Raw genomic sequence first — 72,089 nt, 5'->3', positions numbered from 1 at the left:
CTACAAGAAAGGCGATGTTTGGATTCACACTTCACGTATACAATGCATTTAACTATACTGTTTTATATTTTATAGTTTGGCACGTTTTTTGAAAGCATGTAAATTCTAATCTTGACATGAAATAAAGCGATGTGAATGACCAGTGAAATATCGTAATACCATTTGATGTTTGTTATTATAGCTGACGTGCGAGTATGATGGAAGTAGGCTAGTTGAAGTCGGTTTCAGTTGTGAAAACGACTTTTTGAAGATAACAGCAGCTGTATATGGCAATTGTATGTATATTGAATGCAATGTACTTGACATGACATTTGTAAATAGGAATACATACATTTATATATATATATATATATATATATATATATATATATATATATATATATATATATATATATATATATATATATATATATAAACTAAATTGAAAACTACGTTCAAACCTATGATTGCGTTGGATATGGATGTTTTAATACACCAGATATATTGCAAGGTCATGTGTATGCAAATCACAAAAGGAAGTAACGGTAAAGGTCTTATTTTTTTCCACATGCTGTAAGACCATTCCAGATTTGTTACATTTGCATAAATCTAATTTTAATAAATCAAACTAACTAAAACATTTTTTTTTTCAAAAGCTAAAACATTTTGGTAAAACGAATATTGATTGATGATAATTAATCATGTATTTTCCTACACATGGTGACAACAGTTTGGCTCAGCTGCAGTGTACGGATATGAATATCCGATAAATTAATATGTATTCATACGCTAATAAAATTTATACGCATCGTTTCTTGTAATTGTTTATCTGTATTGATTATAAGAAAACCATACAAAGGTGGCCATTGATTGTTCTTGATCATGTTTATCGCATTTAAATTGCATCTTTATAAATCTACATAATATGAAAATAGTTTGTTGTTTTCTACATGCATTAACTTTGAATAACTTTTAGTGTTTAGTTTTCTATGTTGTGCCTTCTGTACTATTATTTGTCTGCTTGTCTTTTTATTTTTACCCATGGCGTTGTCAGTTTATTTTCGATCTATGAGTTTTACTGTCCCTTTGGTATCTTTCGTCCCTCTTTTGTAGCTTACTGGCTAGATGGAAGTGACATACAGAATGAGGGTACTTGGATGTGGGTCAGTAGTCTGACTAAATTTACATTTACTGATTGGTATTCAAAAGAACCAAGCAACTATACAGGAGAAAATTGCATTCGCATCACGATACACTTAGACTTCAAATGGGGGATGACTTATGTAGCAACAAACTCAGATTCATATGTGAAAAAAGTAAGTTGTTATTTAAAAAATATTCAATAAAACATTTAACCTAAAAACATTTAACGCTTTATAAAATCTGTATGTGTAGGTAACAATTTCTAACAACCATTAGATAAAGACACGTGAATCCCTTAAGCTTTAAGATATGAATTCGATGATCAATCAATTTTCCACAATGTTTGATATGAGCGTCACTGATGAGTCTTATGTAGACGAAACGCGCGTCTGGCGTACTAAATTATAATCCTGGTACTTTGATAACTATTTGATAATAAAAAACGCAAAAATATATTATTGTCCTAATTTACTTAAAGGAGTTGTTACTTGTCCATAACACTTGAGATAACTTGCAGAATGTGGATAGGCTTGAGTTTTGTATACTATTGTTGGTCTTATTTTTCTTTTTTTGTTATGGCGTTGTCAGTTAATTTTCGAATTATGATATCTTATGTCACTTTGGTATTGTTTACCTCTCTTTTATTAGCCAACACTTCTGTGGTTCTCGTCAGATGCTTTCAAAATAAAACATCAGCATATGATAATTTCAAAGAATTTATAAATGAAGTTTTAATAATATTTGCTAGTCTTGCTAACCATTATATCACTACTTTTTTTTTTAAAGTTCCATTACCTACACTTTAAAAAGCAATTTTAAGTGTCCATGTTAAATGTATAGAAAATTAAGAGAGAATTATTTGCCGCCAAATTTTTCAAAGGCTTGTATCAGTAAAATAAGGATATGTTCATTTGTTTCTGTTTTAAGATCTATTATATAAACTATCTATTTATAACAAACTTTTAAAATATTCATATTTTGAAATATATAGTAAACATTCGTAAGAACACGTATTATTTTCTAAAGTGTATGATTTTTTTACCAGTATTTAAAATTGGAATATGGTTTTTGGATTTCCCTATATTTTTGCACCTAGCACGACTAAAAAATTGTACGTATAGGTGTAATACCACCAAATCATGGTACGTCACATCCGGTTGTATACGAAAGTAGGTCTAAAAAATATTCCCTTGAATTTGACAGTTGTAGAAAATTAACCCTGCATTTCAATGCACTTAAATTTTTCTGAGTCATAAACATGTATGTTGGGTGTCTGAAAGCATCATTCCTTTTTGATTTCATGGTCTTATAAAATATATTGGAAAGTTAAGGTTACATAGTTACCAAAGTAGGTAACCAGTAAATAACAGTGTAAAAATGGGGTTGTTTACTTCCGTCGATGGTAACTTTCTTATATGCAATGACAGGTAGCGTGAAATATTTACTGTAGCACTAGAAAGGATTAAACTTTATACATGCAAAATATTCATAGTACCGCATAGTCAGCTATAAAAGGCCCCGATATGACAATGTAAAACAATTCAAACGAGAAAACTAACGGCCTTATTTATGTTAAAAATGAACGAAAAAACAAATATGTAACACATAAACAAACGACAATCACTGAATTACAGGCTCCTGACTTGGGACAGGCACATACATAAATAATGTGGCGGGGTTAAACATGTGAGCGGGATCCCAACCCTCCCCTAACCTTGGACAGTGGTATAACAGTACAACATAAGAACGAACAATAAAATTCAGTTGAAAAGACTTAACTCATCAGATGGGCAAATATACAATTGGAGTTGGCCGGGTACTTGTGCCGAAGGGCCAAGTGAGTTTTTCTCATGACTTTGCGTCCGTCGTCTATAAATAAGTCAACATTACCAAAATGATCAGTTGACCCCTTAAGGAGTTATTGCCCTTTATAGTCAATTTTTAACAATTTTTCCTAAATTGTTGTTATCTTTTACAAAAATCTTCTCCTCTGAAACTATAAAGACAAATTTACCCAAACTTGTCCACAATCATCATTAGGATATCTTGTTTAAAAAATGTGTCCGATGACCTTGCCCACAAACCAAGATGGCCGACATGGCTAAAAAAGTACATAGGGTAAAATGCAGTTTTTGGCTCATATTTCTGAAACCAAAGCAGTTAGAACAAATCTTACAGGATAAAATTGTTCATTAGGTCAAGATCAATCAGCCCTGAAATTTTTAGACCAATCAGGCAACCTGTTGTTGGGTTGCTGCCCCTGAATTGGTAATTTTAAGAAAATTTGGCAGCTTTGGTTATTATCTTGAATATAGAAGATAGAGATAAACTGTAAACAGCAAAGTAAGACCTACAAATAAGTCAACATGATAAAAATGATCAATTGACCCTTAAGGAGTTATTGCCCTTATTTTGTAAATTTTTGTAAATTTTTACAAAATGTTTTCCACTGTACCCACTGGGACGAGTTCATTATAGATAGAGATAATTATAAGCAGCAAGAATGTTCAGTAAAATAAGATCTAAAAACTCATCACCATCACCAAAACACAATTTAGTCATTAATCCATCTGTGTCCTTTGTTTAATATGCACAATGACCAAGGTGAGCGACACAGGCTCTTTAGAGCCTCTAGTTCCTTATGTGCTGATTTGACGCTTTTGAAATCATCTTACATTGAGAATGGTAAAATCTTCGAGCAAAACACATTTTCCTTGTTCAAATTTCGTCTATACTTTGATTCTATTTTGTTTTATCAGCTTTTTTACGTTATAAGTTTAGCTTTTGTTATTGAATTTTTATAGTTCCCCCTTAACAAGCTGGAGCCTTATCTTAGTGATTTTGATTACACGTAACAATACAAGTCTTCGTTAGCTTATGTTAAAAAATTAACATTGCTTTATATAAAATAAAATTCAGAATGGAAATGGGTAATGTGTCAAAGAGACCCGACCATAATTTGTTTTTAAGTTTTGTTACGGCTTACTTAAATTTGGTACTTTCCTTATACGTTATTTACTTCTAAGCGTTCAATATATTTCTCTTTCAGGGTGGTCGAGTAATTGAATTGGAAAGGATAAGACCTAGCACATATAGCAGCATGTAGCAGCAAACACTTTGTGAATGTCGTTGCATCAGTTGTGATGTCAGGATTAATGCAATGCATTTCTTTTTCAAATGACGATGTAATGATTGATTTATTTTGTTTGTTGTTGATTTAAACTGAAGAGTCATAAGTAATGTTGAAATATCATCATTACAATCATGAAATCAGACCCGTTAAGATTAAATAATTATTAAATTAAAGTATCTGTTAAATTAAAGCCATGTACACGAACTCGCCTGTTCCTTAACAAAGGTTATGTAAGGGTTTCCTACTTTAAGTTTGTGTTTTTTTCAGGGAGGAAGGGTATTGTTTTTGTTTCATACGAACACGATTACGAATAATTAATCAAATCAAATATCATTCAATAAAAGGTGTGTTACATGTAATGACTACAAATAGACATATCAACAGATATAAACCAGTGGCGGATCCAGAAATTTTAATAAGTGGGGGCCCACTGACTGACCTAAGAGGGGGCCCGCTCCAGTCACGCTTCAATGATTCCCTATATAAGCTACCAAATTTTTTCCCAAAAAGGGGGGGCCCGGGCCCCCTGCCCCCCCCCCCCCCCTAAATTCGCCTCTGTAAACGAGAGAAAAAATAACGATAAAGCTTTTATCATATGGATGTGACCAAAAACAGTTGTGTTCTTTATGTTGTGTGTCTAAAATAACGTTACCTATCATTTTACTCTATCCTGAAAAGATCAGGCTCATCCATGACACAAAACATTAATGGCGTAATCAATATTATCCGTTTGATAGTTTTTACACTTTTCAAAGTAACATCAATTATAATGCGGAATACATTGTTTACAAAAATAGCAGTCCCCCCCAACCCCAATTTGCACATTATTTATCTATTTCTGTGCTAGTATGAAGAGCATAAAAGTTATCTGAATAATAAATGCTAATGATTGTCTTGTCAATTTTATTTGGGTTGTATTTCACTACATAATTTTCTAAAACACTGACACTGAGTTATTTGAGGAGAGGTATGATCCTTAGATAAAGTTTATAAAAAGTAAAATCACAAAAAACTGAACTTAGGGGAAAATCTAATCGGAAAGTCCATAATCACATTGCAAAATCTTAAGTTTACACGATACTGCTTCTGATCTTATCAAGAGAAATGACCCCTAGATAACGTTCATATAACGCTGCTTCTGAAACCTTTTCCATAGACGTGATCTCTAGATAAAGTTCTTTAAATAAACTCATCATAGATACCAAGACTAAATTTAGTATAAAAACACTGTTACTGAGTATGATCATTTGATAACATTGATATAACACTGGTCATGTGCTTTTCAAGGGATTTGACCACTAAATAGAGTTCTTATAACACGGGTTCTAATTTTTCTAGGACCATGATCCCTCGACAAAGACCACATAACACTGTTTTTGAGCTGTTCGAGGTTTTCTTCATGACCCCTAGATAAAATTCATATACCACCGATACTTAGTTTTTCAAGGGATGTGACCCCTAGATAACGTTCTTCAACACCGGGACTGAGTTATTTGAGGGGTATGACCACAAGATAACGTTCCTGTAACACTGGTACTGTGTTTTACAAGTAGTATGTTCCCTAGATAACGTTCATAAAACACTGGTCCTGAGTTTCTCAAGGGATATGAAACCTAGATAACGTGCATACAACATTGAAACTAAGACTTGAATTAACTTTTTTAAGGGCTAGAGCTTTCCAAAACGTAAAAATAAAGATTCACGATTTCTTAAAAGTCCAAGTAACAAAATGTGCCAACTGAGAGCGCAAAAGGGGAATCTCATTTAGTAAGCATCTATCACGTGCGTCCCTACTAGATGTTACTTAGACAATCATACGTGTTCCCACTTAATGTTACTTGGACAATCATACGTGTTCCCACTTAATGTTACTTAATAAAGCATACTTTTGTCTCAGTTTGATATTGTTAGAAAGTGTATAACATCTAGATAACGTTCATATCCCACTGGTCCTGAGTTATTCGAGGTGTATGACTCCTAGATAAAATTAATTAACCACTTGTACTTAGTGTTTCCAGGATGCAATCCTTCTATAAAGTTCATCTAACGCTGGTAGTGAGGTTTTTGAGGTGTATGATCCATATATAAATTGCATATAGCACAGATACTAAGTTTTGTTTTAGAAGTATCTACTTTCGATCATGTTCTGATAAGACTTGAATTGACTTATTCTAAGGCTAGAAACTTACAAAACTTAAATATAGCACATCGTCACTACCAACAATAATTACGACTTCCTCGAACACCTAAGGGATTGTCGCTCCAAATTTACTGTTAACGAATCTGAAACGAAAATTACCAACCGCGAATATACCAACGACGAACTTATAACGGATGCATTGCGATGAACTCCTGACCTCATAGCTTCAACTTTACAGAAATCCACCGAAGGTATACTAATTTAAACTTAACACTTGCTTTAAAATGATTAAAATAGAAATCCTGTCAGCTGTACTCTATTTTCTTATATTGTATCATATGTTTTTTTTTAAGACCATTAATCTAGTAAATAAATCAGATCATAATACACTTAATATATTCATTTGTGGTGTTATCCTACCTTTGTAATGCAGTCACCGTTTTTAATTGAGATCGGAATCATACAATGCAAGGATACTCTCATGTTTCATTTATATTAAATAAACTCATCATAGATACCAGGACTAAATTTTGTATATACGCCAGACGCGCGTTTCGTCTACTAAAGACTCATCAGTGACGCTCGAATCCAAAAAGGTTAAAGAGGCCAAATAAAGTACGAAGTTGAAGAGCATTGAGGACCAAAATTCCTGTTGCCAAATTCAGCTAAGGTAATCTATGCCTGAGGTAGTAAGTGTTTTGACTGGACTCCCTGATAACATTTTGACCAATATGTCTCATTGATGTTTTACGCGAGATATGAATATAAAAAAATATGCAAATTTGTTTGTTTTTACAGAAGATATAAAGATTTTACAGTTAACAACTTTGTCCGACGAAAAGACATACATTATACTGTCGAAAGAATCACTATCAACGAACAGTTTATCAGCTAAGAAAGATCAACGTCAAACAAGGTCAACTACTGTCAAAATAAAAACGAATACTCAGAAACAGACTCCAATTGTACTTCACGAGATTGATGAAAAGGTCCAAGAAATTGTAAAAAAAATGAAGATTACCTTTGATAACTATTTTCCAACTTACCTGAGCGATCAACCAGAGAGGCTCCAGGAGGGGAGGCGATCGGGGCTCTAGCTTTATTTATCCTCATTGGTATCGCAGGTGGAATCGTACTGCTGGATCTAGTCACTATACAGAATCATCTAAAATTATTCATGTTAAACATCAGACGTAGACCTTATAAAACCATGAGGACAAATATTTAACAACCTGACGATGCGTCAGCATCAGTAATGTCGGAAGAAACATATCGACGAACCGTTTGAAAATTTATTATTCAAAAAAGCAAATTGCTTATTTTTACACTATATTTTGATTAATGCTTATTTAATTGATCTTTTAACATGTTTAATACATATTTAAGTATGTATCATATCTAGTCCTGCATTTAGAAATTGACGACGAGGGTCGGTTCAAAACAAAGCTTTCCGACAAAAGTGATGATTTCAGCGACACAATTGTGAACTTTCCTTTTCCATGTAAAAAACATATCAGCAGCGCCTGCATACGGAGTATATTTCCCACTTGTCGATTTTAAGATTTAAGAGAATATATGTTGCAGACTCAACTGTTGTATCATGTATCGCAAATTCGATGGGATAGTTGCGTTCAAAATAGCAAGAGAACATTTTTTTTATATAGCGGAAAGTAGACTTGTAAGATACTGCTTACTTCTTTTATTTCTTACTAAGAAGTTCCTGTATGATGCCAGCCTTATAATACCCGAAAAAGTCGACAAGAAGAGGGGTATAGTTGGTTCCAATGGGAATGCTGATTGTTAAAAAACTCGTCCCCTATCGTTATAAATATATTGTCAATCAAAAGAAATCAAGCATCTTAATAATGTTAGTTTCAATCAGAGAGATTTTTACAAAGTAGGATTTATTCCTTCCCAAGACATGTAAGACAAGATAATTGTTTCTTCGTTAGCCATTCCTTTTTATGAAAGAAAACAGGAGCAAGTCTTTCAATTTGTCTTTAAGATTGGAATTGGGAATACTTGTCTAAAGTGTAGAAAAGTCAAATATATTAATATTATTGCTAAATTATAGTCTTAGATTGTATGTACCCTAAAAGATCTTTGGAATTTTTTAGTATCCAAAGCTGATTCACGTCACCTGTGGAGTAGGTATTTTTACAATAACTTTGAAACCCGGCTGTGATTGCTGATTAAAATTTCATGTTTATAATTAATGATTCCGTGGAGCACTTGGAAGAACAGACAATATTTATTTATTGTAAGGACACTACTGTAGTTAAGGTATGCAAAGCAGTGATGAAAGTCCAGTTCTTCATCTTTGGTTGAAATTCCAAAGGAACAAAAAACAGACTTTTGTAAGTTTCGTGGGGGTATATGTTGAGTTTCCAAGTAAACAGTCAATACTCAATTCAATATCAAGCAGGTTATGTAATGAAATTTTAAATAATAACGATATTGTTTGGGGTAAGTGACGTTGAATTTAGCAATTAAATGGAAGGGCGGCGAAAGATATCAGAGGGAGAGTCAAACTCATGGATCAAAAATAAGGTGACAACGCCATGGCTGAAAAATAAAAAGACAAACTGAAAAATAATAGTACACAAGACACAACACATGAAACTAAAAACTAAGCAATACGAACTCTACCAAACACTTTGTGTGATCACAGGTGCTCCAGAAGGGTAAGCAGATCCTACTCAACACCAGTCGTGTTGCTGATGTTATTACAAACCCGGTAAATAGTCTAATCCGGTAGGTCACATTTGTGGTGAAAAGGGAAGTGGATTGTAGTTACGACATAAGGAACATATCTGATAGCATCTGTGAAGGCGTCCGTTTAATTTTCGAAGGGATGATTTCCACTTTATCATTTGGAATTCTTGGTTTAATAGCTTCCTTGTGGGCAGCAACCTTCTATGAAGGAATCATGATAGGAAATATAAGCCCGGGAATATCGTATTAATTTGGAGATATATACTCCGTATGCAGGCGCTGCTGGAATATGTTGCTACAAAGAAATTGAAAGTTCACAATTTTAAAGCTGAAATCAACTGTTTGGTCGTAAAATTTGTTTTCAACTAACCCTCATTGTCAATTTCTAGATGTAAGTCAAGATATGAGGCCGACCTAAATGTATCTGTTGTATCATTTATCTATAGTTCGATGGGATAGATTCGCTCAACATAGTCACCAAATGTTGAAATATTTAGTGAGAGAACATCATCTATATAGTGGATATTAAAGTTAAAGGATATTGCTATCTTCTTCCAAAGAATTCCCTGTATGAAATCAGCCTCATTAAAATATAGAAACAAATCGGCAAAAAGAGGGGCACAATTGATTTTCATTGGAATGCCGACTGTCTGCTGAAAAAAAAAATCATCCAAAAGTAACAAATATGTTGTCAGTCAAGAAATCAAGCGTCTTGATAATGTCAGTTTCAGATAATTTTATGTTTGAATCAGAAGTATTTTTTACAAAGTAGGATGTATCCCTCCTCAAGACAAGGTACTTGTAACTACGTTCGCCATTCTGTTTATATTATAAAAACCAAATACAAACTCTTTCCATTTGTCTTTTAGTTTGGAATGGGGAATGTGTAAAGTGTAGAAAAGTCAAATGATTTAATATTTTTGCACGATGAGAGAGTCTTAGATTGTGTGTACTCTTCTGTGTAGTATTTATATTATACCAATACCACATTGTTGACTGCTTTGTCGGCCGGTACGAACACTAAACGTTTTGCGAGTACTTGCAATTTGTTTTGAAACAAAGAAATGGGCGTATTACATATTCTTTAGAAAAACAAATAACAGTACAACATAAGAACGAACTATACAAATCAGTTGAAAAAGCCTTAACTCATCAGATGGATACAAATAGAAATGCTACACAGAGTGAAAGTGGCCGGGTACTCGTATATCCCAACAACAAAAAGACAATAAGTACAGATCTGAGAGTACTCTTTATTAGATCTTATTATACTATTATATATTTTCTTTGAGTGCAAGTCTGACCAGATTGTAATACAAATCATGGTAGATCATCATCTAGTCAGTCAGGATTATACTTGCTGAAAAATTATCTCCCCATAACGCCACCTAATTTTTACAATCGTAAAAATGGAAGCCATTGTAGTGGTGACGCGCTGTCAATTTAACATTTGAAAACCGATATATTTATCCGCATAGTATCATTTCGATCCTTATCCCTTTCTTTGGAATTGATGCTTATGCACAAAAAAGATCCACGAGAATTTGCAACTACAACAATCGACTGTTTTGTGAAAATTATCTATTATTTATAAATATACAAAAATCTTGAAGCTAATTTCGATAATTGAAGTAAAACCACATACATAAGATCCATAAAACCATAAATTGGACACAATCATTTTGAACAGATATATCATGTTAAGGAGGGGTATTTGCGAAAAATACCAGTCGAGAAAATGTTAAATTTCACGAACCGTAAGGCGAGGGAAATTCATTCTCAAGACTGGTATTTTTCGCAAATACCCCTCAATAACATGATATATCTGTTTAATTACACCGAATGTTAATTATAATGTACTAAAACGCATTGATGATCGTGACGTTACAAGCGTCCAGTCGGATAGAGTATATTTTGGCAAATACCACGGCAGAGAGGGTAAAAAAGGCATATCCTTTTAGCAAATACCCCGGCGGCGTTAAAAATGAACTATATTAATTTGATAACAGTAAATTGGTGAAAAATACACTGGCTATTAACCAATCAAAACCCCGGATTCTTACATAAGGTGTAATTAACTTTTAAAGCCCATACAAGTAGATGTGAACAATTCAAATTAACCAACATCGCCTTGTTTACCTTTGTTAACAAAGAGTTCCATTTCTTTTGTTTAATTTCAACTGAGTGCTCGCCGTAATATCTTGCTCAATGTAAGTTTTAGTATTTATTGATGGTTTACTCTTTAATTACTCTTTCTTAGATTGGGGTATATATTTTCATAGAGTACTTGTGACTACAGTTCAGCAAACTCACTGAAATAGTTTGTTGAAATAATTTTCCAGTTTGCCCAAGTTTCATCTCTAAGTCTTTTAATCCATTTTTTTCTTTGCTTCAATGTATAAATCAATATATGTTATTTAAACCCCATTGTAAATAATCTTTATTTAACACTGAGCGTTAACCATCTTGCTACTAATCTCCAAAAAGAAATTATAAGTCATTTTCTTAGTCTTAGATATGGTTTCTTTGCACAGATTGTTCAGTCATCCAACATATTTTATATTTCGTAAACCCAGTGTTTTAAGAATAGTGACTTTGTCAATCATGCTTAATTGCTCTTTTTTTCCCTAATCATCTATTAGATTTGACAATTTTCCCGACTGTTTCTCTATATTCAGTTTGTCCAATTATTTCGGGTCAGCTATGATTCCAAGGCTGTTTACGTAATATTTACAATTTTTACTTCAAATTGTCTTTGCAATGTTTGGTATAAAAGGAGATGAAGTATGATTGCAAATGAGACAGATTACCACCAAAGGTCAAATAAAGTGGATTTGGTAAAACAACTATGGGCAACCGTGCGATCTTCAACAATGAGAACAAACCAATACCCTAAGGTTGGATATAAAAGACCCCGACATTAAAAATATGAAACAATTCAAATGAGAAAATTAACAGCCTAATGTGTACGAATTTTTTACGAAATACTAATATAACAGAAATGAACCAATGACAACGACTGGACTCAATGCTCCTGAATTGGGACAGGCATATACAATGGAGGCGGAGTTAAACATGTTTATATGCTCTCAACCTTCACAGTAATGTTACAGTACAACATAAAACAGACACACAAACTAGTTGAAAAAAGTTTACGTTTACCTAGCCATATGCCTTAAGTTTTGGTTCTATTGAGATACACATTGCCATAAAAGCGCGAGGTGACTATGTTGAACGCATCTATCCCATCGAACTAGAGATAAAAGACACAACAGATACAGTTAAGTCGGCCTCATATCTTGACTAACATCTAGAAATTGACAATGAGGGTTAGTTGAAAACAAAACGTTCACGACAATAGGGATGATTTCAGCTTCCCAATTGTAAATTTTCCATTTCTAAGTAGCAATATTCCAGTAGCGCTTGTATACGGAGTATATATTTCCCAATTGATACGATATTCCCGTGCTTGTATATTCTATCATGATTTCCTTGATAGAGGGTTGCTGCTCACAAGGACGCTATTAAACCAAGAGTTACAAACGGTGTATTTGAAATTATCTCTTCGTAAATTTTACGGACGCCATGACGAGTTGGTTGACTATTATGTAATAACCGTTTCACAGATGATATCGGATATGTTCTTATGTCGAAACTACCATCCCATTCCCTTTTCATGAATGTGACCTTCCAAATGAGACTATTTACCGGGTTTGTAATAACATGAGCAACACGACGGGTGCAACATGTGGAGCAGAATTTGATTACCCTTCCGGAGCACCTGAGATCGCCCTCAGATTTTGGTGGGGTTCGTGTTGCTTAGTCTTTAGTTTTCTATGTTGTGTCAAGTATACTATCAATTGTCTGTTTGTCTTTTTCATTTTTAACCATGGCGTTGTCAGTTTATTTTCGATCTACGAGTTTGACGAGTTTTGGCAAGCTACAAAAAACAACGTTTAACCCATCATTTTTTTTTTAAATGTCCTGAACCAAGTCAGGAAAATGGCGATTGCTATCTTTTAGTTCGTTTCTGTGTGTTGTATTGTCGTATGTTTTTGTAGCATTTCAGTGGTTATATTTTTCTTTATTTTCCTCTGATAGTTGATGTGTTTCCCTTGGTTAAGATTGTTTTCTCTTAATCGATTGATGACTTTCGAACAGCGGTATACTACTGTTGGCTGTATCTAAGTCCAGAGAAAGATTTAAAATGTTCAACTGTAATAAGTGCATGCTTTATTTTATCTTCGGAATTTAAAAAAGAGTTTTTTTCGTTTTCTAGTTGTGAAATATTTAGACCATGAGGTGCTTTTTAAGAAATATTGTACTGCAAGCAATTAACTCAACAAATAAAACAAACAATAAAACGTTCATTGTCGAAGGTTTCAAAGATCCACAAATTTTTTATAATGCTTCCTTTTAAGTCATGATTTAGGGTTTAGACCCACCTCTAAAATGAATCATTAAGTCCACATTTCTTAAATGACTCCACAATAAAATCTTATTCCAGTGAATCAAATGCTTAGGAAAGGCAAACAAATAAAATAAAGCTCCTTCAGTATAAAAAATTCAGAACACATTATCATGTCTATACATTGATTTTTTATATATCAATTTTGGTCTTTAATGATTATTAATGATATGAGTTTTTATGTCTTTGTGCTAAGGTATATGTTATTAATTTCACATATGTATCTAATTAAGTTATTTTGCGGTTATTATCCAAGGACAAAAGTATTTTTTCCTAAAAACTACTGACATAATCCCGATCTTTTGAGTGTGACATAAAGATTTTTTTTTTATCATAACAAGTGTAAGAGACCTTCGAAACTATGTTCTTTAGTGATGACCTAAATTGTCGATAAAACTCAAATGTTTCCCAGCTGTATTAACTCTTCTATTCTCAATTTACCATCTACCTATTTGCTCTCCGAATCTATAAAAAATGACTTATATTTATATACATTTCAAATATATGTCATGGTGAGAGCTTTTATACAGTTCCTTGTAATACTCTTTACTGACATTAGAATTTAAATTTGATTTACAGTAACCTCCCTATTTTAGGACGATAAGTTTATATCAATAATTTTTTTAATTGCCTGCATTTCTTTTCCAAAGATAGAAAATATTTTGTATTTTTTCAACTTCCGCCACCCATTTTTTTCTTCTAATTTGCCCTTTGCCCTTTACAAATATATATCATTGATATCTGTTTCGAAGTGTTTTTGTATCTAGCATTTCATTTAAAGTTTTAAGTTTGTTTTTCAAATCATTTGTTTTGTATTTCCTTTCTTTTGCGTTATTATTATATTTACACTATATAATAGGAGAGTCTCGTGTATCAGTTTTAAACAACTACTACTGAATAAGAAGATTGTCATTATTAAATTCATTCTCGTACCTATCAATTAACGCATTTACTATTTCTTGATATTGCAAGTAGGGGCTGAAATGACACTGTACACAAATTTGGGTCCTGAATTTTAAAGTAAAGTAGTGATTTGGTCCAGCTAAAAAAGGTTGAAAATGAACACCTCGGAAGCTGTAAAAAGATTTCAAAACTCTCTTAACATTAAATTGTCCATATTTTGAGTTAGAGCTGATAAAGTTTTCTATAATTTTGATATATAATTTGTCCCAAAAGTAGTACAAAATACTGTAAAAATATTATTGAGAAAGCGCAAGTGGGATGTTTTTAATTTTCATTTATTGTCTTAAAAGAAATGCACAACGAAATAACTGTGTAATCGGACCATATCTATATAATTATATCTAATTTAAGAGATAGCTTGGTAGTCTCTACTTGAAATTTGAGCTGGCCTGATCATGCTTACTTGTGAGCTTTATATAAAAAAAATCAATTTATAAAATATTTTGTTTTTGATGTGCAATTTTGTTTTGTTTTGATAAACAGGTTCCAAATGTGTATCGGTTTATGTGTTTTTATAAAAAGTAAAATAACAAAAATATCGAAATCCGAGGAAAATTCAAAACGGAAAGTCCGTAATCAAATGGTAAAATCATAAACTCAAACACATCTTACGAATGTATATTAACTGTCATATTTCTGAGTTGGTACACGCATTTTCTGATGTTCTTATTATTAGATGTAGACAATGTTGGATTAAACCTGTTTTAGCTAGCTAAACCTCTCACTTGCATGACATTCCATAAAATTCCATTGTTTTGACAACGATGTGTGAACAAAAAATGATAGAGGGTACTGCAGTCAACATTGTTTTATAATCTTTATCCCTTTAAAAACAAACAAATATGTAACAAAATATTGATAAACTGTTTACGATTACTGATTAGCTTTTTAAAACCTTTTTGAAATGGTTTTTGATTTTTGTTTTTATATTAAAGAGAAGATTGTTCAAATGAGTCTTTGACCGTGCCCGCAAATTTAGAAACGATCCAAGTAAACGTATCGATCCTTTAAATAAACTAATTCTAAAAGGTTACCAATTCAACACTGTAATCACATCATTGCATGTTGTTTAATTGATTTTATTAGCAGTAAATTGAAAGCAAACTAAATATTATTAATATATACATATAGACATTCATGGATCTACAATCTGTCGATACATGTATGTTGGCATTGCACACGGTTTTGTTTTTTTCTGTGACTGTTTATGACGTCTTTACATTAAATTCTTTAGATGTTGGTTATGTACTGATTGATAACTAAGTCTTAGATGCATGATTTTTTTATTAGCTGTTTGTGGCTTTGAAATAGCTGTCAGTAACTGCGAGTACTCTCAGATCAGTACTTAATGTATTTTTGTTGTTGGGATATACAAGTACGCTGCCACGCCCACTCTGTGTTTTTGTTAGATGTATTGTTTTTTATATCCATCTGATTATTTAAGCCTTTTTCAACTGACTTTTATAGTTCGTTCTAATGTTGTACTGTTACACCACTGTACAAGGTTAGGGGAGGGTTGCGATCCCGGTTATATGTTTAACCCCGCCACATTATGTATGTATGTGCCTGTCCCGAGTCAGGAGCCTATAATTCAGTGGTTGTCGTTTGTTGATGTGTTACATGTTTGTTTTTCGTAATTTTTTGTACACATATTAGGCCGTTAGTTAGAATTGTTTTACATTTGTAATTGTGGGGTCTTTATAGCTTACTATGCTGTATGCAATTTGTTCATTGAAGGCTTTACGTTGACCTAGAGTTGTTCATTTCTATGTCATTTTGTCTCTTGCTCTTGTAGAGAGTTGTCTCATTGGCAATCATACCCCTTTTTTATATTTAAACTTGAGAGAAGATCGTTCATTTAAAAACACTGGGTCGATGCCACTGTTTTCGGGGTTTTAATTCCCCCGAGGGTATAGCCAGCCCAAGAGTCAGCTGTATTTGGAAAAAACTTATATAGTAATTTTGGTCCTAAATGTCCTTCAACTTCGTACTTTATTTTGCCTTTTTAACTTTTTTGGATTTGAACGTCACTGATGAGTTTTTGTACGCGTCTGGCGTAAATAAAAAAAAATCCTGGTATATATGATGTTTTTTTTTTAAACCACTGGGTCATTGCAACTGTAGGTGGAGTTTTAATTCCCCGAGGGTATCACCAGCCTAGTAGTCAGCACGTCTGTATTGACATGAATTATCATTGATATGTTCATATTTATGAATTAATTGTTTACAAAACTTTAGAATTTTTGAAATACTAATGCTTTTCTACCTCAGGAATAGATTATCTTAACTGTACTTGGCAAAACTTTTAGAAATTGTGGTCCTCAATGCTCTTCAACTTCGTACTTTATTTGACCTTTTTAACTTTTTTGGATTCGAGCGTCACTGGTGAGTCGTTTGAACACGAAACACGCGTCTTGCGTAAATACAAAATTTAATCCTGGTATTTGCATGTATGATGACTTTATATTCAAATATCTTCATACTGTTAATGCACCAACGCTCTTCAATTAAAATATGTACTTGTTTAAAGAATGTGTTCCTTGTGTGCACTTAAGTTTAATAAAGTAAATATCTTATCTAGAATTTCCAAATTAATTATGAAGATTCTTCCTTCAATTTTCACAAAAGTCTTTTGTTAGCTCAAAATGTAGTCGTTTTTTGTTTGTTTGTTAAAGAAACACCTCTGAGTTTGTCAAACCTAAACTATGGTGGTGTTTGCAAGGAAATTTATCATTATTTTTTTGTAATATCATTTTTTGAAAAATTCGTTTAAATTGTCACACTTTTGTTGTTGAAACCAAGTACACAGTCAGGAGCGTTTTCCCTTCCTTGCTTAACATCAACGATTTGATAAACAAATTGATTTCTTTAAATGTTCATATAATGTAGCTAATATGTGTAGTTTTCTTTTACAAATACGCAGTTCTGAAAATCCTTTCAAATGCCAAGGTCATAGTCACATAAATCGCATTGTGGAAGTTAAATTCTATTTTAAGCTTTATTACTGATTTTTCGGAAATCTCTCGTAATAAGAAAATGAATTGTACAGGATGTAAGTTTTGATGTGTAGTTCTTTTAATTATAAAAGTCACACTTGTGATATTTATATAAAATGTACTGCATGACAAACATTAATTTCAGTGCCCACAGCAAATGTTAATAATTAGCTTATTATCATCGGTATTATTCAATTTTGATGCGTTGACCTAAAATGAAATTGACTACCTGACCTATTTTTACAATCAACTGGTGCAAGATATGAAAGGTAAAACAATTCAATATTTGCTAGTATAAGAATATTCATATTTGCATCGACACCATATACTTTACTTATGTGACAATATAGTGTAAATACAGCATCATTTTGTGAATTTAGTATTTCAAGTAATTTTATCCATCTACGGAAATTTGGGAGTTTATAAATCACGAGCATATCTATCCATTTCTCAAAAAGGGGGTCAAAATCATATGATCTCATTCAAATGCATTTATCGTCCTGTATCCGCCACCATTACGCTTTTATAGTTATAGGTTGCAATAATGTAAATTTAGACAATGCAATTCCACATAGGAACTCCCTTTGCGGCTTAAACTTTTATTATTTAGTTTCGTCAAAAATAATATCCCAGAACGGAAAGTTTATATGCACTTCTATTTTAATCAAAGGTCAAAGTATAGGGTTGTGCGGCATCTTTTCAACATTTATATGCCCTGAACTTTTAAGAGTTTATACTTAAACTAAAATTCTATACTATCATTACCTCCATTTATGGACTTCCTAAGAATTAAAATTTAGGCGCTACCATTTTTTTCTGTGCTGGTTACATTCTCAAGTGATGTCTCAATGAGATGAAACACAGAAGACATATCTAAGAACCAGTACGTTAACCATTTTACGTATCGATGAATATATTATATCTCCCCAAAAGAGGCGTGGTTTGAGAAACACCTGTATTTACAACGTGCATAGCTATAGAGTTAATGTATAACTTCAGAACCGATTGAGCTAAGATAGTTTTAGCTGAATTGAAAACCGTTTAAGGATGTGCTTTTGGCATATTTTCATTTGTTTTTATCTGCTGCGTTAAGCATTTTTCAACATTTTTTTGTAGTTTGTTTTTATAATAGTCTGGTACACACGATTTTCCAAGGTTATTGGGAGGACTGGGATTCCGCTTACATGTTTAAAACCTCTTTATTCTGTATGATTGTGTCTGTCCCAAGTCAGCAGCCTGTAATTCAGTAGTTGTAGTTTGTTGCGGTGTAACATATTTGTGTTTCGTTATTTTTTTTGTACTTTTATAAGGCCGTTAAGATTAAATTGTTTTACATTTGTGATTTAGGGGTTTTTATAGCTGACTATATGATATGGGATTTGCTCATTGTTGAAGGCCGTTCGATAACCTATATCTGTTAAATTCTGTTTCATTTCGTATCTTGTGAAGAATTGTATAAATAAAGGCAACAGTAGTATACCGCTGTTCAAAACTCGTAAATCCATGGACAAAAAACAAAATCGGGGTAACAAACTAAAACTGAGGGAAACACTAAAAATATAAGAGGAGAACAACGACACAACAAAAAAATGTAACACACACAGAAACAGACTAAGCATTAGACAAAATCCGATGAGAATAACAAATATAATATGTATAACATCAAAACCAAATACACGAATTAGGGATAGAAAAGTACTGTGACACGTCTTATAGTAATGTGAATTCATACTCAAACACAAGAGAAAACAAACGACACAACGAAAACACAACGTGATCGTTACCAATCATACCATATCCTGAACAAATTCTTAAAATGTGACATTGCTGCTTTTTAGGTGTATGAAAATGTAACGATTTCATTGTTTTTATTTTCAATCTTAATTCCTCTCTTTCATAAAGCTCTACAATGGGGGTACTTGCATTTTATTGCGCGTTCATGTCTCATCGTTAAGTTTCTGAGATGGAGTCCAAAAGATTATTTTAAGAATTGTTTCATGCCTTGCTGATCCTTTTTTTGAACTTGCCTCTTTCCATCAGTGGAATGTGTAGCAAATTCTTTCCCATTTTGGCTTCATTGATTACACATGACTGTTTCTCGTCAGTTTTACTTATATTTTTTGAATGTACACTGATTTTCTACTTTGGTAGATCTATTTTTTTGGGTTTTATCATATTTTCCCTTTTCCTGGTAATTTTTAATATCAGGCCTATGGTAACATTATTGTGCTGTCTGACCAAATTAAAAAAACGGACTTAACTCAAATAATTGTTTCAATATATACTTTGTAAAGCGCAAATGCGAATGTTAGGAAGAATTAAAAATGAAAACGATATTAATTGCTATGTTTATTAATATATTATACTGAGTAATATAAAGCATGATTTCATTTATAGTCTATAGTTCATTATGACATTAAATACATTATAATTGATGTGAACAAATATTTTGTACATACAGTTAACTGTATCAAAATAGCTGTTTAACAAAAAGTCGTATAATTTTCTTATGTTGTACTGTTTTACCACTGTCCCAGGTTAGGGGAGGGTTGGGGTCCTACTTACATGTTTAACCCCGCCACATTATTTATGTATGTGCCTGTCCCAAGTCAGGAGCCTGTAATTCAGTGGTTGTCGTTGTTTATGTGTTACATATTTGTTGTTCGTTCATTTTTTTTACATAAATAAGGCAGTTAGTTTTCTCGTTTGAATTGTTTTATATTGTCATATCGGGGCCTTTTAAAGCTGACTATGCGGTATGGGCTTTTCTCATTGTTGAAGGCCGTACGGTGACCTATAGTTGTTAATGTCTGGGTCATTTTGGACTCTTGTGGACAGTTGTCTCATTGACAATCATACCGCATCTTCTTTTTTATAGTTATAATTTAATTCAAACTTTTCGTAAAAATACACAAAATGTTGCCACTTTTAGAGTAGCGTAAGACTGATGGTCATTTGAGGTTCAACAAGCCATGGTAATTTTTACATTGAAAGTAAGCTACATGTATACGTATATAATAATATTTCAAATACATCTTGAACAAACTATTTTGAATAACAAGGAAATAAAATAGAAAAAAATATATGTTTGCGCTGATAGCATTTCATTCGTTTAACTTAAATTAAATTTACAGTAACCGGACAAGTAACCAGAAAAAGAAAAAAATAGAAAAATGAAAGGAAAAAAAAAAAATTAATTTAGGAGTTGGTTGAAGGGAGTATACAATATGTTAACTTAACTTGTGTAATCTGCAAGTTTCTACCTGTGGTCAAAAAATGATTTTAAATGAGCGGCCTCATGGAGGCCAAGTTCTACGCTCCATGTACGGCAAGGTACCCATACCATACGTGTTAAAGGGAACATTTTATATAACAATATCTGCCCCTATCAAACACTCATTTTTCCCCATTAAACTGTAAAAATGGCAGGCCCTTTAGTTTGGTTGAATTTCTATTAATAGCCTAATTGTGGGAATTAGAGATACATGTATTATCCTGAAAACGTCTCAAATCATCCAAATATGGCTCATGTGAAGTCAAAATATCTAAAAAATATTTTGCTGATGTGCTTTTTATTTAAAAGTTATTATAAAAGTCACACATAATTTATCAATCTACATTTATTAAATTTTGATTCATGTGATCTTGCAAATGTCAACAGTCTTTTTAAAAAAAAAAACAACATTGGCCTTAAATTAAAGACGTTCACATACTTTGAATATAGTTAAATGTATTGTAACAACATACCTGTTATCATAGAATTTAAAAAAAAAACAACTTTGAGTTTTATCGATATTGGTTCTTAATCTTTTGTTCTTTAATTCGTTCTTTACAGTAATTCTAAGGAGGAAAATCACAGTATGATTCACATTTGAAAAAAATCATAATGACCATACCACATATTCAGAATTATGTGCAATTTCTAATAATTTTATAAACAATTGAGTTGAATCTAACAATATTATTAAAAGGTAAAATAACAAAAGTATCGAACTCCTAGGAAAATTCAAAACAAAAAGTCCTTTATAGAATGATAAAATCGAAAGCTCAAAAACTGTAATGAATCTTAACACTATAAAACACGCAATCATTACACAACAATGAAAACCAAAAGGGCATATAGGTACTCTATAGATAACGTATACGATATCAATGAAATGAAAATAGAATACTATCAAGAACTTGTTAGATACAGTATAACAATGGCGTTATCCAATATTTGAACCACAATTGTACATAACTTAGATACTAAATAGTTATAGATATCATTTCTGTGAAAATTAATCCGATGTCAAAATTGATCACCGGTGAACGTATTTACTTTTAAAATTACTAGGAGATACCAGCAAAATCGCAGAAAGACGTCGGGTGTCTGTGTTCAAACATTAAAAGGGAGAGGGGTTCCGACTTCAGGTGCCTTTTTTACACATTAAAAAAGGGGAGGAGCATTTAAACACGTTTAACGCCTATTTCATTTTTGAACAGTACTGCACATGAGTAAAAAGGGTGTTATTCTAATGTTTTTTGAAGACTGAATATATGTCCCTATTTACTGCAACTTTGCTATTTGTGCAGTCAAATTGCATTGACTATATATCCATTTGCCTTGTTAATGGCGTTGACAATGCGTTTCCGTTGATTTTTATTTTTCACGTCAATAACAAATAAGGGGACGCGGAAATTTTACGTCGTCCGCTTTGATTTAACAAAATGATGGGTTTTACTCTAAATATTTCATTTGGAGCAGTTATAGGATGTGCAGTACTAGTATGCAAAGAAAACTATACATTGTCTCGAATTATAAATTTTAAATGTACTCGGTCTAAGACAGGTATGCAAAAAGTCACCTCTGGAAACACTAAAAACAATGTTTGTCTAATTCCGAAAGGACGTTATTTTAATTATTATAAATTACCAAGAGAACGTTCTAATGAATTGAAAAAAACCCAACCACAAATGATTTAAAAGAAAAAAAGTAACCTTTTATAGTTTTATTTTTTCCCCCGTATATAGCCAACGAGAAGATAAACAGGTTATGAGAACTTAGTGTAAACTTAGTTAAAATATTGTTCCGTCGTAAAGGATCTTTTGATTTTGTCACTGTTATTCAAAACTAAATTGTAGGGACTTTCTATTTTGAATTTTCCTCCGAGTTCAATATATATATATATGTGATCTTATTATTTCATAACTATTAATAACCGAAGAAAACACACAAGAAACACGATTGATAAAGCAAATCACAAAGGTAGTCTTCCTCTAAGATTAAAGCTCATTATGTCAGTTCTTACTGTTATCGAAATTATGCGTGAATTTTGAAGGTATATTTGTCTAAATTTGAAGGTAACGATATATAGAAATTGAACGTTCATTCTGAGTGATAATAAAATGGAAACTAACAGACGGATACATTGACAAAACCTGTCATAACAGTTATTACTAGTATTACGTAAAAAAATATTTTGGATATAACGCGTCTTCTGATTGGCTGACGTTGTTTTGTTTATCAGTTCATAGACATAATTTTGTCATGTGACTGTGACGTCATCGACGTATTTTCATGTTTACTACGGTTTAAATTGGAATTTAGAATTCATTTATAAGAAATGATAGAATTTTTTTCTGTCTATTCGAAATGACATTAAAATGTGGTGCACAGTGTGCACCAGATTTTTGATGTTATTCCTTCATAGACAGAACAAATATTACAGTCATTCCTTAATTATTATAATTACTACATTATCAATCATTGGAATGACATTTTTTCAAATAATTTAAAAATCTATATACACTTTCAATAGATTATACATTAAAAATAACTACCTAAGCATATAAATACTTGTAAGTTCCAAACTATATACTATCTCTATATGGCCCTTCCTAAAAGGGAACTTTTCAACTTGACCCTCACACTTCGCTGGATATTACGATCAAACTCTTTCTTCCAGTTACAAAGTAAACATTTTTTTACTATACGCAAAAACATCTTCAGATGTTATGTGAACTAGGTTTACTATATCTGTTCGCTTCCTTACTTTCTTCAATATGAAATTTGTAACAAATTAAAACAAAACATCAAGGCAATGTCACAGTGACCAACTTTATCACTGAGCGGTTTTCGACAACATGTAGATCTTCAGCTGCCCTGAAAAATAACAGTCATGAAATCACATATCTAATTGATTAGATACATCGTTATTTTATATTAATATGGAGGGTTAAATAAATCAGTCAAAATCTAATAAAATTGTTCTGGATTGCGTATTTTAATGTTTTGTAATGGAATGTTCTGGAAAAATATCATTGGGTAGGATTTTGTTAACTCTATGACAATAAGAATATAATGTTTGATTGACAATGATATAACTCTCCATCAGAGATCAAATGACGTAGAAGTAGGCATTCTATCAACAACTTTATGGTAAAATTGAGAATGGAAATGGGGAATTGGGTGTATGTTTTTTTTTTAAAATTATTTGAATACTACCATCGAACATTTGATTTAAACAATAGCCCGTTTCACATAACAAATATTTATCTATTTATCACTTTTACTTGAGTATGTGATACATTAAATTCGTGTATTGGTGCCATTTTTATACCCCAACATATATTTGAAAAAATACATAATCTTTAGTTAATATGTTATATGATTTTTATTTCAAATCTTTAAATGATTGAAAAGAAGTTATAAATATAAAAAAAATGTGTTATGAAGCATTTCTTATTCTAATTACAACTAAAAAGAACAATATGGCTGCGGAAGTATATAGCTGATTTCGGAGCAGTTTAAAAGACACATAACATATCAAGGAATTACATCATATAAGTATAGCTTATTTGAGTTTTACTGATGGAACAAATATATGGTGAGCTTTGAAGATTCCAAATTTTTTTTGGTGTATTTTAAGTATTATTTTAATGAAATACAAATTATTTTAACTGGCTATGCAGAGAAGACATTACACTATATAAAAAACTATACCCCCCACAAAAAAAGAATGAAAAAGATTATCAACATGTACAGCTATTTCTATTCATCATTTTATAGTGCAAAATGAAACAAATTTTGGACATTTTTTTTGGTCTTAAGATTATATGTAAAATCTATATTACTTACAACAGTGATGTACCGTTTTTAACGCATTTTAATTAATTTATAACTCATATAATCTATGACCAAACATTTATATTCTAAAAATGCTAGAATTTGTATTTGTTTTTAAATTGCATTCCTAAACTGGGAGAACGTTACGGTTATTGCTAACTTATTGTTCATGTGACATATACCTGAACTGTGACATTAAATACAGCCATGATTGTACTTAGAATATATTCGTACTTTATTTTGCCTTTTAAACATTTTTTTGATTCGAGCATAACTGATGAGTCTTTGTAGACGAAACGCACGTCTGTCGTAAATATAAAATTTTAATCCTGGTATCTATGGTGAGTTTTTTTGGCAATGGTTAGTAAGTTTGTAATATTATTCCAGTGTTAGTATCGTTTTGTGAATGTTATGTTGTGTATTATAGTACACAAGTAAAACAAACAGTTTTTTTTATTGAATTATTGGTGCAAATTTAAACCGACACTCAGTCTCTTTTAATAGGTGCAACGGTGAGAGTTCTGAATTCGACTATTAGCATATCTTTCCGTTGAAATGTCATTGTACTTGATAAAAGAAAGTAATATGTATATAGTTATCAAAGGTACCAGGATTATAATTTAATTCGTCAGACGCGCGTTTCATCTACATTAAACTCATCAGTGACGCTCAGATCAAAATAACTATGTAAATTCAGATTTATCCTTGTTTGTTAGATCTATATGAAACTGAGTAATAATTACCTTCTATTTTGAAACGTTGTCTCTCTTGTATGGTTCTTGGCTAAAGTGAAATAATTATCTGAAAAAAATAATAAATTACAGTCTATTAATCAATTATGTATTAATCATTGTTGATTGTTACTGTTTATCAGTTCCGAATGATACACGCTATTGATATTTGTTAAGATTTGAGAAAAGGAAGCGTCAAATGTCCATCTCACCTCCACATTTTCTCTGATCATCTGATGTTTGTGTGGAAAAATGATTATATCTTCGTCGTTTGAAATATTGTAGATGGTTGTCTAATTGTCAATCATCCAACATCTATTTTATGTTAGAGAAAGAAAGAAGTTGTATTGAGGTCACAGTTGCTTACATTGAGCATCGTAAAGCATGCAACGTAAACAGATTAATGTATTATAAACTATTCAATGTATATGACTGTGACCTCACTATTTATGAACTACTCTATTTATCTACATTTTTTGGGGATATTTTTTACAATTTTAAAGGTGGTTGACAATAAGATTTTGTGGCTTGTAAAAGCTTCCCATATCCTGTTTTCATGGATTCTAGTTTGTTTATAGTACGTTAGGTGCGTGTGTTTTTCAATCAGGTTATCTTCTATTGTTTTGTTCGCATACATATTATTTGGTTTGTCTCTTTCGTTTAATGGCATCTGTATTTTGAAAGTCTGATTGCACCTATGTATATTGTCTTTGATATTTTCTACCCGTTCGTCAATTTTTCATTAAAATTTGATAAAGAACCATAGATACTTTGGATGCACAAATAATAAAAATTGTAAATAAATACAAAATCTGTGCTTACAAACTGTATTACCATAAATTACTTATTAAATGTCTGAACATGACTATTGTATACAATTTTCAAGCTAGTACTAAGTTTTACTCACCATTTAAACAATCCGATTACAGAGTTGCTTCTTATTAACTTGCAATTCTGCCTTTGAAATAGAAAATTCATTCACATCGTATGGTTTGTATGTTAACAATAATAAATTAGATGAACAATATTTAACTTTCATCTTACAACAAATGTAGACATTGTACATATAGAATAAAAAAAAAGATAATTTCATAAATTAAATACATAATACACATTAAAAAATGCGATATACTTTCCTATTAAACATAAATATACTTAAGTCACTGTTTATAGATATATATATATATATATAAATATATATAAACGAGTCTAAATTGAAAACTACGTTCAAACCTATGATTGCGTTGGATAAAAACCGCAATTTTTATACGTGTGCATGTAAAACAAATTTCGTTGTAGAAGGGTCTAAATACAGCACAAACAACATTTTCCAAAAGACCAAAAAAGTGAAAAAGTATAGTTAAATATATATATATATATATATATATATATATGTTATCATTTAAGACTGCAGAGGTTTTTGTACTATTATATGGTTAAAGGGAACTGAGGTGAAATTGAAAAATATGTAGAATTTAGAATTGATACTATAAGTCAGATAAGCATAAGAAATAAGTTAAGCTAAATATATTATTAGTTTAAAGAGCTCCTTTTCGATATTTTTTTTCAAATGGTGGGAAAAGGCTGACTCGGACTGTTACCTTATATTTGCATTGGTATTATTCGGGTCTCAAATCGAAATAAATAAATCTTAATCTGCTTAAATCTTAGTAAATGAACTTTTATGAGCTATAAATATCTTGTACACAAGGAAAAATGAGTTTTATGAGGTAAATATTTAACCCTGTTTCATAGCAGAAAATGAAATTAGTCCGAATATCTGACAAAAATTGCTAAACTTGACCTAAGTATATCATTAAGTTCTACAGTATTTAGTTGTAAAACTATTTTGTTACGACTCAAAAAACGTCATCGACCTTTCTGACGAAGACGGCGGTTCATAATTAATTTATTCATCAGTCTGTTAAAAAGTGTACACAAACACTATAATGGACAAATTTTGAGTTATGTTTATCTGTACATAAGTTGTTAATTAAATAGAACACTTATACAATAAAGAAATATATTAAATCAAAGCAATTGTAAAGTTGTTTGCAGCGACTAAAAAGAACTACCATTTAAGACATAAGGCTTACGATTAAGTACGCTAGACGTGTGTTTTATCTTCACATTTTTAAGTGGCGTTTTGATTAAATAAGTGATTACTAAAAGGATGACATTATATCTTTAAAAAAAGATGCAAATATTTCACCACTTCAAACACCAATATCGTTACTCATATTTGTAGTACTTTAAGCTTGTATAAATGATAACAACACTTAATAATATGAAACATAAATGAAAAGGCTATATAAAAGTTCTGACAATACGTCATATTGGCAACACATATCCACAGAAATTGTACACAAACACTCAAACACACATATGAATATATATTTATAAATTTAAAAACAGATGAAGAAGAAAAACGAAACACCCAAAAATAAAAAATAAATAATCTAAATGAACTTATCATTTATCTGAAAATTCAATAGCACGACGATATGATTTTATAAAAAATATATCTTTTAGAGAAATGGTATTGATGATCAAATTTTTATGTTTTGTTCAAATCTTTTGAAATAAACATATTGCATACTAATCAAAGTCATGGAAGTTATTATTGTTACAATGCAGAGATGCAATGTCAGATTATTTGAATCAAATGCATTTAACATTTTTTTTACAATAAACATTAATCTAAGAAAATTTAGAGTGTTTCTGCTGCAAATTATTTCATGTGTTTTGATTTATTGTATAGTTCAATTGCGAGAGAATACAAATTAAAAAGAAAGACTAAATATTTATGTGAAAAAAAATCAAACTGACTATTTATTTTGTATGAAAAAGGACTATTTGGTGATATATAATTTGTTCTAAACATCTCTACATTAATGCTACTTGATTAAAAAAAAAGAAGAATCAAATTGAAATACAACTGAGCATTATTGTCTTTGTGTTATATCTTAAGTTCGAGTTTCTAGTACTTGCATGTGAAATGACCTTCGTGCTGTATATGTTGTGTACAAGTTATCATTTTGTACAAATTATAATTTGTACAAAAATATTGTACGAATTATAATTTGTATTTTGACTTTGTACAAATTGTAATTTGTATTTTGACTTTGTACAAATTGTAATTTGTACAAAAAGTGCTTGTACAAATTACAATTTGTACAAAAATGGACAAAAATTCACTTATAACTTGTACAATAATTTATCATATGAATTTTGGTGCAAAAGCATTGATACACATTATGCATCATGGATTATATGATTTGTTTTATTATTTAAATGATAACTTGACAAGCATGTACAACAGAACAGAGCTAGGCAAATTTAAAATAGCAAATGCAAAATTAAAAAATTTTAATTGGACATGTTAAACATCTTTTTAATGTCATATTTAACAACATGAAACCTTCCTTCACTATTACAGCAATTTATCTACACAATATGCTCTCCAATTAACAAATAGAGTAATCTTTTTATTTTTAGATACATTAACAAATTTACATAAAATTGGCATTGGGAAACTATCTTGATATAATTCAAAAACTTAAAAGGTATATTGTGGATTATGCGTTGGATACCAAGTTTCGTGGATATCGTGGGTACAGGGGAAACACGAATTTAAATGTCTAACGAAATACACATTTTCAAAAGGAATGTATGCAGAATTTTCCATATCAACGAATTTAAATATCCACGAACATTGAAGTTTTCATCACTCCACAAAAATTGGTTATAACTTATAAGAAAACAACACAATCATGTTAAATAATTTCAATTATAAATTGATGAACAAGTCAATTAATTCAACTACATGTAGGTGTTATTCCCTATATTATTTACAAAAATTAAGAAATTTAGAATAACCAATATTAATTATAGTATCATATTTATAACAGTTGATATTATATCATCAGCATCCTGTCTTAAATATATAACAGCTAAAACATTAAGACGGACATTTATAATATATGACATACAAAGCCACTATTAACAGTGAGACAACTGACATTGTGCATTCATATCATTAAAAAGAACTCCACACACATATATACAAACGCATGGTAATTAACTGAATTCAAATGCTTTAATGATAAAATAAATATAAGTATGTGTACAAAATGTGATTCAAACAAAAACTTAATAATCATGTATATATACATATATAAATTGGTTAACAATACTATTTAGCATGGAAAGATACAATATTTACAATGCAATTAAAAATGAACGCAATATTTTGCAAGACAAACTAGACCCATCAAATCGAACTCCTTTCATTAATATTCTGTAAATACTAAACACTATAACCCCTTGACTTTATATATTTAAATGTATAAGTTTTAAGAGAACATTTTTTGAAAAAAAAACGCTGAATAGCAATATAACAAGTCATGTTTTTATCATGTGTAAAAAAGTATCATACATGAGCAACTGAACATCGTATTTTTTACAACTAATCTAATCAAACAAAAAATGAGAGTAATTTGATAGTATTTAATTCAATCTGCCTATACTTCTAAAAAATCTGTGAGACATCCTTCACAATCGGTAATTCTTTTTTTCACAATAGATGTTAAAACTCTAGATGGAGATACCTCAATAAATTGTTTAACATTACTTTCATAAGCAGATACTATCGTTTTTCTCCACTGTACAGGTTCAACTAGTTGTTTTTTAAGTTGTTCTTTTATATCATTAGTATCTTCTGAAAAACTCCCAGTAACATTCATAAGAACAGGTGTGCGAGGTTTTTGAAATTCAACTGAATCTATTAATGGGTCAACAACAACAGTCGCTTTCTTCATGTACATCGAATGGAAAGCTCCTGCAACACGTAATTTCCGAACGTCAATAACATTCATACTTTCTTTATCTTTTGATTTCAAATAATCAACAAAAGAATCTATGTCATCATTTGCCCCGGCAACTGTGTGTTGATTATCCCCTAAATATGTGGATATTTCTAACGATTTAAAATTGATCTTCAAGTAATGTTGAAGCTGATCCATGCGAGGACCGTAAATACTAGCCATGGACGTTGATGATCTATTCGCTTCCTCTTCCATTGATTGTCCTCGTTTCCTTACAATTTCAAGGGCATCTTCAAACTTTAAAACACCGGCGTATACAAGCGCACAAAACTCCCCAACGCTAAGACCAGCTACACAGTTGATATTTGTTAAAATGTGTGGATTTTCTACCTTAATCTGCTCTATTTTAGCCAAACATCCTACAAATAGGGCAACCTGCACGAACGCAGTTGATTTCAGCCTCTCGCTCAATTCTTCATCATTTTGAAGACAAACGTCAAGAATGTTATAACCAAGAATTTTCCCTGCTCTGTTGAAAACATATCTTGCTTCAGCACTATCCTTCATTGAACGACACATTCCGACTTTTTGTGACCCTTGACCTGGAAACATCAGCATTTTGCTTGACTTATTTTCTTTAAAGGAACAGGAATCTGTTTGCAAAACATTATCTTTTCCGCGTTCAGTAACAACATCATTATTGAGACTTTTGCCTAATTTTGGTTTTAGATTACAGAAAATAAAATTGGCTAAAGCAGCTAAACTTGGGTATCCAAACGTATCAGCTATCTCCAATTGGTAGCCTATGCGTTTCCGAACGAGTGTCATCATTTGAACTGCAATTAACGATTCACCACCAAGGGAATTAAAATCATCCTCAGGATTTATATCTTGTACTCCTAACAGTTCAGACCAAATCTGTTTTAATTCGTTTTGCACAATCTGTTCTGTAGACAAATTGGTATCAGTTAAGTCAACGTCAGCGTCATCTTCTAATTCTATTTTATTCTCAAAATCTGTATCAATATTTTCCCACCAACGTGCTCTGCGAGACTCGGATACATTCAATGGTTTGACACAACAAACAAACAAAAATTTTTCTACTTCATTTCGGTCTTCTTCGTCAAATGGACAAGATACAATAGATGCAAATCCAATATCTACAAAATAATGTGCTGTCAGAGCTTACATATCTAGAAGTATTTCATACTCTTTTCATATGCTTTTAAAGAATAAAACATTTATTTTTCGAAACGTACAATTTATTTAGTTATAAAAATAATTTTAAACCAATATTCCTAGGAATTCTGATGTATAATATATTCTATTGTATATTTCATATATTTCATTTTTAGCCTTTGCGATTTATTTTAAATGGTAAATAACACCCAAATGAGCGTTAATATTTAATAACGTTCCGTTCTCGTTGTGTATGACGCATTAATTTTAATTGTTGGTATAATGTGGTATTGATAAATAGATTCCCTAAATACTGAGTTCCCCATAGCAAATAAAAAGGAACAACATAATTTGCCTTTCAACAATATCTACTTTTCATCAACAAGAAACGTTTCAACAAGCCTTGAATGTGCATCGATCATTTATTTGACTTTCGATAAAACCTTTTGTAATATGGAGGAAAGAATGAATTTAAAATCTATAACGAGTGTATTCATCAAGCGGTATCTAATTATAAAATACATTTTACACAAGAAAACGAGAGATGAATACAATCGATAACCATTCCACACTTGATATGGAATATTTTTAATAGTTTAAGTAGTTTCCATTCAATTCAAACATGGAAGGTAAACATTTTTTCTTCAAATATTCCTATTATTAAAAAAAAAAAAAAAAAAAAATATGTACGAGCCTGTCGAATGCATTAAAGTCACGCTATCGGGCTTATCCACCAAAGCAATTGGCCGTTTCAGAATCTAAAGCATCATGGGTAATTTCATTGTTCGTACCCCAAAGTGAAAATAACGTTACGTCATTGGTTGAATTTCGATTGTTAAGGACGTTTTAAACCAATCAAAACGCTTTGGTGTACGCTTTTGAAAATATTACCCAGGATGCATGAGATTCTGAAACGGCGAATTGTTGGGTTCGTGTTGCTCAGTCTGTAGATATTGTGTTCTGTGTACCATTGTAGGTCTATTTGTCGTTTTTTGCTTTGTTTATAAACCTAACATTGTCCGATAGATTAGACTTATGAATTTGAATTTTCTTTTGGTTTCTTTTGCCTCTTTAAAAAAAATTATAATTGTCTCATTGCTTTTTTACAATTAATCATTAAAATAAAAAACAAATCCATAAACAATAATGAATATGAGCCCCGAACGGACATATAAACACTAAACATGGACATCAATCAACGATGTGTTTGACAATGGGACAACCAGAGTTCAAACGACAAACATTTAAGTTGCTGAACGCTCTTGTAAGACTCTCGTACAAGTTTCTATTTTATATGGATTCAAAAATATAATTTTGTTCAAAATCAAAAATATTGATTTATTGCATCGTTGATTAAATACACACACCAAAGTGTTATATTAGTGACAAAATATTCGTGAATCCTTTGTCAGACCGTGTGAAATAGCTGATCGAGGCTTATATTATTATAATTGTACATCAATTTTTCATATTTTCATAAAATTAAACAAAAAATAATACATACCAGACAGAATGTGTTCCCATTTCTCAGGTTCCATCATAGGCTCAAACGGTCTAAGATCATAGTCTTTGAAAAACCACCATCCATCTAGTACACCCCAGGCTAATGTTGCCCATGTTTCGTTCTTTGCACTTTCAATTATGAACAAGGTACCGTCTTCCCCTAAACATGACTTCAAATTCACAATAGAAGTTTTGATACTGTCAGTTGTGTGAATAACATTATAGGAAATCACAATGTCGAACGTACCGATAACGCCTTGTTCTAGAGCAGATTTTGTTATATCAAATGTACAAAATTTCATAGAGTGCGAATATATTTCAAATGTATTCTTTGCATTTTCAACGAAAGCTTTTCCGAGGTCGGTGAACCAATATTCAATGTTTCCTATGTCTGTAAACTTTGGAAGAAGCTGTCTTGTTACATGTCCCATACCGGCACCTACTTCTAGTATTCTTATTTTCTTCCCTCTTCCAGTTAGTTGGTCAGCGTACGATGCTATCGTCTGCATATATGTATTGTAGTAAACGTCTCCAAGTGGATCGCCAAGTTTATCAAATCGGAACATAAAATTTAAATCGCCTTGGGGATAAATTACTGACAATGGGCTCATGTTTCCCCATAAAACACTACGCAAGTGTTGTGAACAATATAACGGAAATCGAAAACAGTCTGCCCAAACAGGGTATTTTTTCATGGCATGATCAGCTACGTTTGTTGGATCAACATCAAGTATATCACTGCAGTTAAAAAAATATGAATCCAATTTCAATACTGTTTCGTCTTTTCCCGTTGCTCTTACAAATCCGTTGTTTAAAAGCTCCCTTATCATAACAAAAAATAATTTATCGTACTGTTCTAGCATGCCTGTGATTTCGAACGATTCTTTCAGAGATATGCTTCTGTTATTAAGTACATGAGTGGATAGGTTTGTAGTACGTAGAAGTTTTATAATAACAGATGAACAAAATCTGCCTTGAAGGTATGCTAGGTCGTCTGTGGCCATTAATGGTAAAGACCTTATAATTTCCTTGCTTTCTGATACCTTTCTGTCCAACAGATCATACAGGTTTTCGATTTGTACAAGTCTGGTTTTTCGATCCAGCCAATGTCGATTTTCTTCAAACAAAGCCAATGTTACACCAAATGCTGGGCACACATTATTAATCTCTTCTTCAAAAATATCGGAAATGTCAATCTGATTGTCATGTATAAAGGATCTAAAGTAGTTTATCTCCGAATTTACTATGCATGTGCCAGGAAATGAAACGTGCATGTCGCTGCGGATTTTACAAATCTGTATAAAATCTTCCGCTTTCGATGTCGATTGTACAATAGACAATAAGCGTATTGCTTGTGGTGGTGTTTTTACATCAATTGCTAAACGAAATTGACCGTGACCAACATTCGCCATACACATTTGGTGAAACCTCTTGGCAACTACTAAACACATACCTTCGAGGGAATTCAGAGATGCCTTTTGCATTGTTTCTTTGATAAGGCAATCATACAGCCAGGCTTGTTTTTGTATATGATGGAAGGACTTGCCTCGGAAAAACAGCGGGAAGCTTTGCTGTTTTCTCACTTTTTTAATACTTTTTGCATCATGGTTTGAAATTATTGCATGGCAGTTCGTCCCAGTTAAGCCAAATGCGCTAATACCAGCAACTTGTTTTCCCGAACTGTTACATTCCCAATCTTGAATTTCGGTTACAACAGACAAAGCGGATTCTCTCAGTTCTGGATTCGGAATTCTAAAATTTGCAGATGGTGGTATCTTATTGAACATAAATGTTGCCAACACCTTCACTAGTCCAAGTAACCCAGCTGTCGTGTCTAAATGTCCAAACATACTCTTTGATGTACCAATAGCTACGTTCTCTTTAAATATTGATGATAAAGCTGATATTTCTACTTTATCCCCTAGCTTTGTGCCTGTGCCATGTGTTTCAATATAACCAATATCTGCGGCTTTTATACCGGCAGCCAGGAGTGCTTTATGTATGACATCAGTCTGTGAGGTCGAAGACGGAGCTGTGATTCCGTTCCCGTGTCCAACACTGTTTGATGCAACACTGTTAACAATACCATATATATGTTTGCCTTGCTTTATTGCTGAACTTAATCTTTCCACATATAAACATAAAACACCTTCACCAACGACAGTTCCGTTTGCATTTTCATCAAAAGGTCGACAGGTAAAATCTGGTGAAAGAATTCCTGCATTTCCAAAGACGCCGGTTCTTCCTGGATAAATCACAAGATTAGCACCTCCTACTAACGCCCCGTCACATTCGTTCTTTTTAATAGCTTGACATGCATGTTTTAATGCCATTAATGAAGATGAACAAGCTGTATCGACAAGCATACTTGGTCCTTTTAAATTCCACTGGTACACAATACGTGTAGCAACCATTCCTGGTAAAAGACCTGATACGCAGATTGCTTCATCTGGATAATTAAGCTGTGAATATCCAATATCAATAGTACTGAGAAAAACACCAATATTAGCCCCATTTACATTACTGATGTTTTCTCCTTCGAGTAAGGCCTCTGTTGCTACTTGCAGTAACAGTCTTTGTTCTGGAGACATGAACTTTGCTTCACCAGGAGGAATATGGAAAAAATCGTTATCGAATTGATCTATTCGATCTAAAAAGGACCCTCGATATGTATCTGTGGTTGGAATAGATTTAGAACAGTCTTTAAAATCTGAAATCCTTTCTTGCGGAAATTGTTGCACTAGGTCTTCTCCATTCTTAAGTTCCTCCCATAACTGCGGTAAAGACATAATGCCACCAGGTAGACGGAGTCCCAATCCAGTTATTACTATATCTTCAGAATCTGTTGAACAATCATCATTTGCTACTTTGTTTTCTGATTCCAATATTTGTTTGCCTTCAATTTGGTTAGCCAAAGTCAAGATAGATGGATACGAAAATAAATCAGCAATTCCTATTTTGAATTTTGTCTCCTTTTTAATAAGAGAACAAAATCGAACTAATGTTAAAGAATGACCTCCATTCTCCATGAATGTCAGATTAACATCTATAACATTTATATCTGTTATATCCATTGCTCTTGCGAATAAGGCTTTCAAAACATTAGCAGTGTCCGAATCTTTTCCATCATGTTCACATGTTATTCTCTTACATTTTAAGGCATTCATGTCTGATAAAGATGGCAGACTTTTCCTGTCAATTTTGCCATGTTTTGTAATTGGAAGTTTTTTCAAAAAGTGAACTAAATCAGGAACCATGTAGTAAGGTAACTCACTGGAAAGTATTTGCTTTATCTTATTAACGTTCATATCTACTGAATGATTTGGATACATCTCAACAAATGCACATAGGTACTGAGTGTTACTTGATTTGTTATCAATTAAAACGGAAACACATGCTTCTTTGATGTCTTTTATTTTGAGAATAATTCGTTTTTCAATTTCTAAAGTGCTTATGCGAAATCCTCTCAACTTCACCACGTCGTCTGACCTACCATATAGCTCTAGATTCCCAGACGGTAACCAGCAACAAATATCTCCGGTTTTTAATGCATATTTCTCTTTTCCAATTTCAACAATTTCAGTATCACCAGACGCAAGGACGTTTCCGCTAATATAGAGTTCACCAATAGTTCCTATAGGAGATGGAAGTAAAGTGTTTGTATTTAGGACATGAAGTGATACTCCTGGTAATGGCTTTCCAATCGGAACTGTGCCACTCCTTGTACAATGTACATTATCACTGTCAAAATATGTAGAATCAATAGTAGCTTCCGTCATTCCATAACTATTAATAACACGCTGATCCGGTCTCAAGATTCCTTTTATATTTTCAAAGATGTGACTGTGTGTAGCATCCGACCCCAGAACTAAAATTTTTAAACTTTCGAAATCGGAAGCATTACTGTCTTCTATCAAATGTGATGCAAAATGCGGTGTCACTTCTATGAAAGTTATATTATGGTATTTTATCTGATGTTGAATGTAGGAAACGTCCAATCGTCGTTCGTCTGGACAAAGAACAAGTTTGCCAGGCATGCAAATCAATGAACGCACGAGATCTCCAACAAACACGTCAAATGACACTGGTGCCCATTGAAAAACATTTACCTCATATTTATCCATATTATACACAGTCTTCCAAGCATGGGAAACAACATTGAGGTTGCAATGGGACATTTTGCACATCTTTGGTACACCTGTAGATCCAGACGTTTGAATGGCATATGCTACAATGTCTGATTTTCTTGATGCTTCCTGACTCCAGAGGAAGCGGTTGTATGTATTTTCAATAAGAGTTTCAACATTCATAACTGGACAGGTGAAGGACGCTTCTATCACTGTTTTATAATCTTCATCGGAACAGTGATAAATAATTGCTGCTGGTGTAATTCGCGAACTTATATCTTTTAAAACTTTCTGGTTTGATATAGAAACTGGAAGAAAGTGTCCACCGGATTTCCAAACGCCCAATATCATTGCAACAGAATATATGTCCTTCTTTGTAAACAATAACACAGGATTTGACTCCAAAATGTCCGCATTTATTTCTGTACAAATACCCTCTGCGATTTGTGATGCCATCTTATTTAGATTTTGATATGAGATAACGTCCTCATCGCAAACGACAGCTGTATTATCTGGATGTTTTTCTGTGTTCATTTCAAACTGTATATGCATTTTCTTATCCGTAAACACTTGACTGTCGTTCGGAATTTCGTTTACAGAGAACATCTGCAGCAATTGTATCTCTGATGACGATAAAATGTCCATGACTTTTAGTTGTTGATCCAATGGTGTATCCCTGGAACAAAGTTCAGTCAAACTGTTACTTATTCGCTCAACTATAGTGCTGTCTAACACATCTTCTGCCCATTCAAACAAAACTGATGTCTGTTTGTTCCTTTCGTCAACAATTATATCTATACTTAACGACATCTTTGCATGTTTAGAGTATACCCTAATCTCGTCTTTCTCAGTGTTGGTTCTGCTGTAATTGAACATTAGAGAACAGAATGAACTAATGCTTTTCTTGTGAGTTGTCCATAACATTTGTGCTAATTTATCTAATGGGTATGCACGAGACTTTTGTGCTAACAGTAAGACTTCTTCAACATGTGCAATATATTGTCGCCATGTTAATGATGGGTTAAAATTTACCCGACAGAGCAAAGTATTGACAAACAATCCATCCGTTGATTGGTGCAAGTCGTCTCGTAGTGTAACAGGCACCACAAACGTCATATCATCAACACCAAGATATCGTTGTAGTACAATTGATGTGCAGGCGAAATAGTATACGAATTCGGTGGTTCCCAAATCTTTAGTAATTTTTGAAATGCGAGTTTTACTGCTATTTGTTATATAACTGTGTAAATGTTTTGCTTTGTATGGAATAGTTTCGTTCCAGATTGATTCTGACATTGGCAATAGTGACAAATTTACTTCTGGTGGTAGCGTTTCAAACTGATCTTTCCAAAATGACTCATCAGATAAGCATTCCCTACTTTTCAAATATTGCTCTTCCACGGAAACATATGTCGAATACGATAATGATTTCGAACATTTGTCGGCGTCTTCACCATTCAGTATTTTTTTCAAATCATGTTTTAGACATCGTAAAGTTACCTCATCAGAAACAATATGATGTACATGAAAAACTAAACAATCTGAGGTTTGTGTTTGCAAGTATCGACACCTGATTAAAGAAGAAGATATGACTTCCATTTTTGGTATTGTATCTGAAATGTATTTTGCAATGTCATTATTCTGTTTTACAGTTTCATAGATGACTTTATGTTCACGTTTGGAATCAATACACCTTGTGTATTCTCTGTTGTTTTTGACCAATCGAATTTCTGTTTTTAACTCTGGGTGTAGTGATAAGATGTTCTTAAACACGTCGTCGATATTGATGCCTTTTCTTGTTTTCATCGCAATTGTTTCCACATAAGCCGTAGAATTGGGAGAATATTCCTGCATAATGAGCATCCCTTTCTGTGCAGTAGACAAATAACAGCTTTCTGTATTTTGTACTTGAATGTCGTGCAATTTTGGTGCATTTAAAACTATATTTACAAATTGTTTGTATATTGGATGTTTTAGTATATCAATGATACTAATTTCAGTATTACCTTCTCGTCTTAACTTTGATACTAAAAATACAGCTAAAAATGATGTTCCACCAGCTTGCAGAAAATCGTCACTTTCGGCTGGGGGTTGATGTGTGCATAAGACTTCCATCCAACTTTGTTTAACAAGTTCTTGGAGATCTTCCGTGTTTTTCTGAAGGACTGGGGAAAACGCTGCACATATGTTTGATGTTTCAAATGGTATAATGGGAAACAAGTTGTGTTGTAAAGTATGTTCCTGTTGTAAACGTGTCCAAGTATTGGCTATCCACTTCTGAACATCGGTAAGCGTACTTCCTTGAAGTGAAGATATATTTCTATGATGTTCTTTATTTTCAGGAGTATGGTTATTTCTAAAAGAATCATTATTTATATCATCTGTAATGACCATAACGTGAAGGTTCTCACAATAACCGTCAAAATCAGGTTGATTAAGAGTTATCTTTATTCTTTGAACCTCTTCTGAGACGCTTTCAATACCAAAACCTGAGAGAAAATTCAGAATAGGTATATTTCGACCTGTGCTTTGCAATGCCATCGTAACTGTATTCTTCTTGTTAGTTTGTTTTCCCAGTTCATCAATTATCCTGTGCTCAACAAAGCGCCCTAGAGCTCTGCAACTAACAACCCACTGTTTAACAATAGCATCATAGTCTGAAATTTTGTCGATAATGCAAATGCTTATTGCGCCGTATGATCCAAAATTATCGGTCAGCGAAATCACCCAGATTTGTGTTTCATCACATTTGTCGTCTAAAGATATATGTATGTTGTTCAACTTAAACTGATTAGTCCGGAAAAGTAACTCATTACATCTGGAATAAAGTCCTGCATTTTGTAATAAATCTTTCTTGGTTGTTTTCATTATATACAGTTTCATTTTCCAAGAGAGAAGTAGCTCGGTCATCATCTCACTGCTTGATTTCGACTTTATGTCTACTTTTGAAATAGCGTGTTGTCTCTTAAATTCTTGTTTGTACATATCTGTTCTATCTGCTGTATCGATGGTATTGTCATGACCGTCCAAAAACCAGAAATTTTGTAGGTAAGCAGCAACAAGCTTTTCGTCATTTGGGAACTTAAGTGTCAGTACTTCCGGACAAGACAATATCATTTCCTCGCATTCAAGACTGTTGTCATCTATGAAAATAAAGGAGTCAAGTCCAAGATTCAACAAGGTGGCAAGATGCCTAATATTTTGTACTTTTGAATCCCAATTTGCTTGAATTGATACAAAATCGTTCAGTCTTAGAGACCAATCCGACTCCAAGTTTTGAAAAGCACGTTCGATGTCCTTGTGATAATTTTTACTAATAACAGCCAAAACCATTCCATATTTCTTTTGTTCAAGTAAGAACTGCTGTAAACACACATTTCTTGTGTTTGATTGAACCCTTTCCTGGGCACACTCACCATGCCATAATGTATAATCTGCATCAACAACAATAACCTTATGTTTTCGTTTGAAGATAAGGCTATGAATAGCTCTAGCAATAAGTAATGCAAAGTGTCTATATCCTTCCTGAGTGAATGGCATACCATATCTTATATCTGATTCGCTGTCATAAAATATGGTTGTAAATTCCTCTGGCAGAATGATCTCTTTGATACCCTGTGACAACTGGTATGAATGTTTGCTTTTATTAAAAACGTTGTTTGTGTTTACTACAATAATTTTGTGAACAGCTTTTAAATCATTGCATAGGAGGCTAAATTGATCCCGCTCAATCTCATTTTTATGACGTGGGATAATCACTAATATTGTTGATGGAGCATTTTTGTGTCTTAAAAGCGACTGCATTAAGTTCTCTTGTTGATGAATAATCAACTCATCAAGACGTAAATTGCAATATTTCAAAGCTTCTAAAATCAAATGTTTGCAGCTTGGATCTATATTGATTGCTGATATTATTTCCACTCTACCACTTTGAACAGTTCTGTCATTAATGTATGGTTCTCTTATTTGAACACATGTTTCCTGTGATTCAGTAATTATGGCATCATTCATTGTCTTTAATTCGTCCTGCATATGTTGCATAAGGCTATCAACAAGAGATGAGCTTAATGCAGATGAATCGAAAAGGAATCCAACGGTCAAATATCCTCTGTGCATCCATGATATAATTTCTAAATCAAATTCCATAACTTCATCTAGTTGCCGGTGAAATCGTCCATCAAGCAGATGTGTTTTCATTATCTCAAGCCAAGGAATGTGCTCGAACTTGTACTTTCCTCCATCAAAAATTTGCTTTGTTGAAGCATCCAGTGACCCTTGGTACACAAACATTATGTTTGGATACGATAAAGATATATGTCCTCTTGACTTCAGCATGTCAAATCCTATCCCTCTGTTTGGAATATTATTCATATAATCCGAAATATTTCTCATTTGCGTATGAATTTGTTCCTTTAATGGTGTGTCTAAAACTATGGGATATTTGCTTGTGCACCAACCGACAGTGTCTGTAGAATCAACATCTTTAAGATTTCTTTCATGACTTTCCATACAAAGCGATGATCTATTGTTTCCATGCAATTTACACATACTCCGTCCAATTGCTGTTAACAAAATGTTTTGTTCGGAGCATCCACTTGAAATTGCCAAAGATCTGACATCTTTTGATTCAACCATGAACTCTATCCATTTTGCTGTTAAAAAGTTGTTTGACTTGTTGTTCGGTTTAAGCTGACCAGTTTTCTGACATTTTACTCCAATTTCTTTCCAATACAACACCTCTGATTCTGCAATTTCTATACTTTGATTATGAAAGGTAGTGCAAAACTTTTCAAATGGTAAAACACATCTTTTTAGAGCTGGTGGGTTAGTTGGGTTATTACTTAGACGATTAAAGGCGTCTGCTAAATCTTCTAAAACTTGCTGCCATGACACTATATCTATTGCAATGTGATGTATTACCACAAGACAAAAGTGTTCTGTTTTTCCTGATGGCTTTGCTATGTCAATTATGCCTGCATTTAACAGAATACCATCCGCTAGAGAATGACTTTTCTCTAATCTTTCAGAAAGTTCAATGAAGGTAGGTTCATTCCACATACTGGTATTATTTTGGTTCATTTCAATCTTTTCGATTCTCGGTTGATCTTCTCCCAGTGGAAGAATTTCCTGTAAGGTAACATTATTGTTTGTGTAGAATCTAGATCGTAGTGATCCATGTTTCATCATGATACATCGTAGAGCTAACCGTAAAATGTTAATGCTTATTGGATTATCAAATCGCAATAAGGCTGGCATTGAAAACAAATCATGGTTCATACGATATCCCGATATATAGCTATGCACTATAGGTGTAGGCTTGGAAATCCTATGGTCTTCACAATAACTTTCCGTTTCTTGTGAAAAGGTAGTTTTTATTTCAGGACAAGCTATCAATTGTCGAATAGTTGGATTTTGAAATATATCTGTTACAGAAATGTTGAACCCAGCTTTTCGCATTTTTCTAACAACATGAATAGCTTGCAGAGAATCTCCAGATAAGTCGAAAAAAAAATTGTCATTCAGAGTTGGTAGATGATTAATTGGAAGTACACTTTGCCAAATTTCTTTCATCTGTCTTTCTATCTCAGATTCATGGGGGTTAGTTTCACAGATATCATGTCTCTCGATGGTTGACTGTAGCTCATCAATACAGAGCCTCTGAATTAAAGGAGTATTTATTTTCCCGTTCGCATTCAGAGGGGCTTTGCTAACTTGGATAAAGACATTTGGAATAGCATGAATTGGAAGACAACTCCTCAGTGATGATTTAGCTTTACTAACCCATGATCGATGAGATTCATGCGTAAGTTGCTTATACAAAATTGCTGCTCCAAGGTAATGTTGACGTTTGTATAAAAATGAACATACCCATACTTTGTTAACAAGAGGCTCATTTTCTATGGAGTGTTGCACTTCTAATAAATCGACCCTGAATCCCTCGATTTTTAATGTCCTGTTGCTTTCCCGACCGAAGTACGCCAAATCTCCAGACATTGGAAGACATTCAACAATGTCGTCTGTTAGTAACATTACTTCCCCGGGTCTTCCGAAATCAGCCGAAACGAAAGATTCTTTAACCTGTGTTTGTTTGAGTATACCAATGCCGGTAAAGTCTATACAAAGACATTTACCTCCGATAGCGAGTGTACCTCTGCCTCCTATTGGCACTTGAAGGTTATCTTTTCTCACAACAACAGCAATCACATTTTGTATTGGTTTTCCTATTGTTACAAAATTCGACTGGTTAACTGGAATATCAGAGCTTTTGAAACATTTAAAAATGCATCCAACTGTTGCTTCTGTTGGTCCATATTCATTCCACACCTTAAATTCTTTACCACTCATGTTACATTTTAAATCCGAAAGAAGTTTCGGAGAAACTTCTTCACCTCCTAAAATGAAATCTGATATGCTGATTGATTGTCTAGCAGTAGCCAAAATGGTCTCTAACTGTAGAGGCGAAAATTTTGCAATTGTGAGATCATTTGACAAAGCAATTGCTTCGTACGAGTCATGAAAGTTCGGAAAAATTTTGATTTTACTTCCATTCAGCAATGGTGGGAAAATGCTTGTTACAGTGAAATCGAATGTTAGTGGCGAAAAGAAAGGAATCGTAGATTCGGTCGTAAAGTTGTATGTTTTTGCTGCCCAAAGAACGTAATTTAGTAAAGCTTCATGACTAATGATGACTCCTTTTGGTGTTCCAGTTGTTCCGGAAGTAAATAAAATGTACGCCTGATCAGAAAATGTTATCCCATCTATCCATTCGTCTTCAAATGCGTTTGGATTCTGAGAACGAATATTTCCTGCAGCATATGTGTTGACGTCATTCTTCTTGTTATGATGGTTACAAACATTTGTAAATATTGCGTCAAATCGAAAATCGGTAAGTTCGTTTGATATGGTGTATATTTTTCTAGAAAATGTCACACTTTGTATCTTTTCAGAATTGTTGCAAATATTGCTCAAAAAGTCTTTCGAAAGGAAAAGCTCGTCGTTCCATTCGGTCTTTACTCTTAAATTCGGGTTTTTTTCCTTGAACAATTTTGTAGATGTTATCAAATTGGTTTGCAGATCTAAATCCATGATATCTCCGATAAAAATAACACCATTATCACTGAGTAGATTTTCGCATGCCGCAAATACTTTCTTGAAATAGTTATGACCAGGAAAACAATGCACGACACTATTTATGATAATAACATCGAAATTTTGATCTACCAGCTTGTGAACATCATGAGCTGAGACACAAATAGCTTGAAAATTACAATCATCTTTGTATTGTTTTGAAAGTTTGTTGACCATAATTTGTGAGATGTCAGTCGCTAAATAGAATCCTACAAGTGGCCTCACCTTTTTTGTCGTTATTCCTGATGCACAACCAATTTCCAATACTCTCGCATCTTTGAAGAGATAATCTTGCAGTTTCATGCGAACATTTTCTGCATACTCGTTCATCTCATTTTCGGTCATGTATTCCCCAGTATAAGAACTTTTCCAACCTCCTCCTTCAGTATCATTTTTCGCTTCATCGGCTACAGAGTTCCATAGTTCCTTTTCCATCAAAGGTGAATCAAGGTTTTCATCAAGTCCCGCAAAGTTGTCGGCATCTAAGCATACTATGGTCTTAACTGCATGACATGCCCATTGCAAATGGTTTGCAATTGATAAATGTGAACGACCAAAGAGGATTATTTTACATTCTGCCTCAGTACAAACTTGCTGATTTTTGTTTTTGCCATTGTTCTTGTCCAATGGAACATAGGTTAATCCACTGATCATACAACTAATCATTGCCAAAATTGCATAATAGCTGTTATCTATCAAAAGTCCTACACGAGAACGCTGTGGAATGTCACAATGTTTTCTGAGGAGTACTGTCAATTGTTTTGCATGTGTTAATAAAGAACCATACTTGTACCTAATCTCATTTTCAAAACATGCTACATCATCTTCGTTTTTGTTAAAGCTAGTGAATAACTTTTTTGATAGCGTTTGATTTTCTAGATTAACGGTTTCACCACAAAGAATTGACTTCGAACTGTAAGTTAGATCTATGGGCGAATCTGATGATATAACAGTCGCTAATTCCTGTAACATGTTGGTAGATGGTTTACTAACACTTTCAAGTAAGCGACAAAAACTATTTGCAATGTTCTGTGCGTATACATCAGAAAACACATCGCTATAATATTCTAATGTAAATCGCATACCACTTCTTTCCTGGAGAAAGTCGAACTGCATATCCCATTTTGAAGTATCATTATGCAAAAGTCTTCTCTCTGTGTGAAGTCCTTCAGGCGGCGAGACGTGTTCGGATTTGTTTTCTGTATTGTGGTAACAGACATATATGCTGAATATTGGTGTCTCACTTGTGTCCCGCGGTAAGTTTAATTGGCTCACAAGATAGTCAAAGGGTGCATCTATGTGATCGTATGCTTGCATGAATGTATTGGAAACTATTTGGACTATCTCCTCGAAAGACTGGTGACCTTCGAGCTGAACTCGAAGGACTAATGTGTTAATAAAACAACCGATAACGTTTCCTAGTTTTGAATTGTTTCGACCAGCAACAGGTGTTCCAATGATAAGATCGGATTCTCCACTATAAATTTTCAGTAATACAAAAACACATGACAGAAGGGTTGAAAATAAAGTGTGATTTCTCTGGACTAACTGAACATTTTCAACAATGGTATTATCAATAAAAGTTGTAATTCTTTTTCCTTTGTTTGTGAACATGTTGGGTCTTACTTTATCTCCTGGAAATGTGGTGCGTGGTAGTTCTCCTGCAAGCTTCTGTTTCCAGTATGACATATCTTTAGATAACTTTGATTTCGGTAGACTGGTACTTTGTTGTTCCTCGTAAGCCCATTCGGCATACAACGGTTTCTGTATTGAGGTATCGTAGTCACCACCTTCGCACATCTTTTTGTATGTGGACCATAATTCATTGTAGAAAATAAAATGTGACCAACCATCAAAAATAATATGATGTATTACCATTGTGAAGTAATAGGAATTATTTGGCAAATGATAAAGTTTGCATCTAAAAAGAGGCCCTTTTGTCAGATCGAAGGGAGTTTTATAATCTTGTTTGTATAAATCCATGACCTCAATATCTGGATCCTGTACCCGAGTGTCTAACTTAATTTCTTGTATTGGAAAAGCCATATCTCTTTTTATAATCTGAACAGTACCATCACCCCTGTCTTCAAAAATGGTCGAAAATGCACAATGGCGGGCTAAAACTACATTAACAGCTTTCACAAAGGCTGTTGAATGAAATTCCCCACTGAGTTTTATACAGTTTGTTGCATTATAGAGACATTGATCTGCAGTGATTTGTTGCATTACCCAAAGTCGCCTCTGGGCAAATGAAATCGGATAACATAGATCATTGTTCTCTTGGCATTCGTTGGAATGAGAAGAATGATGTAGTGAACTTAAGTTATGGCAGTTATCACTGATCCTTTTGATCCATGTTTTGTCTAGATTTCTCTGTACTAAGTTTATTAGGCCATTATAAGAAGGATCTTCATGGAAATCGGTCATCAATATTTTACAACCAAATTTCTCTTGCAGCTGCATAGATACTTGCGCAAACATAAGAGAGTCCATTCCAAAAGAATATAAGTTATCTGATACAGTATCCCAGTTAACATTCACGTTCAAAGCTTTGTTTAAAGCACTTTGTAGGAAGGTTTCTGCAGATTGTAAACTGCTGTCATCTTGTGGTTCAAGATTTTTACTGGATTCTTTCGATACTTTTTTGACGTTCAGCGCTTGGTGTTCAAGTGTCAACAGTTCACTATTGATAGGACACTTTAATTCTGGCCAGAATCTTGTGCGATCAAAACAATAAGTTGGTAGGTCTGGAATTTTCTTGAATCTACCTGGTTGCGAGTACAGTATTGTCCAGTCCACACTACAACCTTTCAGAAAACTATTTATAACTTGCTTGTTAGCATTATTCAATTCTTCAAAACAAGCATTATCCTTCAAATCCTCATTCAAAATTGAAAATGTCAGATCTTTGGCGTGCAAATCATTAGTCTCTACTTTCAGCATTGCATCAAGTCCAGTTAAAGAGTTTTCCATTTCTTGCCATTCTGTTCCCCATGCAACCGCTCTTACTAACATTTTTTTTTGTGCTCGTCCAGTATTGATAGTGTAACATGCATTCATCAAATTCTCTGTACTTTTGTTTGAATTTGTCAAAAAATACTTTTTCATCTTTTCAACAAACAAAGAGAGGGATTGTTTTGTTTTTGCTGCCATTGCAAACAGCATGACTTCTTTATCCGTGACGGGGTTTTCGTTGTCTAAAGTTTGTGGAACATGATGGTATTCTTTAACAACTGCATGAATGTTCGTTCCTAGGAGTCCAAACGCGCTAACACTGGCAAATCGTGCAGACAGATCGGGTTTTGGTAACCAATCAAGTGTATTTGTATTGACATATACAGGTGACTTCGACCAGTTAATATGACGATTCGGTTCTGAATAATTGATAGCTGCTGGAATCCTGTATTTTTGCATGCATATAATTGTTTTAATCAGGGAAACTATACCAGCTGCTCCATCTGCCAAATGTCCTATATTTGCTTTAACTGAACCTATAGGTATTTTCTTACATTCCACTGAAGGATCCTGTTGATGTTTAGTGAATGCCTTTGTAATGCCAGATATCTCGATCGGATCACCTAATTCTGTCCCGGTTCCATGTGCTTCGAAATAATCTATTTGATACGGGTTGATGTTTGCTAATGCATACGCTCTTTCGAGCATTTCAGATTGTGCCACTGGATGTGGTGCTGTAATACCGCTAGAATGACCATCCTGATTTGCAGTAGTTGCCTCTAAGATTGCCTCTATGTAATCCCCATCTTGTATTGCCTTGCTTAAGGGTTTTAACAGAATAACCCCACACCCTTCCCCTTTAGCGATGCCTTTTGCAGAAGCATCAAAAGCTCTACACTTAACATGTTGCCCGGTGATACCAAGCTGATTCCATATATCAGTTTTGACACTAACAGGAAGTAGATCAAGAGTGATTCCTCCAGCAATGGCCATGTCACAATCGCCTGATAGAAGTGCTTGGCATGCTAAATGTACTGCTAAAAGAGACGATGAACATCCAGTGGCTACCATCATGGCAGGCCCATGTAGATCAAAGGTATATGACACTCTTGATGAAATGAAAGGAGAATGATTTCCGTGTGAAATACTGGGATGGTTTTCTGTAAGTATAAATTTATATTTGTTCACAGTGTTTCCAACATAGACGCCCGTGTTCGAGCCTTTTATTTTTGATGCGTACCCTGCATTTTCTATCAATTCCCAGACAGTTTCGAGAAATATTCTTTGCTCTGGCTCGATGAATAGCGCCTCTCTGGAATTAACTTGAAACATATCTGAATCAAACTTGTCCACTGATTCAAAGAACGATCCAGTAAAAAAAGGATTTTCTGTATCAAGTAACTGGTCCCCATACGCTGACAGTACATGTTTAATGTCGTTGGCTCGGGATGCTGGGAAATCTTTAACAGTATCAACACCATCATTCATCAATTGCCAGAATTCCTCGCAATTGGCGGCATGTGGTAGCCGCACTGTTTTTGCAATTACAGCAACTGGAAATGTGCTGCTTGCCATTTCGTCTATTACATCTGAAAAGGTACAGTTGTTCATTTGCGGATAGTGTCAACAGTTTGATATTCACTAAATACAAAAAAGTGATCAAGCCTTGAATATCAGTTTTTAGTATTTAGTTTTGTCATGTACTATCGATCACTAGTAACCAGCATTAAGTTTGAACAATTAAAAAGATATTAAAGGTTGCACTTTGTAAATACAGCTGTTTCTCAAACCAAGCCTCTTTTGGGGAGATATATTATATTCATAGATAGTTTGATTTGTTGACATACTGGTTCCCAGATATTATCTCTATGTTCCATCTAATAAAGACATAACTTGAGACCGTTACCAGTATAAAAACATGCTATTGCGGTGAAAAATGAATTCTGAAGTAGGCAAAAAGTTAAGGCAGGGGTAGTACACAATTTTAGTATAAGTTTGAACTCTATAACAAGTTCGGTGTATATAAATGTTGACAATAAATCGCTTAGCCCTATGATTTGACCTTTGAATAAAATAGTAGTGCATATCAAAATTCTATTCTTAGATATAATTTTTCACGAAACTTCATGATAAAAAAAGTCAAAGTTTGTCTTTATTTACAGAAATGCAACCTATATTGGATTAAAAAAGAGAACACACAGAATATCTCAAAATATGGTTTATCACAGAGATTTTAAAGAAATTAACTCAAATATGAAGTTTCATAAATATTTCATGATGAATGAGAAAATCCTTGGCCTTAACTATGGTGAATCAGCATAAATGCACAGTTTACAGTATGCATGGTTTACTAAAAGCCCTGAATTAAGAATAGATTCATGATATATGCTTATTTGAAATCAAAATTGTTTAGAAATGCTTATATTCACTCTTCGTAGTCATTGCAACTCATTGATCCTTCCTAAATATTATTGGTGGGGCGTTTTTATCCTGTCTATTACCCAAAAGTTAGCGGTAACACCTAAATGTTCTCTTTTTGGTGACAGCTGCATAAACAAGTACAAGCTAGAATAACAAAAAGACCTCAATAAAACTTACAACAGTGTGAGCTATCCTAAATATGTACTAAATATTCAACATTGCTAGAAACAGAGGAAAAACTTCGAAAATGTGAGGCACCAGGGGGAAAATACAGGAAAATACCTACCCCTTGGTCATTAAACAGAAACGTTTACTTGTAAATGCTATTATTTTATAATTGTAAAGGTCTTTTGTATAGAAAACAATAACTGTGCTTAGATGTTATGCAAAAATTAGATGTAAGCAGTCATTTCTATAAAATTCATACACCGGACTGGTATCTTCATACATAATACTTGGCTTTGTTTAAACCGTTCTTCTAGTTCATAATAGCTAAATTATAATTAAATATATGGCTAGAGATGACAATAAATATAAACTGACCATTTTAGGCAGAATTGTAAACTTTCATTAGTAAATAGGAGATGTTGACTGGAGACAGAGGCAGGACTGTAATCTTGAATGTTGGAATGATTAACTACTAAACATTACATCTATAGTATTCTAAAATGCCTTCAATTTGTTATCAGAATAGTTTCAAACTGGCTATTATTCTGATGAATAAGTATTGTTGTGAGAAAAGTGTTTTAAGAGAGTTTTCTATTTGAATAAATGTTTGTATGGGTTGCACTTGCAAAATAAAGCTGTTTCTCAAAGCAAGCCTCTTTTTGGGAGATATATAATATTCATAGATAATTTGATTTGTTGACATACTGTTTCCCCGATATTATCTCTATGTTTCATATCATAGAGACATAACTTGAAACTGCTACCAGTATAAAAACATATTTTTGTGGTGATAAATGAATTCTGAAGTAGACAAAAAGTAAAGGTTAGGGGTAGTACAAAATGTAAGTTCGGGGCATATAAATATTGAAAATATGCATTTGAATCAAATAGAAGTGCATATCAACTTTCCATTCTAGATAATAACTTTTCACAAAATTTTAAGACGAAAGTGTCAGAGTTTTGCCGAAAAGGGAGATCTTATTGAAATTGCATTGTTTGAATTTACAGAAATGCAACCTTAAACATGGTTTCAGTAGGTTATATAGTTTTTAAGAATGTTTTACAAGTCTTGGTTTAATACTGTCTTAAAACATATAAGACCACGCCTTGTTTTAAACTTGTCTAAAATCACTTGAAGTGTCTGCGTCGAAATAACTCTAAGCAAGCGTTACCGTAATTTATTAGATTAAACTATTTGCATTTTTTCTAACCTTTTTTTGGTTTTAATTATAAAAAAGAAGATGTAGTATGATTGCCAATGAGACAACTGTCCACAAGAGACCAGAATGGCACAGCCATTAACAACTATAGGTCACCGTACGGCCTTCAACAATGAGCAAAGCCCATACCGCATAGTCAGCTATAAAAGTCCCCGATATGACAATGTAAAACAATACAAACGAGAAAACTAACGGCCTTATTTATATATAAATAAAAAAAAAAGAAAATGAACGAAAAACAAATATTTAACACATAAACAAACGACAACCACTGAATAACAGGCTTCTAAACTTGTAAGCGGGATCCCAACCCTCTCCTAACCTGGGACAGTGGTATAACAGTACGTCAAATGTTTTTTTATACCGATCGATACTTAACGAATCAACTTATTTACCCTACGAAGACTATTTACTATTTCGTAAATATATATTTGAAAATACAAATCAAAATTCAAATCATAGTGTGCCTCCATAAATGATAGAACATTGTCATTAAAGGACCATAATGCCTTTAACGAGTAGACTGAAGTTTTCGGCAATTATGGCTTATTAGTGGATTTTGTCATCAGTTATGCATTTAAAGTAATTATCTATGTATTGCAGTGTTCAAGATAATAGTGAATAAAAAAATCGTTAGTAAGGGGCCATAGCTTTAAAAAAAATAATAGCAGTCTTAAAATTTTGTTCAAGGTGAATTGTTTGCAGATCTGGTCTTGCTGATAATTTTTGCTGTTTAAAGTTTATATTCTTATAAAAATGTTTACCTTGTCTTGATAGTCATTTTTATATTTCAAAGTTTCTATTATAATTTTCAAGATAAAAAGCAAAGATTTAGACAGACAATTACACCTGTTAAAGCAAATTTCTTTTCAAAATTATTCGGATAGACTTTATCTAACGTCAAACCATCGGGTCAAAACAGTATATACTTGACATAGTTCCTCCATATATGGGTTAACAAAGGTGTCAAATGATAGGTGAGCGACTGATTATTCATTTGGAACACATAGTTAATAATAATTCCAAACGATAAAAAAATTTGGTAAACTACGAGAAAAATTCTTTTGAAAAAGGAATAAAATGCAACACACACTTTTTTGCTAGATGTTATATTCTTAACTACATAGCATCATATTTCTTTCACGGTTTATTGACGTGTATATTTCTTGTGCACGAGGCATATATAATTAAATACATAGTGATGATATCAAAATTCACAATGAATTATAACGAATTATTTCTTTACAACTTATTTTCGTCATACTCTTATTCCGGGGTTGTAAAACTTAGGTTCGTATCTGTGAGTGGTGACTAACTTTGAATAAAGAAGGAACAATTTCTATTTTCATCTCAGTTTGACTGCGTCTATGACACATGTGGTAATTTAAAATTTCAAAAAATTACCAGTTATATTTCCTGAAAATTTAATACAATTTGGAACTTTTTATCGATTATTCACATTTGTGACATTTCAATGATAAAGGTGGCCATCTTGCAAATTTTAAACACAAAATGCAAATCTACATACGTGGATGCACACTATGGTGCAGTTTATAAATGATTGTGAATTCATCTACGATAACTATGCTCGATCTGGTGACATAATGATTCGTGTAATGTCTACGGTCACTTAAAAAGTGGTTGAATAGGTTTAGAAATAAATGTCATTCCCGGATAATTATTTTTTTTACGTATAAATTACATAACATATCTAACAAGAAGTCAAACGTCTGCAAAATGTAAATAAATATAAAAAATAGTGCAAGCACAAATATTGATGGGAATAAGAGAACACAACACTGATTTGGCAATCAAAGAGAACATTTATGATGACTAGTGTTTATGGAACTTGTTCCCTTGAAAGATTTGCATATTTATATGAATTAAATCAGCTGATGATATCACTAGGTATATACGGGCGTTTACAAGGTCAACCAAGAGACAATTTTGTATTAAATTAGACAAAAACTAAATTTATATGAGATAGACTAATTTAACAATGCAAAGTTTAAATAATAATTGATTATTAGATTCAAAACAATCTTATCACTATTTATAATCACTAAACCCTTTTTCTACTTACATTATGATAGACATATCTATATGATTTAAAGAACATCTTATGTTTGACAGAAAAAAGGAATAAAAATATTATTCATAAGACACTTTGTCATTTTTCTTTGTTTGCACCGAATAAATATTCTGATGACAGGGTCGTATAAATAACATTCTCGCCAGCAATACTAAGGAGTTTTCCTAAGGAATATATTACGTTTGCTATATTTGACCAAATCCTTCTAAAATTGCAGGTTCTCCCGCAATGATCCTCAACTCAGTACTTCGTTTACCCCCTTTTTACTTAATATGGTTAAAGTTTCACTTATGAGTCTTTTGTTCAAGAAATCCTCAAAATTGTAAGCTTGGCATTGTTTATCAGTTAAAATTTTATAAAATAGATTTTTCAATCAAGGAGCTTTACCAACATGTATTCAAACAGGTAACTCTTAAACAATACCTTTTCTCACAATAATATTTATTAATCAGAATCATAGACTAAAAGAAATCAAAGCATATGCACCAACTTTTCTTTTACAGTTCATTGTATACCCTCAATCCTATATCAATTGTTTGTTCAGAATTTGAAAGCAAGACTTAAACCAATTTCAGCTAAACCGATGTGCATGCTTTCTGACATTATATTCATAGAACCTCTATGAAAGAATTCTGATAACAAATTGAAACCATTTCAGAATACTATAAATATTAAGTTTAGTTAAATCCTTTAAAACTTCTTTTGATATTTTTAACAGTCTTCAAGATAAAAGGAATTGGATTGCACAATATAGCCACATTAAATCTTCGTTAACACCTCAACAAATTGACGTTTTAAAAACAGACTCTATCATAAAAAGTCATTCTGATAGACCTACAAAAATAACAAATTCTTGTCAATTTATAAAAAATGGAGTTGTCGTTGGTGCCAAAAAAATATGCCTTAAAGATAATAAATGCTTTTATGAGAATAAAACAGCCCCAAATAGCCAGTTTAAGTGGAATTTACATTTTGGGAATGAACTATCATGGGAATACATTTGGGAAACTTTAAATAAGAATTTAGCTAACAGGAAAACTAAACAACTTCAATGGAAGTTACTACATAATATAATTTACACTGAAGAAAAATGACAAAAAATGAATCGCTCAAACGGGAAGTGTCACTTTTGCAATGAAAACGAATCACTTTTTCATCTTTTTATTTATTGTAAACTGGTGGAAGACGAATGGCGGGAAATTTTTTTAGAAAATATGGGAATTTTGTTTAGAATAAAATATCGAAAAATTACAAAAATCGGAAACAAGTATAATTTTTGGGGTCATTAATGCAGATGCATCTTATACCCAAATTTTAAATACGGTGCTTCTAATCACGAAATGGTTTATCTGGAAAACTAGAAATTCCGCAAAATATCAATCGAAAGGGATAAGTAAATCGGTGATTTTAAATATGATAAAACATGAAATGCAATTTTTGCTCAAATATCATAAACCAAATACGAAAAACGAAGCCTTTTCTACTATGTGTGACATTTTTTTGTATATAAATATACATTTTGCGTGGTCAGATCAGTGCAATGACCTCTTTGATACTGATTGAATAATAATATGTACACTGCTCGTAACTCCCTACATGTAATTTCTATTGTGTATGTAATTCATGTATATCATCTAATTGTAACAAGACATGTTGTATCTACAGGTTCATTTTATAAACAATTATTTACTCACCATATCTTTTAAAATAAATCGTTTTTGGAAATCAAAATCATTAATCCATTTTTGTTTATGGATGAACTACACATCCCTTTAACAAATCGCATGTGTGGTAAATGATCATTCGACCAGATATTAAATGTAATTGAAATGAACATAACAAAAGACTTGATGTACGATAAAATTGAAACTGCTTAATAAATACAGGTAGCCTTTGTGAGAAATAAATAAAGATAAAAAACATACTTTATTCAAAAAATTATATATGGTGAGAGGTAAAGATATATATAGATCGATAATTATTGCAGGTACATGTACATTTTTACACGGATAGATAATATTTATAAAGGTTGATGTTAATAATTCATAGCGGGAGTTTTTTTTTCTCATTTGCTTTTCCCCCGACAAATGAGACTGTAAAAATTGGGGCCCTCTCAGCTGCTCCCCTAAGCAACTGAGGGTTGATGTAACAGGTGATTGTTAATAAAACATGTTTAATATGTAAGAGCATGTATACTGTTTATGAAGAACTAAACAAACACATATTTATGAAAGGAATATATAATCAAGGATGCAATGTATGATAAGATTTTAAAGTGCATTTGTACATTAGTGCATTTATACCTCCACATTTTATTACTCGTTATATTCAATTGGATACGTACGTGAGGATTAGACTGTATGCATATTGGAAAAATATTTCTAAATAATAAATTCAATACATAAACAATAAATGTTACTTTAGAGGTCATTCTGAATTATCATAGGTCTTATTTATTGCACCAAATTTAAAGAAATATCGGTTTCAAATCGTTTACCAGGTTTAATCCATCATTTTCTTTAAGAAATTCAAATGCAAAATCAGGATTATGACAGTTGTTTTCTGAATAGTTGTCCAACATTTGTTTTTAGCTAGCTAAGCCTCTCACAGTTTGACTGTTGTTTATAGTTATGTTGAAGTGTGTGAGAATACAATCAAGCACAATAAGTCAACATAACAATAATTCGGACCAAAAAGCCAACATTATGTAAAACTATTTCATAAATATAAAACGCAACTGATTTAAAAATCTATATCAATGTAAAAAGAAATATAACAAAGTCGCAAAAAAGGGTTTTGTAGTTAAATATTAAAAAAAAGTATAACCAAAAATATTTTACTCCCTTGTAAATTCAAACAAATTAAAAGAAACAAAGTTATAAAATCTGACAATATTATATTTTATCAATAAACCAAACGAGTGAAAAACAATTTTCATATTCCTAAGCTTTCATTTGATACCAACACTAACTAAATATTTCACCTTTTGACAAAGATATTGCTACATTGTATGCTAAACATTTGGTTCAGTAGCTTCGTCTATCAAAGAAAATCATGATAGTAAATGTAAGCTCTGGAATAAACTATCAACTGTACGAGATACAATTTAAGTAAAGAGATGCTGGAATGCTGCTACGTAGAAATGACACGTTCACAATTAGGAAGTTGTACTCTTCCGTTATGTGGATTTTTTTTTCTCAACTGTCCTTCATTGTTAACTCAAGAAATGCGTGTCACATATTCACCAAACTGTTATTAGTATTTAGTGAGTGAATATCATTTAAACAACTGGAGTTAATTTAAAGGAAAATACTATCTACATTTCGTTTTCTCCATGAAGCTTCTTATACAAGTCTGTCTCATATAAATAGAAAAAAAACAGTTTGGGAAAAAGATAGGCACAGTAAGTGTCCATTGAAATGCTTATTATATTATAAGTGTTTTTTACAAAGTCCCTTGGATATTTTTTTCTGCGTAGGCCATTCTTTTTGAAGAAACAAATTTGCACTATTTCTGAAAATATGTAAATAAGTTTAGATTGATTGATTGTTGTGTTTCATACCAGTTTCAACACTTTTGACTTTATTGTGGCGGTCAGTTTCATGGGTGGAAATAGCTTGATTGCCAGCATAGAACCAACGACAAATGGAAGAACACAATTTAACAATTAAGCAAGGAGTCAATCACACCTCTCACAAACGGAGTTCAAACCCGCAACATTAGTGTTGCCAGGCTAGTATTGTTTTTTTAGTAGTTTTTTCTGTTTAAAATTTTTGAAGATTGCTTTTCATACCTTGTAATGTTTAATTGCTTGAAGTATATGATGTGAAAAATGTATATGCTATGCATTATTGAAACCCAAAAATTGCAAGTAAGCTGAATTATGAACGCTATAACTTTTTCAATACTGATACGTAATTTGATTTTCAAAATAAACATTTGGATAATTTGTCACCATGACCTTTAAATCGGACGACTAAAAGGACACAAATGGGAACGTTACGAAAACGAAACAACGTTCACGAGCTAATCACGATTATTTGTGAATTTACTACGGGTAAAATTAACTTTTGAAACAATAATACACGTATGTATCCCGAGTGTGTAGTTTAGACAGTATAATACAATAATTGAAACTAATTTTTAGTGTACCAGCGCTAACAATTTGTAGTCATTTCATAAAGCTTTTATCATAAACACTTTAGTTTGAATGAAGGAACATGTATATGTCAATGGAAAAATGACAGACCAAGGAGTGGATTTCTCCTATATTTGCGTAAAATATATATAATGTATTTGTCAACAAAAATATATCATCTGAACACATATTTTCTAAAAGAAAACAAGCTGGGTGAGGATCTTCATATGTTTTTTGTTGTTGTTTTTAACCACATCTTGAGTAGTAAACTTATGTACTTAAATTGAAATCTATTCCTAATGATGCCAGTGGAGCAGTGGTATGCTGAGCTTACCCAAAGCGGAAAGATCGTGTGATGAAATCTATGCCGGTGGTTGAAAAAATCATTTTCTATATCAAATGTAACTTTCAATTTCAAAAAGAAAATCAACGAAATGTTTTTTAAGAAATTTGTATGCCAAATTGCACCCTTTCACATTTGCTCCATCGTGCTCGGTCCAAGCTGCGCCACATCAAATTTGTTTAGGTAACTGCTTGATTGAAAACAATTTTGACAAAACAAGTGTCAAGTGTTTGAAATTGGACGAAAAGAGCTTCTGAAATCAGTTATTTTGAATGTTACGGACATCGAGATTTCAAGGCATATAGCACGTATTTCCTCTTTTAATACCAATATGATGACTTGGCTGGTTAACAGACTTGAGGCATTGTGTTTCCCCCAAAACATCACCCTATTTGCGCAACAATATGTCTCTATACGATTTTTGGTCCATGTATTTCGTTTTTTTCCAAATTTGTTTTCAAAAGTCACGTGACTATTGGAAACATAACACATGACTAAAAAAGAACGAATTATCTTTAAACTTAATTGTCTGGTATGTTGACCAATTATCTTTCATATGAGCCCAATATAGCATATGCATAACCTTTGGTACGAATGCAGTATTCATTTTCTTTTTTCTTTTCGATAAGTAAAGGTCTTGAATGCCTGAGAGGGAAAGGGTTGAATAATCACCATGGAATTGAGATTGTTCTAGTAGTTAAACATTGATTACTATAAATCATGTATACTTATTCACATATTTCACATGTAAACTGTAGAAATGATAAGGTTTAGTATAAAAATTTATAACTGAAAATTAGATTTTCTACTTTTTTTGGGTTTTGTTTGTATATGTATACGAAATGATATGATGTTGTCAAATAAGAAAGAGACAGTTTTGAACGGTAGAGTCATTAAATGTACCAGATATAGTGATATAATTATTCACTCTGTCAATATACTTATTTTGAATAAAAATGGGTTTTTTTGGTTTTTTTTTTATCGACACACCGGAACAGCTTATGGTGATTGACAAAAAACATTCATACAGTGGGATGAATAACGAGATTGTGTCACAAATTTTCTTCATAATTATTAAGTCATTCAAACTAACAAAATCTACGATCGGAAAAGAACAGTCGTATTCAGGATTAATTGGATGTTTATTTTGTTTTTACTGTGTTTTATATCTTTGCCCTGAGACAAAATAACACTTTTTTTTTATCAACAATATATGCGATTTTTTGTAAATGGTTTGAACATTGTTTTTTTTATTAGGTAAAAAATATCGTGATGATTACATTGTCTTTAAAGTAAAGCACATTTCATCTGTTTATACTTTGGATCCAGTATTATGGAATATCTAGGAAAAACCTGAAATGTGAATTGTGTTATGACTGACTGATATACGCGGGATATAGATGCTATAAAAATATTCCATACTTAGTTTTAGGAATAAAATGATGTGGTATGATTGCCAATGAAACACTTCTCCCCAAGATACAAAAAGACACAGAAATTAACAATTTTTGGATACCGTATGGTCTGAAACAATGATGAGTCTTTTGTAGACGAAACGTGCGTCTGGCGTAAATATAAAATTGCAATCCTGGTAACAGTAATGAGTGTATTTAAAAGATATTACAAGAATAGTCATCCTATAATGATCAGCTGACTAAAGGTGTTTCGGTTTCATGTTGGTATACGGCCGTACAGCGGGTTATTTTCGTGGGTGTAAAATTTCACCATTTAGGGGCACCAAAGTATACGAACATTTTTTTTTTATTTTGGCAGATTCTTGAATCCAAATTAAATATAATGACGGATACTTAATTGGTTGCAGTTAAAAAGTTGTAAAACTGACAAACTAGTGTCAATTGTTATGGTTCAATGATTATTTTACTTGCATGACGTTTTATTCGTTGATGATATTTACATACTGTTAATCAATAGAATACCAGTGCTTAGATATTTGTCACAGTTGTACAATCTTCTTGTAAATGTTACGATGGGTTAGTTACAAAATGTACTAATTAGAATAATTATCATGAGTGACTTGTAACTGTTATATAATTTGACCCCAATTAATAATTATAACAGACCTGACAAAGTACCTTACACTCTTTAACTTTTAATTGTTTTATTATTAACTAATAACTGCCAGCCAGTGATCAACCAGTGCATTTATTAATCTTTTAATGATCCGAAGATCGAGCGTATGCATAAATGTTTGCATAATCGTGATTTCTTCTTACCCGCCAAAAAAAGCGATATATGGTAACATAAGCGGATTTTTTATTCCTAGTGGAACAAACTGTGCCGATATCTTTTTATTTTCATATGATTTAAAGTTCCTTCCAACTAGGGGTCAAAGAATTGAACACATTTAATTTCACATTTAGATATGTTGAAAGTGTTTAGTCCATTACCAATCCAATTTTTGCTGATTGGATTCCATTGATATATCCCCATGAACAAGAAATCATAGCAACAACTAACACAGGTTCCTCTGCCTCATCATTTGACTGATACCTCGACGTTGTACGCAGTCATCTCAGTACCAGAATCTATGACAAAAGATACGATTTACATTTTGAAATTGTTATTTCCCCCACCTTAGTTGCAGCTGCTACTCAGGCTAATCCTTTGTGCTCTGACTGTATGCCCGTTTGTGTTTCTTTGTTACATATGACGTGGATCTGTACTCCCCGTCATTGTGTTATTGTGAGATGGCATTTTTTTTTGGCTTTCACTTTGCTAATGTGCTTTTTCTAAATGCCCTTTTGTTTTTCTTTGAGGAATACCAACTCGGTGAATATTTACTAATTGAGTACTCGTTACATGTACCGAGCGATACTCGAGTATTCGCTCGGTAAAACATTTAGAAAATGGAAAAACATAAGTATACTAATGTTATTTATTGTAAGTCGTTGTCTTATGGACGTAATGTCTAAGTATTGCTATATAAGGCAGATTTGTAACAACAAACTCAATCATTTAAATAATTGAATGACTCGCACACGTGGCATACACATACATTTCTCTCGATTTCAAGCATTATTTTTTTCAATACAGTGTAATACTTTGATCATACATCAATGGATTTTTGATTAACAAATCATTTGAATATTGAGCCGTCAAAACTAGGTTTATCAAAATAGGTGCAGAAGATTTTGTTTAGACGGGAAATTACTAAATGTTTGATAAAATTAGATAACAATATAACATATTTGTCATATAGGACACTATTGAAGGTCTCTTCATTGGTGTATAATAGGTCATTTTAAAAAGACATCATAAAAAAAAAAGAACAATGCCGGCAGTATAAAAAAAATATGTCAGTGAATTATGCTCTTTATTGTGCTAGGAGTGTTTCTTATATCTCCTTATTAACCGAATGAATTGAAACGAAGATTGATATCAGATTCTAAATCTAAAACTAAAACAACAATCATTATGTTATAAAAACACGTTCAAAATTGCACTGATATAATATGCTCTGTTAAACCGATTTTCTTTAAAAATGGTACGCTGAAATTTGAAACTCAGCTATGTTAAACGTTGTTACTAAGCTTTGTAGACTGGAAACAATAAGAATTACTAAATCAATTAAACGATACGCCTTTTTTGGCACAACCGTATAGATTATTTCACGTACTTAAAGCGGTTTTTCCCAAAGATTATAGTAGAACTTCCTTGTTGCTATAATTTAAACGTTAAGGATTGCACATGACTACTCACATTGTCATCGTCATCATCATCTTCTGAACACCATAACACCAACTGTATACACATTAAACATTTTAATAACAATGTATCATGTTATAAATTATTTTCGTCTTAATACAGCGTATAGTGGGCTTGAATTTAAAGTAGGGAGGAGTGGAGTAGAATGTTGTCTTGAATTGGAATAATGGAAGGTACTCGTTGATCGGATTTTTCATGTAGTGTCATAAAAAAGTGTATACAAGGATTAGGGTTAAATATATATATAGTTTGTATTTTGATTTGTTTCATCGCGATATATAACGGCTATGTAGCTTTGTCATGTCTGTTTTGACATTTGACATCTAAATAAATATATCATATATATCAGGTAAAATACAATTGTACGAAAGACGCTAAATAAACAAATAGCTGTGGATGAAAACCCTTTATTCATCCCCCAATCGCTTTCTTTGTCGAATTTTAAGTAGTCACAATTTAAATAAAAAGACAGTCTACTGTCATAGCAACATAACAACACCTGTCATGGTGTCTTGCACTGAAATAAACAACAAATTTTTAATTGCCTATAGGAAAGATGCTAGTTCCAGTATTTTAAAAGTACCTAAAGCGTAATTTGAGATCTTAGAAACGAGCAATATGTATTCCTTGATTCATACTTTTTCCATTATTCAAATTTTAAGGACAAAAGTGCTCTTTATTAACCAACTAAGTACATTATTGCCAAAAATGACTATTTATTAAAAATTACATATTTTCTGTAATGGCCCTGTTTTTTCTTTAATGGCCCTGTTTTTTTTCTTTAATGACCCTGTTTTTCTGTAATGGCTCTGTTTTTTTCTGTAATGGCCCTGTGTTTCTGTAAGGCCCGTTTTTTCTGTAATGGCCCTGTTTTTCTGTAATGGCCCTGTATTAATGCCCAGTTTGTCTGTATTAAGCCCAGTTAGGTTTTTTTTTTAATAAAGTTAATAAAGTAAGTTGTAAAGAGTATAATACCTTTTTGTATTTTATTTTATTTAGTAACCAGCAACTAACATTCAAGAGCCATATAAAGGGATCACTGTTCATCCTGTTTTTCAACACATAACTTCTTTCAACTTTATTTGGATATTTGGTATATTTAAAGCTTTATCATGATGAAGTACAAATTATTTTTTTCAAACTAAACTGTCATTAAAATAGTAAGAGAGTACATCAAGTTGATAGCAACACATATACTTTTGTTCAGTTGGTTAATAAATGTATTAAGAAATGGTTGTTTTTATAATGGCCCTTTTATATGTCCTCGGTCAGTAATAATGGCCTTAGATGTCTGTAATGGCCCTCGGCGTTGCCTCGGGCCATTACAGACTTCCTCGACCATTATTACAGACCTTGTACATATAACAGGGCCATTTTAAAAACACCCATTCATTAATACTATAATAATGATCACCAGGCATTTAGATTTCATTTGACACACATATCACTAAAACATATTACATGTTTTGAACGTAACATCAATGTGTAGGAACAACATTTGTTATACACATGTACTTGTTTCTTTTATGCTCTTTCATACATGGCCCGCAATTTACACTTTATTTTATTGCAAGGTAAATGTTAAAGCCATTACAAAGCACACAAAACCTATGAAGTTGGTGTTTAGATTCATTCATTGGTTTATGCATCTATCTTCTAACTTTATGTGGTCTCTTGTGAGTTTTATAATGAGTTTGTTATTAGGCAGACCACTGATGATATCAAGAACTAAAATAAAAGAATGACCAACTATTTGCTTCAAATGAAACGGTTTTTTTTTAACTTTTGTTTAGGATAATGTGTCATCATGGTCATAACAATGATAATAAGTTTCAATTTAAACAATCACTAGTAAACCGAATTTAACTTGATCGGACAAAAACGTATTAACGCTATTTAAATAAGATTAATCGTCATTTGATAAAGATTGACAAAAATTAAAAAATATTTTTAATTTATTTCAATGCATATCAAATCATTTTAATGCCAGTCAAATAGATTCGCTTGCAGTCGTTCAATTTAATTCAAGACGGTGGTAAGTTACGTCAAACAAATAGGCCACACCCCCGTTAAACTATTTCAAACTGGTATTAATTCGTTATAAAGGGGCACTAGCTGTCAAATTCATGGTCACCGATTTGACTCAAATTCTCATATTTGATTTATAACAATGTTAAATACTTGTCCAAACTATCAAAAGTCTAAAATAAACAGTTTATAGAGCATGGGGTAGATAATATATAGATTCGTTTCGTGTGCATTTTAGTCCAGACGCCATCTAATTAACTATCGATTTGACCTCATATGACCATATAAGCGATGTAAACATAAATAAAGATATGAATAGATTAAACCAACACGTGCATTTAAATTTTTATAGGTCTGTTTGATTTTATTTTATAGATTAAAAATAGATGGTTCTCATTGCTTTTAACTGTATCAGAATGATTTTATGTGCATCGAATTAATAATCAAATGATGTACCGTAGTTTCACTTTCATTGTTGACATTCTTTTTCTTTAAATAACCAGTACACGTACAATGTATGCGTTATCAATCTCTAGAGTGGGGTTAAATTGAAGTTCACATGAATACGGATTTAAAGAGGTCGTCTCATTCACTTGCATGTGAATTACTAATTATCAATGTTTCTTACCGTAATTTGACCAAATTTAACCTTTTTGGCTGAAAAAAGCGAATTGTTATTTCACTATTTCACTTTCATTATTGATTGAACAAATTTTTTTTTTTTAGATTTTTTATATATCTCGTAGCTAGTGCCCCTTTAAACAGTGTCGAGACCCGAGCTTTGTACAGGTAAATCACTCAAGCAAAACATCATCGATGTATCTATCGTTTATTTGTTTCAAACTTTATCGACTTATATATAAATTCGTGTATTCTTAGTAAAATCACATACTTTACAATTTAAACAAATGAATGATCAATACCCATGACATATACGGGATTTAAATAAAAACATTTAAACATTCATGCACGGTTTAAAAAATGCAAACCTTGTGAATCGGTTAAAAATAAAATAGTCAGATGTTTAACATATTTTTGATATGCCCAAATGCAGTAGATCTTTATCTCACATATCCGTTTAAAAACTTGCTTAGTGCTATGAAAACTCGTTGCATGTAAGTAACGTATGGTCCATTGCAATGACTTACGAAACTTTATGTAATCCTGTATAATTTCCGTTTCTTTTTCTGTTTTACTATATTATACTCTTAAATTAAATATAGACACGGGAATAAAAGTAACTTCACAGAAATTATTTATTGTGTACATAACTTAAATCGATGTATCTTATATTTTCGGTAAACAACAAATATTCTCAATCTGTATATTGCTTGTAATAAAAATAATGTTGTGTTAAATAATAAAATTAATGAAGATAATGCTGTCATTTGTTGAATTTAATAAACAGTTAAGTCTTGCTCAAAATTGTAAAAGAAGTAACAGCTCAATGAACTTTTAAAAATATGTCAAATTGTAATACCCGTCACTGTCATGCACGGTGACGAATAAAAATTCTTGCAATAAATAAACAATGTATTCTGTTTACATGAGATAAATTTTAGTTTGCGATAACGATGGGTAGGTTGATTTTAGTGTAACGACCTTGACTGGCTATTAGTCGGCATTCTCTTACGTCTTTTAATGCATTTGAAAAAAAACCCAACATATATTTACGTTTGGGGCATATAATATCAGTCTACATTCCTAATTGATCATGATATGTGGATGTTTTACGTCAAATTGAAATGAACATAAACATTGTTAAAAAACAAGAATGTAAAAGAAACAATTCTGCATTGTTGCTCTCATATAATTTTATTAACTATATTTTAACGTCAATTTCTAAGTTAAAACTAATTGTCGTACAAATAAAATATTTCATCTAGGTGCTCTCGTTGAAGTTCGCGTTATATAGTAAAGTGAATTTCAATGGTCGGAACGTTTGCAAACTTTCAATCTAGGTTTTCTCATCGAGGTCCGCGTTCATGTTTCAATTCAATACACAATATGAAGTCAAATATGGTAAAAAAAAAAACAATATTAAACTCTACGTCCGAGTAAATCGACTAACTTTGTTAGTCTTGTATTATTTTAATTTTAGTTTCTTGTGTACAATTTGGAAATTAGTATGGGGTTCATTATCACTGGACTAGTATATATTTGTTTAGGGGCCAGCTGAAGGACGCCTCCGGGTGCAGGAATTTCTCGCTACATTGAAGACCTGTTGGTGACCCTCTGCTGTTGTTTTTTATTTGGGCGGGTTGTTGTCTCTTTGACACATTCCCCATTTCCATTCTCAATTTTAAGTATCTTAAAACATATATCTGGCGAAAAATACTACTTAAAACAGGTTAATTTCAAGTCAAAGTCGGTCAAATATCGATTTAAAAAATGGAATATTTCGGGATTTTTCAAATTGGCGGATGATGAATATCCCATTAAATAGAAATGTTGCATCAAATCAAGAATTTGTATAGTAAGACTTTCCTAGATTATATTAATATTTTCATGCAGAATCTCTGATGTTTCCGTTCTTTTCTTTGGTGATATTTCGATATGATTGATTTTAAAATTTCTTGATAAAAAAAAATTATTTTAAGTGTGACACGGGAACATTTATTCCAGGATATACTGTAACCAGAAAATAGTTTACAATAAAATTAAAATTAAATTTTTTCTCTTTTTTTTTAAAGGTGTTTTTTCTGTATATTTTTATCTTTCTTTAGAAATATATTTATACATCCCTTTTAGAACAAAAAATGTTTTCATCCAATGAGAAAAAAACACCAATGCCCAAAAATTAATATAGATAAATATTCTCTACCTTTAAAATTTCATCCCTTTACAGAACAGGTGAACTCTGACAATGGTTGTAATGTTACATAACAATATAGTGTGAGGTAGACGTGCAAACCAAAATCAACCAGGTGACATTAAACATCCTGTGTGTACATGTATTACCAGAGTTTAAATTTTGTGATATACAAAAGTTTTCATAAATGTACAAATAAACTTTCTCTTAATTCCCCGTTTCAAATCAGAAGAAGTATCTATCATAATAAACTTTTAAGAGAATATGAAAATTATGAAAATGTCTTTAAAAAAATAATTTTTTGCTTAAAAGATTTTCAAATATTTTTATTTTTCCATAATTATTTTAAAGAAATATTATGATTCAAATTTTAATTCAAATGGATTTTTTTTTATTTTATAGGAAATTCAACGAGATTTCATTGCATATGATTAAATATATTTTTTTAATTCAATGTTTTAAGCTAAATCCAGGAATTCAATGAATCGATATAAAGTTTAACATTTGTAAAAAATATTTTATTGTTTACATTTCAACAGAGACCTATAATACGATTGCTCCGATTTCAACAATATTGTATACCCTATAATATCTATCGACAAAGTTATCGATCCCGAAAAGGACTGATATAGTTGGGTATGTCAAATTAATTTACACAATTTTTTTAAAACACGAATATTTTTTGAAATAAATAAAGTGCCGAATTTCAAAACATTTTCTCGGCTTACATAGTAAGGTTTAAGAAAAGCTCTTCTACTTTCTGTTACAGCTGTGCAGTGTAGAATATAGTGAAATACATCACCTATCTCTAGAGAGTTACAAAGTATACAGTACCTTTCCTGTCTAATAATTCTACGCCATCTACCGGTTTCTATAGGAAAGTTCTTTGAAGAAGTTTTACTTTATCGTTTGAAGTGAAAAATATTTGAATCTACATTTTAAATTGATACAAAAAAAATCAAATTTCTGCTCTATAGATTTCCTTTCATAAATGAAGTCTGAAATATATCCATAATAAATGCACCGTATCAAATGCATATAAGAGAACACCTACTTATAAACTGTTACGCGTCGCATACTATGTATAGAGACATGCATAATAAATCTAAATTAAAAAAAGGAATTCTAAAAGCTTACTTTGACAAATTTTAAACTAACTTCATTTCAACAAGTTTAAATTACATGTAATAAAATAGAGCTACAAACAAACAAAGAATACTCTGCTCTAAAGTTTTTTATTTCATAAATGAAGTTTGAAATATATCCATAATAAATGCACCGTATTAAATTAATATATGAGAACACCTACTTAAAACTGTTACGCGTCGCATACTATGTATACAGACATGCATAATAAATCTAATTTAAAAAAAGGAATTCTTAAAGTGTACATGTACTTTGACAAATTTTAAACTAACTTCATTTCAACAAGTTTAAATCCACCATTTTCTACATTGCCCGTACCAAGTCAGGAATATGACAATTCTTGTCCATTCGTTTTTGATGTGTTTTGTTATTTGATTTTGCCATGTGATTATGGACTTTCCGAATAGATTTTCCTCTAAGTTCAGTATTTTTGTGATTTTACTTTTTACATGTTCTAAAATAGAGCTAAGAATTGTTTGCATTGTAGTAAATTTAAGTCTTTTACATTTTATTCAAATACGCTATTGAACATCACTAAGAGCCAATAAATACAATAATGTTGTGTTTTATAAATAAGTGCCTTCAATAAATAAAAGTCTTGATAGAACAGTCTCATTTTCATACCGGTATTCGAAATGACTCGTTTCATTGCTATTACAACAAATATGTCATAATACCATGACAGAGAGTTTTGTTTCGGAATATTCTAGGTAAATAAACAAAAAGCAAATTTTAGACAATGTACCCTCTTAAGCCTGGAAGTGGCTTGTCATATATAGTTTACGGCGTTTTTCTCACAATGACGTTCTACCTCCATAAGCCTAAATATGTCGTGGCTGGTCACATATAAAATACAAGAAAGTGGATTTTTAAGTAAATCTATTAGAAATATACTGTTATAAGTAAATAAAAAGACAATGATACCAGTAACAATAAATGATTGACTGAAAGGGAACCGTTATTTGTCACATTAGGGGAACAGACCAAAAACTCAAGTTACACATAAGGGCTTATAGAAACGTCCGTGGAAACTGTTAACATTTGTAGAGACAGTTCTTTCAGCTAAAACACTTAATTATTGATTTACCATTACATTTATTTCATTTTTTGGGGAAAATAATCACATTTGTTTTACTTTTTAGACAAAAGATATCAAGTTTTGATGAAAAAAGAAGAAAGAAGGAAAAATGGACTAAAACTGACCAAATAAGACCTTCAAATGAACTCTAAAAGTGGCAATAAAATTGTTTATCATCATAAAGTTGTCTTTTGTATCCTATTTCATTGTTTGAATGCATAGATCATGGGTACATGCTCAGATATTAGTCAACATTGCATTTTATAATGATACACTGAATTAGGATTTTTCGAAAAAATTAGACTGAAATCGCCGTAGGATATGGCCTTACATCATAGTGATTTTCTCTGAAACTATAGCTCTTACTGAGAAAATTTTTGACAGTTATGCTTGAACTAACTTGCAATTGGAGGGAAAAAAATACATTAAGTTTATTTTACATTTAGGTGTTCTTTAGGTGTAATACCACCAAATCATAGCACGTCACATCCGGTTGTATACGAAAGTAGGTCTAAAAAAATATTTCCTTGAATTTGACAGTTGTAGAAAATTAACCCTGCATTTCAATGCATTTAAATTTTTCTGAGTCATAAACATGTATGTTGGGTGTCTGAAAGCATCCTTCCTTTTTTATTTGATGGTCTTATAAAATATTTTGGAAAGTTAAGGTTACATAGTTACTAAAGCAGGTAACCAGTAAATAACATTGTAAACATTGGGTTGTTTTCTTCCGGTGATGGTTACTTTCGTACATGCAATGAAATGAAGTGTGAAATGTTCACTGTAACACTGGAAAGGATTAAACTTTATACGTGCAAAGTATTTCTTTGGTTGAATTAAAGGTTAATACTGTACAATTTTTTTTAAAGTGCCAATTTAATAAAGAAAATCAATGGTGGTATTACACCTATTTATAACATGATGATAAATTGTTGTTTTAAAGGGGCACTAGCTGTCATATGCATGGTCACTGATTTGACTAAAATTCTCATATCTTATTTATAACAATGTAAAAAATTTACTCAAACTTTGAAAAGGCTGAATCAAACAATTTACAGAGCATAGGGTCGATAATATGTAGTTTCGTTTCGTGTGTATTTTAGTTTAAACGCCATGTAATTAACTATCGAGTTGACCTCAGATGACCATATAAACGATGTAAACATCAAAATAGATATAAACAGATCCAAATCGTGCAATTAGTAGGTCTTTTTAATTTTATTTTATAGATTAATAATATCTGTTTCTCATCGTTTTTACCTCTATAAGAAAGATTTTTTGTGGATCAAATCAGTCATCAAACGATTAACCTTTTTTTCACTTTTAATGTTGACATTCTTTTCCTTAAAGTAACCAGTACACGTACAATGCATGCCTTGTCCATCTCTGGTTACGAGGTTAAATGGAAGTTCACATGAATACGGATTTAATGAGGTCGAATTATTCACTTGCAAGCGAATAAATCATTATTAATGTTATTTAGCTTAATTTGACAAAATTGAACCATTTTGGCTGCTAAAACCGAATTATTATTTCACTTTTTCGCATTCACTATTGATTGAACAAAAACAAATAATATTTTATAATGTTCTCTATATCTCGTAGCTAGTGCCCCTTTAAATGTTTGATGTGTATAACGTTGGTGTTATGATGTTCAAATGATGATGATGATGATGATAATGATGACGATGACGAAGAGAGTAGTCAGGTTCAATTCTTAACGTTTAAAAGTTTAGCCTTGATACACATTTCAGAAAATCCATATATATGTCTTATAGAAACAGGGCAGTTTTACCATAATCTTTGGGAAACACCGCTTTAAGTACGTGAAATAATCTATACAGTTGTGCCAAAAAAGGCGTATCGTTTAATTGATTAAGTAATTCTTATTGTTTCCAGTCTACAAAGCTTTGTAACAACGTTTAACATAGATGAGTTTCAAATTTCAGCGTACCATATTTAAAGACAACCGATTAAACAGAGCAAATTATATCAGTGCAATTTTGAAATTGTTTTAATAACATTGTTGTTTTAGTTTTAGATTTAGAATCTGATATCAACCAACGTTTAAATTCATTCGGTTAATAAAGAGATTTAAGAAACTCTCCTAGAATAATAAAGAGCATAATTGACTGACATATTTTTATACTGCCGGCATTTTTTTTTATGCGATTTTTTTTTATTTGACCTATTACATCCCAATGGAGACACTTACAATAGTGTCTTATATGACAAATATAAAATATTTTTCTCGTATTTTATCAAACATTAAGTAATTTCCTGTCTTAACGAAAACTTATGCAGCTATACACATATAACTTGTTTTGACGGCTCAATATTCAAATGATTTGATAATCACAAATCCATTGATGTATGATCAAAATATTACACTGCATTGAAAACAGATAATGCTTGAAATCGAGATAAATGTATGTATGCCACGTGTGCGTGTCATTCAATTATTTAAATGATTGAGTTTTTTGTTACAAATCTGCCTTCTATAGCAATACTTAGACATTACGTCAGAACAAAATATACATCCGGATATAATAACATATCGTTTGAAAACAAGTTAAAATCTAATCATACACATTATGGGAAAAACAAAGTTTACAGTTTCAACAGTTTAGAGATACGTATTTTAAACTAGAATTAAATATACCTGTTCAGCCAATTTGAACTAAAAAAAGCCTTTCTAATAAAGACAATTATAAATAGTTAATTTATCAATTTAAATATTACAATCATAAAGGTCGAAGGCACTTATTATCATATCTTTCATTCCCATCAGTTTGGCGTAGAAACGATAACACTTAATCTTTCACACATGTATTGCCTGGATTTCCTACTGGCTCACTTGCTACTGAATCCGTGTTTTTTTCAAATAAACTTATTCAATAAATTCATGCAAAAAAATCATGTATGAGAATGAGGGAAATATGATGTCCGTTTTGGGATTTGCGGTCTGTTTTATCGATCATCAAGCATAAACTATCTCCAGGAGCTTCAGATGTGAACAATAAGTTTAACAGAAACATAAAATTCTCTTATTTTATTTCTAAAATAACTATTTGAACCACTATAAGTTATCTACACCACTAAAACAACGAATGATTCATATGAACGAAGGTTTTGTCTGTTTGTCTTTTTATTGTTTAGCCATGGCGTTTCCAAATTATTTTCGATCTGTGTGTTTGACTATCCCTCTAGTATCTTTCGCCCCTCTTTTAGTTATATATACACCTTGGCTTTGTAAAGTTTTGTCTGAGAATTTCCAGAAAGATGATTTTATTGCAAAAAATTAGAAAAAATGTACATTGTAATCCATGAATGAGTACATGTATACCATTCAATTATCGCAATACAACATGTACCAGAGAAGAAGCATACTACCAACCCCAAGAAATGCAAATCAAATACCGACACATTTTAAGTCAAACTTAAAAAGTAGGAATGTCATAAGCCATTTGCTCGACTTTGTAAAACTATGGAGCGGTTGGAAAAGTAACTTCAATAATCGATACACGTGTAAAAATTTAAAAAAGGTAATTTGTATTCCAAGTAACTACCCGTTTTCGGACAGCATATCATACTATTTTTTTTCCATGTAAAACGATTTGCAACAGAACCCGTTATAACCAAATTTACATTGTAATCCATGAATGAGTACATGTATACCATTCGATTATCGCAATACAACATGTACCAGAGAAGAAGCATACTACTAACCCCAAGAAATGCAAATCAAATACCGACACATTTTAAGTCAAATTTAAAAAGTAGGAATGTCATAAGCCATTTGCTCGACTTTGTCAAATCTGGA

General features: G+C 32.1%; 1 protein-coding gene and 1 long non-coding RNA gene across 2 annotated transcripts; both read right to left on the bottom strand.

Moving 5' to 3' along the window:
* Positions 1–19,873: 19,873 nt before the first annotated feature.
* LOC139523454 (uncharacterized) lies at positions 19,874–26,517 on the bottom strand. The gene is made up of 3 exons (XR_011664619.1): positions 26,284–26,517; positions 25,389–25,446; positions 19,874–23,682 (listed from the first exon to the last, which is right to left on the bottom strand). It is a non-coding gene; the product is annotated as an uncharacterized lncRNA (long non-coding RNA).
* A 1,083-nt stretch (positions 26,518–27,600) lies between these two features.
* LOC139523453 (gramicidin S synthase 2-like) lies at positions 27,601–49,350 on the bottom strand. Its single transcript, XM_071317502.1, has 2 exons — positions 32,886–49,350; positions 27,601–31,362 (listed from the first exon to the last, which is right to left on the bottom strand). Exons 1-2 carry the CDS (start codon positions 48,703–48,705, stop codon positions 29,900–29,902), a joined length of 17,283 nt encoding a protein of 5,760 aa, XP_071173603.1. The 5' UTR covers positions 48,706–49,350; the 3' UTR covers positions 27,601–29,899.
* Positions 49,351–72,089: the final 22,739 nt, after the last annotated feature.

This window comes from Mytilus edulis, chromosome 5 (genome assembly GCF_963676685.1).
Source record: "Mytilus edulis chromosome 5, xbMytEdul2.2, whole genome shotgun sequence".
Lineage (NCBI taxonomy): Eukaryota > Metazoa > Mollusca > Bivalvia > Mytilida > Mytilidae > Mytilus > Mytilus edulis.
This window is presented reverse-complemented; position numbering and strand designations above follow the sequence as displayed.

Bases quoted from the DNA above. Each gene is read 5' to 3' on its own strand.
- LOC139523453 (XM_071317502.1), bottom strand. From the start codon at position 48,705: ATGAACAACTGTACCTTTTCAGATGTAATAGACGAAATGGCAAGCAGC. The intron at 31,363-32,885 runs GTATGTATTATT...ATTATTTTGTAG, and splicing joins ATGGGAACACATTCTGTCTG to ATATTGGATTTGCATCTATT.